Source organism: Rutilus rutilus (genome assembly GCF_951802725.1).
Source record: "Rutilus rutilus genome assembly, chromosome: 1".
Taxonomy (NCBI): Eukaryota; Metazoa; Chordata; class Actinopteri; order Cypriniformes; family Leuciscidae; genus Rutilus; species Rutilus rutilus.
The window spans coordinates 40441488-40503243 of record NC_140209.1 but is presented as its reverse complement, the minus strand read 5'-3'; the positions used below and the strand labels follow the sequence as shown (position 1 = coordinate 40503243).

The 61756-nt window shown below is 40.2% G+C and overlaps 1 protein-coding gene across 7 annotated transcripts; it reads right to left on the bottom strand.

Annotated features, from left to right (window-relative positions):
• Positions 1–3424: 3424 nt before the first annotated feature.
• On the bottom strand, positions 3425–52389 carry tnrc6c1 (trinucleotide repeat containing adaptor 6C1). 7 transcript variants are annotated; one of them, XM_084423248.1, is made up of 23 exons: positions 51742–52389; positions 43933–44035; positions 43383–43404; positions 22948–23265; positions 13303–15696; positions 12418–12603; positions 11946–12109; positions 11788–11865; positions 11515–11572; positions 11276–11424; positions 11032–11163; positions 10540–10683; positions 9447–9566; positions 9225–9308; positions 8838–9084; positions 8206–8370; positions 7919–8104; positions 7145–7294; positions 6743–6844; positions 6067–6282; positions 4965–5038; positions 4728–4867; positions 3425–4612 (listed from the first exon to the last, which is right to left on the bottom strand). In XM_084423248.1, exons 2-23 carry the CDS (start codon positions 43993–43995, stop codon positions 4237–4239), a joined length of 5568 nt encoding a protein of 1855 aa, XP_084279374.1. In that variant the 5' UTR covers positions 43996–44035; positions 51742–52389; the 3' UTR covers positions 3425–4236. The 7 variants fall into 7 exon arrangements, with proteins under 7 accessions (XP_084279374.1, XP_084279375.1, XP_084279376.1 ...); XM_084423249.1 differs by lacking the exon at positions 6743–6844; XM_084423250.1 differs by lacking the exon at positions 6743–6844 and having other exon boundaries at positions 4965–5035.
• Between the last annotated feature and the right edge of the window lie 9367 nt (positions 52390–61756).

The window sequence follows — 61756 nt, the reverse complement described above, 5'->3', positions numbered from 1 at the left end:
TTTTTTTGTATCTTTTTTTTTTTTAGTTTTTTTTTTTAGTTTTTCGTTCAGTTTGAACTGATGTTATCAAAAAGCTTGGAAGTGTATGAATGACAAAATTATTACAAAAAATTTCACATTACATTATTGGCGCTTCTTTTGATTCAAGTATTTGTGTTTTTGTCATTTGTATAATTTTGATATGTTTATGCCTTTATCATCTAGTTAAATTCATGGAGAGAAGGAAACAGGGGGTTACTCAGGCCTGAAAAAAAGTAAATGAAAAAAAATAAAAAATATATATATATATATAACCAGTTCTATACATACACAGGATTTCAGATGTACATGTATATCAACCAGCATGTGCATATTCTAGCCAAAGGATTTGATTTTCTTAGAGGTTATCTCCACCCAGGCCCTGCCCCTGTTATTTTGTACGATCGAAGCGGACTTCTTACCTACACAAAGTTGCATCTGAGCCATTCTCGTGGAGCTGGGGTACATTAGTCCTATAGATAAGACCCAGTATGCCCACTTTTTAGCTAGCTAGCTAGTCTGCCAGGCATTCCTCTGGATTTTAAGTTTTGGATGTTCTTTTTTTTTTTTTTTTTTTTTTTTTTCAATCTGTGGTCTCGAGTACAGCTTAGAGAAAGGCAGTTAAAAATATATATGTATATATATATATCTTCAAAAACAGGCAATAGTGATTGTTGCTAGTGTCACTCGAGTGTGAAGTAAAAAAAAAAAAAAAAGAAAAGAAAAAAAAAGAATTCTTCCAGAAAGGGATTTCCCCCTTTTAAGACTTGGTATCAACTGGCATGTGCCCCAGGCCTCCTGATACAATAGGTCCATGTGGACCTGGACCTGTTTAAAAAAAAATAGAAAATAATCTGTACCGTTCCCCTAGTATTGGGTCGGGACAGAGTATAATACCATCAATACAGCAAACCCCAGAGTCATCTGTCCACCACATCAGGGCGTCAAAGGCTTGCAGAGAGAAGCACTTCAGTCAAAGAGTGTACTACAGATTTAAAGTTTCCTTTTTCAACAATAACATTAATAATAATAATAATAATAATAATGAGACAAAAACCTTTTTTGGTTTAAAAAAAAGATGTACCCAAATGTGAACCATCTACAGTGCACCTAAACATTCTGGATTCCCTGTTTAATTCTCAGCAGTCCTCCCAGGCGTATATTCGACACCCGGGACAAGGTGCTACCCGTCTGTCTTGGTGCCAACCTGCATTCTACCTCTCCACCTCCATGTGCTCTTTACAAAACCAAACATCAAAACACATTTCAAGAAGTAACGAGTCCCACTCTGATAGATTCATGTCTAGGTTAAGTCTACGATCGAGAATAGGTACATTAGGATCTAAAAAACAAAGGGACTTCCTGCGAATCCTTCTCCGAGTCCATTCAGCATCTTTAAAGCCACATCGGATAATGCAAGAACGCACGACTACGCCCCCCTCGGAACGATAAAACAGTTAGGGGTTCTCTGAGGCTGCCCTGAGACTGCATGTACATAATGTAAGAGATCATTCAGAGAGTAAACAGTGAGGGCCTGGTCATTAGTTCAAATGAAGCGGGCCGGTTTCTTTCTTTAGGCTACACCGTAAGGAAGCTGCCTTCTCACAATGAACTGGTAAGCTGAAGAGTGGGCTTGGAGAGAACTACAGATTGAAGCTGAAGGCCGTGAACTGCACCTCTCGGCCGGTCTTTGCATAGAAGTGGAGAGCCGAGTCTCCGTTATCATTTGCTTTTATTACTGTGAGATGAGGCGACCAGGTAAAGTAGTGTACTCTGTCTGCCCTTTGTCGTAAGCACCAGTGTGTGGCCTGGCAGGGCTCTGATGCCGAAGCGGAGGAAAGTGCAGAGGAGAGGCAGAAGACAAACTGAGCACCATCAACCTACTCTTCGTTACGCCAACTACGCGCGCAACCGAAAACAATCCATATTCCGTATTTCAAAAGCCATGGCGACGTTAGCGGCCGCCGTTTACGCTGAGGTGTGCCTCTTAATCAGAGTGTTTTCTGCATATGCGCAGCAAGAGGGGCTGGTGAGAGCAGCTACCATAGAGACCACTGCATTGACACACACACACACACACACACACACACACACAGACCAAAAAACAAAAAAGCGCAAAATAACGATATAACATCAACAACAGCAATGACGATAACAACAGCAATGTTGACCAAAAAAAACAAAAAACAACACTGGCAATTCCAGAAGGGAAAAACCCAATTGATCATAAAAAGTACATGAAACGAACCTGTCCACTTCCAGCTAAAGTGATCTTTGCATGAGAGGGAGAAAGAGAGTCTATGAGAGTGAAGTTGAGACGAGGTCGAGTGCTGGCGCAGTAGTAGTACGTACTGATTGGCCAGGTCTGAAGGAGCCACTGCTCCGGCCCAGGCAGGTCTGTTCTGGCATCTGGTGCGCCGGCCTGGCACAGCGGGTCAAAAGTCAGAGCGTGGGCACCTGAGGCGCCACAGCAGATAGGCACTCAATGGCCACACTTATCATACAGGTAGGCAGGGCCACCAGGCCAGGGGGCCCCACAGAATCCATTAGAAACATTACAACACGTCTAGCATCTCCAGACAGAAAGGCTAATGATTTTGGAGTACTTTAACAGTGATATTTACTTTGATATATATCATCTGAAAAAAACACACACAAAAAAAAAAACACACGAGAACACTTCAGTCTTGTTGTGGTGTTTTTTCCCCTCATCAGACATCCCTTCGTTTTGCTACCATTTTCGAAATGTCTAAATTTCAAAGTCGAAAGGCTGTGGAAAGACGAAGACGAAGAAGAAATGAAACGGCAAAATCCGTTTAGAGTTCAAAAAGGAGCATGAAGTTCGGTAGATTGCTTTTTGTCAGTTTCACACGTACACGTGTAATTTGTTGGCATTAAAGTCGGAGCTTGACGCTCTTGCTAAGTGCTATGAAGAAACCACGCCGCCTTTGTTCCATACTTTTGTACCAAATACAACAACAACGAAAAAAAGAAAAAAAATGCACTTTGTCTACTGGGTTACAAGAAACACCTCTTATTTGGTTTGAAGCCCCTTTTGCCCCTGTAGTCACACTTGTCCTTGAGTGTGTAGAGGAAGTGCTAGTGAATGTTTCATCACCATGGGCTTACACACTGACAGAGTCCTCTTCTGTTCAGTCCCATGCTTGGTGGTGGAGCTGGAGACGAGTCTTTGATCCCTCCCGTCCCCAGATGAGCTCCGACCGTTTCGCCGGCCAAAAAGCACTGCGTAAAGGACGGAAGAGTCTGTGGCATATATTGCACGTCAGACGAACGACAATGAGGACTTGTGTTTTTCGAGAGACCGAGGTCATTTAGGAAAATTAAAGAAAAAAAAGAAAGTAGTCCATCTGAAAAAGTGTTTCCTGTACAGTTTTTTTTTTTTTTTGTGATAAGTGGTTAATATATTCCTCAGCTGTCCACATGTCCTCTCAGTTTAAGAATAAATGCCTCAAATGTGCAGAGGGGTCATATACATGTCCATCCTTTTGAGAGTAACGAGGACAGGATGGCAACCGAGGGAAATGAGGAGGACGAATGCGCGTATGCTGCGGCTGACATCCAACCCATGACAGTCCTGGCTCAGAAATGAGAAAATGTGCAATTCTCAAAATGTTTCTTCAGAGTACAAGTGGAGTGGGACTGATCAGCAGTTAAGGCTAAAGTTTAGTGCTGTTAATTAATCCGAACAATCCAAAAGGACAACTGAAAAAAAAAAAAGAGAAAAAAAAAGCCAGTCCAAAACACAGGGAGTTGGTTTGGAATGATGCATATTTCTTCGGGGAGAGGGCAATATGCTGTGATTGGGCTGACAGGATGTGCTCGAGCCAGAGGAATTTAAAACAAATGGCAGCTTGTCTCATCGGTTTGTAGTAAAATACACTTTCACACTGGTATCAGTTAATAGAGAAAAGTTTCTGTAAAGGTTCACTTCTCTTTTAGTCACGGTTCTTCGTAAGAAGTCTATAGAATACTGTAACCCAAGCCTAATGATCAAAATAACACAGATGAAAAGACGCAAAACCAAACAAAAAAAGTAGATGAAGAAGGTCAGCAGCCTCTATGCAAGTGTGGCCTCAGCCTCCTGTCTCTTGTTTTTTCACAGTTCCACTGACGCTGATTATCGCCAAATGATTTGCTTGGTTTTTGCTCTTGAAGTTTCATATTTCGCTGCGGTAGGGGGTCGAGCGCTTGGCGCTCTCACATGGACTCTCCGCTCAGCAGGTCTCCAGGAAGCAGCGTATTGATTGGGGTGGGGCTGCCGACCACTCGACCGTCCTCGCCGCTTGGCGGCCCCCACAGGCTGGAGTACTGCGGTACACCCCCCCACAGCAGCTCGTTGCTTGCCTTACCGCCGGACCCCGTCCCGCCTGCGCCTCCTCCCAGACTGCTGCTGTTCCAGTGGCCGATGGGGTGTGTGGCCGCCGTCCCTCCGCCTCCCAGCCGAGTTTGATTGGTGCCGGGGTTGGCCTGCCAGCTGGTGGTGTGCGTGAGGGACTGACCCTGTGCAAAGAAGCGGTTCACCTCCTCTTCTCCAGCAAACTCTGCCAGTATAGTGGTGTTTCCCAGAACACACCTGAAACGCAAGTATTTAGAGAAAGAGAACAGACGAATGTGATCATATAGTTGAGATTGATTCCTCAAAAAAAAAAAAGAGAGAGAAAAAAAAGAAAGGTGAAAGATTTATGTACATGTGTAGGGACTTCTGGGCTTTGGCAGCCTCCTCTTTAGAACTGTAGCGCACCACGGCATTGCCCTGCGTCAGGTTGAGATGGAATGTGATAAGCGGGCCGTGCTGCATGCACAGTGTCCGCAGTGTTGAACCATCAATCTAAATATCACATAACAGAAAGAGCAGATTTATAACACTGCAGACAATTCATAAAGAAATGATGAGTCAATGAACATAACAGTAGCCACAAGAATACCTGTGGTGTGAGGTTTCTCAAAACCAACCAGCTAGTGCTCCTGCTGGAGCTGTCCGTACTCCATGTGGTACCTACTAAGAGGGAAAGCAATACTTTAATGCCAAACAGTTAACAATAGTCCATTAATATAACCATTACAACATTAAAGTACCAAATTAAAGTTTGGGGCAAACAAGATTTAAAAAAAGAAAGAAAAAACAAATATATTTATTTAGCAAGGATGCATTAAATAGATGGAAAAGTGACAGTAAAGATTTATAATGTTACAAAATATTTCTTTCAAATGAATCCAGTTATTTTGAACATTCTATTCATTAAAGAATCCTGGAAAAAAGATATCACGGTTTCCACAAAAATAATATATAAAAGGTCACCTCTGTAAACATTTGCTTTTGTTAAATATAATAGACATATTATTTCTATTATATAGATTACCGTTGCCATTATCTAACGTACACTGATTTTTAATAACATTGTTAAATGTAATCCTTAGCAAATCTCAAAATTAATATACATTGTTAATGCAGTATATTAATGTAATGCCTTAATCCACTTGTAAAATTTAAACTGTTTTCATGGTTTTCATTTTATTTAGACACAATAGTATTGAGTTTATCATTGGCCATAACCTGAAAACAATTAACAGATTATCAGTATTGACCAAAACATTAATATCGGTTCATCCCTATGTCATGATGCACAACCCGTGGTCAACCCTTCACTTTCATTGTATGAAAGTCGACATCACATTTTCTACAGCAAAAACGTATTGTAAACAACTACTTCAGTTAAGTCAAGAAAGTGTGATCATGTGAATGTTGACTAACACACGACATATGCGAGACCACCAAAAAAAAAGAAAAAAAGTTTGCTCCGCCACAAGAGCCCGTGCTTGCAAACGCTCCAACCGTTCCAATCCTCACCTCTTTTAACCCCCAACGTTTTGACTAGCGTTCACACCCACATAAAACAGTCAACTGACAAAATTCAACTGCTGTTTCAATATGCCTACGCCTACGAATAGCTGTGCAAACACATATCCGCCTGGGATTAAACTGCACCTTTCACATACACAGAGATACAAACACACACACACACACACCTGAGGAGTAGGAGCCGCTCCAGCCAGCCACGAGTCCCAGGGTGTTTCCGCCCCACGTGGACGAGGACTTGGTGTTGGTCAGGCCCGGAGGTGGCCGTGTGGGAGCAGTTGTGTTCCGGGGTCCTTGTGGGACTTTCCAAAGCTCGTGAGAGAGAGAAGGCTGGGTGTGTGAGATGGGCCCTGGGGACCAAGTGGACTTCATGTCAGACAGCTTGCCTGTAGATCAGAGGTGTGAATGTGTGAAGAGGTCAGAAGAGAAAACAGAGAGTATGCTGACAGACATCTTATTTCCTGTTCCTAATTCTGTGCACTCCACACATACTGTGGTGAAATGTGTTCTCACAGCAGTCACAGTCAATGAGGCACCACCGCAAATAGGAAAGAGAGGGTCCAGGCCCATGTGTGACATCATAAGAGTAGATGCCTCACAAAAATCACAGACAGCAGGTGACCATGCTGCACAAAGGGACAGTGTGTGACTAACACCACTGAGGGGATGTACGGATGAACGTAGGCAGGACAGAGCTCTCTAAGGGGTCAAGGGCCACTCTTGAGTCGGATGCACTAGATATACAGGAATGCGGCCACTGTTTTGGGGCCCCATGCTAGGTTGAACGGTAAGAAAAGGCTGTGATGGGGAGGACTGAGGGCAGGAAGGGGATTCTGGGAGTTGTACCTGTGCTGTCTGCCTCGGGGGAGGACAGACTGAAAGAGCTAGTGACTGGCCAATCGCTGGAGGGAGGCAGAGCCTCACCCTGTGAAGAAGTTGGGGTGGAACCTACAATGTGTCCCGAACAAAGCAGGCAAGAATTCAAAGCGGAAATCAGAAAAATAATACAAGTGAAAAAAAAAACGAAAAAAAAAAAACCTTAGTGGTTGCTTTATGTGAAAAAACAACAACACAATCAATAACAAAACAATAGTGCAATACGCAATACCTTTTATTCAAAATATATATACGATTTTTACTAGAGATGGTAAGATAATGGGATTTGTTCAGGCTTTATGGCTCCAGTGTCATTTGAAAGTTCACTGAAAGATAATTTCTTTGAAGAGAAAAGGTGATTGGTCCTCTTACCTCCACTCCTGTCTCGCAGCAGGTAGCGGTTAACATCCTGAATGTTGGTGTTGATGGTGGGCCCACTGGGAACACTCCCTGGGGTCATATTGGGGTCAGTCTCAGGGTCAATATTCTGCAGTCCTTTCCAGGGCACTCCTGGACAAAACTCTGAGGGATTGCATACAAATCAGATCATGACAGATATGACACATTGTCTGATACATATAGTATTTGAACACACTTAAAAATGTGGGATTATCTTTGCATTATTATATATATATTTCTCATCAGCTGAATCATTTTTAGCTCATTTTTATCTTACAAACCCCTTACAGTTCCCTCACAAACCCCCAGGGTTTTGAAAACCCCAGTTTGGGAAACTCAGATTGAATCAATTGCATTTATTACAAGAAATATTGCACAAACACACAAAAACAAAGTAAGGTTTGTTAATCTTCAAATTATTAAATAATAGATGTATTGTTCAACAAAGTATTTCAATATTTTACGGTTGTCAAACGTTAGTGGATTATGTTAATGTGAAGACCTACACCTGTAGTTATTCTGCTGGACACCTAGGCAAAAGTCATTTGAAAGATGGCCAATTATTCATGCATTTAAATTTTTGCAGAGGCTACATGGTTTGGTATTTTTTAATCCAGTGTAATGACATTCAGTTATTTTAAGTGTAACCTAAATGTCCAAAAAGTATTCAAATATTTTTGAGTCCTTTCAGAGCTTTCATAATACTATAACTAGTCCAAAGAGATTTTAGAGATGCCAGTTAGTCACCTGGAGGCCAGTTGATATTGGTCCCGTTGGAGATCTTGTCATTGGTGTTCTTTCCCTGGCCCCAGCTATCATGAGGTGCCAGAGGGCTAGCAGGAGACTCAGAGCTGGGAATCAGATTGTAGGGACTGTAGGAGTCATCCAGCTGGGGCTTACTGGGGTGACCCAGACTGGGGCCTGCAGAGTGCCCTGTATAAAATAGGTGGTATGGAATATCATCAGTATCAGGCCTGAAATTAACCACTATGCCACATATTTACAATACTGATAACTGTAAAAGTGATGCGTACCGTGCTTGCTGTAGTTGGGCTCCATTGGAGAGGAGTTCCCAGATAGGTTCTCCATGGAGTTAGGGTGTGTCCACTGTGACAGGCGTGACTGAGGCTGAGGAGAGTCCTTAATGGACAGGCCACCCACCTCCATGCAGTTTACATTCATGTTGGGATTTAATCCAGCTACAGAGAAGCACATTTGCAAGGATCAGCGGGGGTGAATGTAAAGAGAAAATTTTGATGACCTTTCTAGTCATTTGTAACTGAATAGGAGTTTTTAAAAATCATTGTGATTTGGAGCTATTGGCCAATTAATCATTCAGGTCAATCATTGTGAACTGGTGTGACTGACTCATTGAAAAGAATGGATAATAAAAAAAGAAGATTTGCTCACAGGTTGAACATCAATATGGCTTGCAAACAAATTGATCCGTACCAAATAGCACTATCTAGCTAATGAACCATTTTAAAGCAGAGAAAAACTTGAAATATATATTCTCTACAGAAATTCCCATGACGTTTCCAAGACTTTAAAAATTCCATGGCAATTCTAGGTTTTCTAGGACTGTGCGAACCTTGTATACAAGAACATTTGGATCTTTACTTGTGTAACACAAAGAATACAACAGCAGACAGTGTTGGCAACTCACAAATAGGGTAGGGTGAGAAGGAATTTGGAGAAGACTGTGGCTCTTTGGTCTGAAGGTCGGAAACAGAGAGGCTGGAGACCTGGGGATGGGATGGAAATGTGTCCAGAGCTGATTTGCCTGCGCTGAGATGCAGGCCCGGGTGTGAGGGGGGCGGCTGCTGCTGCTGTTGTTTCATCAGCAGAGCCTGAGCCAGCTGCCGCTGGTGCTGCTGGATCTGTTGCTGCATGTTATTGATTGTACGTGCAACCTGCAAGAGGACATGCTTGTGAACACAGAGCAAGCTGAACTTTAAAGGCGGCTGAGATTTAAAATACAAACAAACTTATTTTTTGGGGTTTTCATTTTCAATGGTATCATGATGACACTAGTTGGAAGAGAACCGCTCACTTGCTGCTCTTGCTGTCGGATGGGGCCAGAAACACTGCGCTGTGCCTGCAACATCTGCTGCTGAATTTGTAAACGCTGGTACGCCTGCAAAATCATCGAGACAAATTTACATTGTGATGAGACATTAGGAGTGAAATTTAAGATTATATGCTGACAAATAAAAATACATTCTTTAAATTACAGATGAAAGTATCAACAAGATGTCAAAAAACTGGCACTTACCAGTTGCAGCTGATAAAGTTGGTTCAACAGGGTCATATGCTGAGGGTTTATTGGTGAGGTTAAAAGTGCAGGGTTGAGACCAATGTTTTTTGCTGCAAACTGTAAAAGCTGTGCTTGAACCTTTCAGTGAAAAGACAGTCAGAGTTCAGCATGATTTCATCACTCCTACACAATACTCAAGTGTTGTGTCACCAAATGAAGTCAGTGTCACAGTAAGGTGCTAAATAGGGGTGGGACAAAATATTGATAGGGCAATATATCGTTGTCCTTCTCCGCGCGATACGAGAATCAATACGCTGGCACCAAATATTGATATTTTAATATATATAAATAAATATATAAATAGATTTCCCTGCTCCCAGCGTCGCTACTTCATGGCTCTTCGAAGTGGCGCTCAACACATTAACATAAGTTAACTAGCCTAAGAAAAAGAGGTTTTTAACGGGATGGCGGACAGCAGTGTGAGTAAAATAATAGATGCAAATATGCACAGACATATATGTTGAGCGTGTGAACACAATGGCCAATCAGAGGTGTTTTAGAATCTGCTCAACAGCGCTCAAAATGCAAGGGGGAAATGCTAGTGTCAATGCTATGTAAAAAGTCGTTTCCTTTGACAACACTATTCCTTCCCAGGTTTACTTTAAGGAAGCTGGTCAACACTGAGATGTTCCCAGGTTTTATATAAAAGAAGTCAATTTTGAAATGTACCAGGTTTATATAAAACAAGTTGATGAGCAGTTAAATGTGTCAGTTTACACACAAAGAAAAGTTTAAGCTTTTAAAAAGTATAAGCATAAAATGTTTCATTTACTTAAAATGTTAAATTTAATTTACAGACTGAAAAACGTTTTGTGCTGTTTTCTAACAGTTTGGAAATCTGCACTTAATCTTTTCACAGGCATTTTGTTTTCATAATTAGACAGATATCGTGATGTATCATTATAGGATTGTCTAGGAATATACTGATTATCGCAGAATTGCTGTACCGTGATGATATCGGTATCGTGAGCCATGTATTGTGTATCGTATCGAGGTACCATGTGATTCCCACCCCTAGTGCGAAACCAATTGTGTCCATGTCTGTGCACACCTGAGGGCTGAGAAACTGAGGCACTTGAGCGCGAAGACTAGGCTGGGACGAGTTGAGAGGTGGCACTGACGGCTGGAGAGGAGGCTGCTGCTGCAGGGCCCGGGCTTGTGCTGCTCCGCTACTACCAAACACTCCACTCTGCATCTACACAAACGCACACAAAACTACTCATTCGGAATCTGACTTCATGAGGATATGCTCAAAGCGGTTATGCTGCTGGTTTAACGTGGGCAATATACCAATATCTACACAGAAATGTGGACGATGACTAATATAATGCTGAAAAACTGTGCCCCCCCAAAAATATCTGGGCACTTAAGCCACACTTATGAAATTAATATTTGTTTGTATGAATGTCACTGTATTATATAAAACTAATACAGACATAAAACATAAAAAAGACAGACTTTTAAAAAAGTTAAATAGATATACAAAAACAATAGATATGGTTTAATATCGAAGACAAATATACATAGATCCTCATAGACCCACCTGTCTGTTGTTCAAGTTTTGCATTGCAACTCCAAGGCTCTGGCCCGGGAGTGAAGCACTACCCAATGGGAGCTTCAGGCTCGGAGAAGGCATAAACGGTGAGGTTTGGGCATCATCTGCTAGCCCAGCATCCTAAGGAGGAAAGAACGAAAAAAACTAAAGTCAAACAATATCCACCACAACGTAAAGTCTTCTAGATGGAATAACCAGAATGTGCTGATTTTTAATTGTGAGAAGCACAAACCTTGTCCAAGAAGGGGGGGCGATCTGAAGAGGATTCTTTGGAGATGACTGAAGGCCTGCAGCCCATTGGTTTATTGACTAGGCCGTTGTTATAGTCAGAGATTGCCATCCCCCGTTTATCTAGTTCGGTCTTCTTCTCCAAAAGGGCGCCTACAACACAACTAATATTTAAATACAATATTCTAGCAAGGAAAAAATAAACTCTGAAGGAATTGAAGATTTTGCAGGTATAACACCTACTCATGGCCTGATCCAAGTTCATGTTGTTGCTCTTGAGGGCCTCTTCTGCAGGGTCTCTCTGCAAAGGCAAACACAAGCACAGTAAAAACCCATAAATTAACCATTTGCATTAATAAATATAAATTTTAAAAAGCCAATTGACATAGACATTTATGGCTATATGTAAGGGATAATGTACAACTAGCCAGTCAGTATCACAAAATAAACCCCAGGCACAACAGTCAAATATACAGAGGGATATTTGGGATATTTACAGAGCTAAGCAGCACTTACAGGGAAGCCCATGTCAGTCAGCTGCTTGATGAGACGATTCATTATCCAGGTATCATCCTGTTTGTTTGGGACTTTTCCCTTTAAACAAAAACAGAGATCAATGAGCTCAATCTGCAGAATGTAATATGACTAACACCTACATTAAACTACATTTTTACCTTTGGTAGACTCTTTTTGGGTGGGTTGCCCCAGGAGTTGCAGGAGGAGTTGCTCTCCTGAGATGCAGTGCTGTTCCACATGTCGCCGTCATCCTGCTCCCATTGCCCTGCAGACATGCCCATGTCCTCACCACCTCCCCAGCCATCTTGCATAGATTTGGGGGCTGGAGGATGAAAAAGATAGATTAATGGAAGTGTCCATAGTACAGATCAATATTTGCAAATGGTTATGTTTACAATTAAAAGAAACAAACTATTTTTTCCTTGCTGAAATAGCAAAATATGTACAATCCTGCAATGCATTATTTACAACAACAGGGGGCCCTGTTGTTGCACATTTCAAAGCTCTGATAACTAGCATCTGACCAACATCAATTTCCAACACTGTAAATTTGCAACTGGATAATTGCATGTGATTTTTTTGTAATATTTAATTATTATATTCAAATAACTGTAAATGAATAAAACGAACCAGGTTTGCAGGGGGCAGGTCCAGGGGGTCCGTTGCCTCGACCATAGACCTCAGGGCCATTATCACCCCAGCCACCTTGGGGTTTGCCCCATGCAGAAGTGCCATTGTCCACACTTACTGCAGGGGCGGCTGGCTCCCCCCATGAGGGCTCAGGCTTTGAATGGACATTTGTCATCTCACCCCATCCTGCAGAGAAATATTGCAAACTTCAGAACAAGTGCACCTTAAGTTAAGTTTTCACTGCATATTAAGTAATGTACTAAATGCTTTAAAGGTTGGCACCATGCAGTACATACAGTGGGGTCCAAAAGTTAGATATCTTCTACTTTGCATTTTCCCCCTCTACAAATTACATTGCCAGCATAACACATGGAATACGAAGTTGAATTAAAAAAGTTAACATGAATTTAAGAATTTTTTCATTTTAAAACATATATTGTAATTAAAGCTTTGCTTTATTTGAAAAAAAAAAGTAACTTGGTAAGCACCACTTTCTTAAAATGGAATAATAAGCTACAATATTAAATGTCTGTTCAGTTCTTGGCACATGGGAGAACTGAGGATGCCATATTAAATACAGCTTTGGCACAGGGAGTGTAAAGCTACAGACAAACAGCAGAGGGCGTCGGGTCTGTTCCAAGTATCCTGCTGAGGAATAGTGATACTCCCCACAGATGGCGACCCAACTCTAATTACACACTTCCTCCTGGCTCAAACACTATGTTGAACTTCACTCATAGATTGAATGTAAACACTATTCTGTTAGCATGAACTGTTACTCAGTTTGTTTCTTGATTTGTATGGCATTATAATCAAAAGTATAGTGATACATTTTAACTAATTAAAGGTCATTGACAATAAATGCCAAAGAGTCTTGTTTCTTACCTGGATTCATGTGGGTTGTTCTACTGTGAGGCGGTCCCGTTTGATGTGGGCCAGCATTATCAGGGGAAATGTTATTATTGTTTGAGTTTGGCCCTCCATGGCTGTGAGGCTGCATGGGAGGTTGGTTATGGTGGGGATGATGATGATGATGGTTGTTGGGTACATTGTTGGCATTGCCAGGTCCTGGTTTGCCTTGGATCCCAGGGTTATTCCTGTCCCATAAATTGACTGTCTTGTTGTAAGTGCTTGGGTCCCCCCAAGCTGAGGTACCGTCATCGATCTCCATCTTACGGCGGATGGAGGGTGGAGAGGGCTCTTCCCATCCAGTGGGGTCTCCAGTATGGTCAGGTTTAGAACCTCCACCATTTCCTCCACTCCATCCAGAGCCACTCTGCTTTACAGAGCTAGGACCTCCCCAAGAACCCATGCTTCCACTTCCACTGCCACTACTGCCATTGGTGCCCTCTTGAGGCTTGTTATTCCATCCTTGTGGTGGCACACTGGGGCGTTGTGCATCTCCCCAGTTTCCCCCTCCTCCCGGGGCAGGCTTTCCCCATCCCCTGGAGCTCTCGTTCCAGCTAGTACCCTCTCCCTCCCAGGTAGAGCTGGAGGGACCATTTTTCTTTCCATCTCCAGGTTCACCCCATTCTCCTCCAGACCCACTTTCTCCACCAGGTCCATTGCCCCATCCGTGAGATTGTTTGTGCCCCTCAGCCCAGCCCTGTGGTTTGGCTTTAGAGTGACTGTCTTCCCAGGTAGGAGATTTCTCCTCTGAACCCCAAGTCTGACCACTTTTTTGCAGGTTGCCACCTTGGCCTCCGGCTGGGGTACTGCTCCAACTTCCAGGACCACTGGAAGGTTTCTTGTTGCTGGTTGGATCAGCCCAACCAGAGCTAGCCTGGGGTGATGGCATGGCTGTGGCCCATCCAGGTGCAGCTCCAGTACTAGGACAGGGGCCCTCATTCTTGCCTCCAGAGTCAGGTCTGGATGTAGTGCCAGAGTTCGGGTTGGCACTGCCAGAAGTTGGTGTTGGTCCTACTTTGACTGCATTTGATGACGAGCACCAGGCTTCAGTTCCAATGTCATTCTTGCGGTTGGAGCGTGCAGCTTCTTCAATCTCCCAAGCTGTGTGCTGCCGCACTGGTGTTTGTCCCCAGCCTGTGTTGCACAGAACCCGAGGGTCCATATCCTGGGCTGGCAGAATAGGGGGAGCCTCATCTCTTGATGAGTGGTCCCTCATGCGAGGATGGCATTCCATGCTGTCACTGCTTCCCTCACTAGCTGTAGCATTGGCCCCACGGACCCAAGAATTGAGCTGCTGCTCTTGGGTGGGAGAGCATGAAGAATCCCATCCTTTGGCCTCACTGTTGGAATGCTTACCCCAGTCCCCAGTTGAGGCAGCTTGTCCCCAGCCAGAAGTGCCTGAGGCCCCTCCTTGTCCCCAGCTGCTCCCTGAGTCCCAACCAGAGTCTTTTGAGCCACCACCAGACTTGGCATCTCCATTACCCCAAACAAGTTCCTCGTCTCCATTGACTTGCGCGGCTCCTCCTGGAGTTTGAATAAATGAGCCCATGCCAGCAGGGCCAACGCCCCAGTTAGACAGGCTGTGGCCTGGGCTTCTGGGCTCCTGCTTAGTGTGATTTGGTCCATCAGTGTTAAGGTTCTGAGGTTCGGAGATGAAAGACACATTCGTGGATGGGGTGGAGTGTGGCTCTGAGGAGTCACTGGGCACAATGCTACCCCATGTGGTGCTGCCATTGCCATTGCCACCATTACCTGCAGAATTTCCATTGGCACCACCCATACTGCCACTGCTGCTAGAGCCCTGGCTGGGCAAAGTGCCCGGTGGGCTACAGAGATTAGGAGGAGGAGGGTTGCTTCCTCCTGAGCTGCCGCCACCCATGCCGGTCCCTTCATGTCCCAGAACTGGCCAGGCAGAGGGGTTGGCGTTGGGGTTTAAGTTCAAGTTAAAGTTGGAGGAGCCCCAACCCCTGGCTCCCACTGATGTGCTGGAGACTTCATTCTTCCCTTCTCCTCCACTGGCAGGAGAAGGGCCAGAGCCCCAGCCTCTGCTGGCCCCACCCTGACTAGAGAGCAGACCTCCTGAGTGGCTGGCATTGGCTTTGCTGGGGTGATTGGTGGAGAAATGGCCTTGCTGGCCAGCTCCTGTGGCCATGCTCATGCTGCTGATGTCACTGATACTTTCAGTGTCCAAGGGGCATCCTGCAGGTGCGTGGCTTTCTTTGCATGAAATGGAAGGCCACGCCTCCGTATCGCGCTCGTCAATAATCAGTGGATCCCAGCCGCTGCAGCTGTTGGTAGAGGCTGTAGTGGCACTGCGACTGAGGGATATATTCTCATACTGGGCTGCCAGGCCACTCTGTGGGGGCAGCTCTACAAAAAGAATTGGAGAGAAAGAAACAAACTATTAAGATACTGTGAATGTAATATATATATATATGAATTTAATTAATTCATGATATTATCACAACAAGGCATTATTTTCTTTATAGACGACATGTTATTACGAAATACATTATATGTATAAATGCAGTTATCAATACTGCATTAGATTATAATTAGATTTTGGAAAATATTTTTATTTTCAAAAATATAAAAACACTTTCTATACAAATACAAAGTTCTCAGATGATGCATTTTTTAATTTGCATTAAAAAAATAAAAACACTTCAAATCATTCATCTGCTTAGACTGATCAAAACATTTTTTTTTCTTGGATTCCTTTAAGACAAATTGGGTTTTACATCAGCACGGTAGCCATGGTCATAACCTATAAAAATGCACCTTCAAAAATGCAGGTTCACATGTATGTGCTAGCCTGGAGTCATTATTTTTCACTGCTGTCACCATAAAACCTTCTACCAACCACAACCATCTCCCTCTGCTGGACTGACAGGTTACAACCGCACTTTGGTTTCAAAGATGTTCATTCTAAATCTGATCTGACACATTGAGCTCAACATTGAAAGCAGTGCAAATGCACACATATGGATAATAGGATCCTGTTGTGTTCATTCGTTGGCAAATTCTGCCCAGCCTCCTGGCACTCACTCAACCCTGTTGTTGTTTTTGTGTGGCTTTGCATGCGCAGACAGCTCAGTCTGTGTCAGATCTGAGCAAAGCAGCAGCAGCGTTCGTGCACACAAAGCTTTGTGTCACCAATCACGCAAAAAAACCCTTTCAACTAAAGATAAAGAAGAGGGAGTGTATAAAAGAGAGGATAGTGCATTTCCAACACAAACGCTGTCCTTCTAAAGAGTCACTGCGTAGTAAAGGACGCCATTTTATCAAATCTGAACTGAAGCCAAAAAAGCTTAGAGCTGCCATCAACATCTTACAGTGTCTCGCCACAGAAAGTTTATCAGATGAGCTCAGCAAACCTCTGCCCTGCATTAATCTCTAACAAGCAATGCAATAGCTTTAAGGATTTGCGTTTTATTTGCAGTTATTTGAATGGTATGCTTCCAAATCAAACAGCAGCAGTACAGCAGCGAGCAGAGCAAAGCAAAGGAAATGCCTGTTATCAGCGCGTGGAGGATCGTACTATGAGGTTGGAGGGGGTGGGGTCGCAGAGAAGTGGAAAAGTACCTGAAGAGAGATGTCGCCCGACCATCCTGAGAGAAGCACTAGTCTGCGTGCAGAGCACTGGCCATCCCTGTTACAATATGTCTGCTGCTCGAGAGGCTTCTGAGGCTCATATTTGAAATGCTGCCAAGGAGCTGCAGCTCAGTACACGAGCGACCGCCCCGTTCGTCCCTCACAGCTTCGGCAGGATCCGATCTCTGTTCCCTCACCCGGGCTTTATTTATATCTACCTCTATTCCTGATTCGGAGAGGAGACTCTCTCGTGAGGGAGGGGAAAGGGGTTGCATGGGAGTTGAAGGTTAAAGCCAAAAGCATTCCGTTGTGCCATTAGGAGGGAGGAAAAACAAAACAAAAAAAAGAGAGATTCTTTTCTTGTGCACCCTTATCTTCTTTCATGCTTTCAAACTGTCACAAAACATTTAGCCGAGACCATTCAGACTGCAATTAGCACCGCTGCTCACAATAGAGCGAGCTGAATAGATGCACAAAAGCAAGCCAGCCTCAGAGCATAGGCTGCACTGCAAGGACTGCAAACACAGAAACACACACAGCTCCCTGTCATAATGGCTAATTTTTAGTATAGCCTTCTTGTAATATTAAAAGTACAGTGGGTGTGTGAAGTTGTAGCTCTGCATACTAGAGGTGCGGTCCTAAGTTTAGAGGAAAACAACACTTCAATGGCTGAATGGGAAACAGGATAAACACACCAAATGAGGCTCACATGTAGGCGGGCAGGTGGCCAAGGACTAAATGTCTGTGCAGAGTGTGCCCGCTCTTTAATGATGCAGAGGAGACAAAAAGACGACCGGAAAGCATGCATGCTGGGAGAAAAGAAGGGATGGCTCCAGTACAGGAGAGATAGAAACACAGAAAATGAGATGAACACTTACAAAAGCACACTAGCTCTTGGCATCAAGGAGGGCATTGTTTACAAATGATCCCAGCGCCTCCTATATACACAAAACACCAAAGTCCGAAGAGAACAGAGACTCGTATTATACTCCAACTCAGAGCCAGCTTTTTCTAGCCAAATATGCAATGATGTAATCAAAGCCTCATTATTGATTATTCCCTTTTCTGCAAATGACCCTTTTATGAAAATCCTCAAACAAGTAGATCTAAATGCTAGATTTTATTCAGGTTTTACTACCTAAATAGTTATTGGTTGGTTTTGTTTGTGTCTTTCTGTAGTAACTATTGCAGTAAGAGTGCCAGAGTACTATCCAGGCAGCACAATGCAGCCGAGGAAGGGGAAAGGAGTGAGTTTACCATCCTGTGGTGGAGACAAATTAGTCCAGTCAAACACTAGACAAACAGGAGCACACGTGCACACTTTCTCTAAATAGAGTTACCTACAAATTTCTTGCCAACATTTAGGAACACTTAAAACAAAGAGGATGCAATTTGTTACTATTAGAGGTCAACCATTGTTATTTTTACATTTTCTGAAAAATATACAATAAAAAAAGTCTAAACTTTGCCATTTCCTCAAATTAGAAGGAAGATTCCAGTGTATTAGCAATGTTAATCTTAAATTAAACTGAACACATCAGGAGTGTAAATGTGTAATTTACCTATTACTATATTTATACCATGCTTAAATGGCATCTTCGGTATAATTAAATGGTCTATATAAAAATGTTTTGTGTTTAAACCAGTGTTGTTTTAGTATTTTTTGCATTGTATTATGGTTTTCTAACTATTTTTGAGTTGGCTTTTATTTTTATACTTTTCTACAGTTTTCATTAAAATTTTAGTTTAACCTTTAGTAACTATGTTATGAGCTTGCCATTTTTTTTAAATATATTTCTAAATTATTTCAGTTTTAGTTAAGTATTAATACTTCAACTTCTTTCAGCAAGTTGCCAAGGCATCAATTCTAATTTGTTTCTTTTCCATTTTTTTTCCCATTTTTTTGTTTGTTAGTTTTTAGTTATAATAACTACATTGGTCCATTAAACGTTGCAACACATCTCGCTGGTTTTTCGGGGATAAATCTCAAGTCTCAGGACTTCTGCATTCGATTCCTTTCCACTGCAATCAATCTCACTGTTTTAACTAAAACAAATGTAACCAGTGTGAATGGAAGCATAAACTGTGTCATTTTTTGCCCTATGTTTGTATATGCATTCATGTACAAATCAATAGCAGTGATACTGTGGGGCGAAGAACAGGGGGCTTTTACTGATGTTGCCATTTGTCAGTTGTTGCAAAGATGCATAGTGGTAGAGAGGAGGGAGGGGCCAGTATGCATGAGGGTCTTATGCAACAACCATCCCTCTTGATCTACTATACCACAGTCCCGCTCATCCATGGCAGGATGTGACATCAGGAATAGGCTGAAACTAGGCGACCACTAGCATTGGGCAGCAGGGGGCGACTAGAACAGATGTTAGCAGAATAACACATTTACATTTTTACATTTACATTTATTCATTTAGCTGACGCTTTTATCCAAAGCGACTTACAATTGCTATATATGTCAGAGGTCGCACGCCTCTGGAGCAACTAGGGGTTAAGTGTCTTGCTCAGGGACACAATGGTGTCTCACAGTGGATTCGAACCCAGGTCTCTCACACCAAAGGCATGTGTCTTATCCATTGCGCCACCACCACCTGGCATGACAATAAGAACTCATCAAACTAATCAAGACCAGGCAATAAAATAGTACAGAGCAGCATACTGGTATAGATTGCTGACAAAGCACTCAATGCATGTGCATGTGTTCTCTGTAAACCAAAGAAACGGAAAGCTAGCTGTACTGGCTTGAAGCAACCTACTCTACCAGAATATTTTTTCAGCTCTTGATTACATTACTTTTGGGAGGAAGAGAGGCTTCACTCCATTTTACATGGGAAAGCTCTCTTTATCATTTCCTAAGCTGGGCCTTCTCAGCCCGGTCAATTTCACTTCCCGGTCTCAACAGTGTTGGCGTTGGTAGGATGCATGCAAGTTGTATGGGTGTGACAGGAAAAAAGAGAAAGAGAGAAAGTTTGTATGGCCGGGAGCAGAGCCAGCGCTCAGGTCTGTTTGGTGGTTGGGGGAAGAGAACACAGGACTCACTGAGGCAAACAGGCCCATAATGAGCTGATAATTCCTCTGCAACAGCAGGCCTGTAAGTTGTAATCCACTCCACAGAGCAGCCGGCCACACTGTGCAACATAAACCTCAAATCTACATTCAGAAACAAATGCACTAGGCCTTAAAGGTGAAGTGTGTAATTTATGTGCCTCTAACAACAACAACAAACCCTACTGGCTAAATAATGACTCAAGACCCTGGCATTCTGTTTTATTCAGTTGTGCTCTGACTAGCTGTTACCCATTCACACCATTACAAGCTGTACACCTAATCACACTATTACAGGCGTGATTGTGTATACACACAGACACATGAAAATGGGGCTTGAGGCCACACAAAAGTAAAAATGCATCGACTTCTACAATTTCTGAGGATAGAAGGCAAAGCGTTTCTGACCCTTGGGCTGTTTTACATTAGATATCCATGTGACGACTGTAGGAAAGCAAAAGAGACAAGCTAAATGAATACAGCCTCTGTGCTGCTGCTTCTGGCTTAAAGCAGAGCTGTGGGCCATTCGGCTGCATTCCAGTGGCTTCCTGTAAAAACACACACACAGAGAGAAAGCTGGGAGCTCTTATTACTTGCTAGGCTCCCAATGACCGTTAAGTAACATTCAGCGGAACCACAGCTCAGTGCACGTGTCGACTCAAAACATACCCAAAAGCAAACTCAACAAATAGAGACAGAAGCAAGCAGGAAAAGAAATGCAAGTGTAGGTAGGTTTTTAAAAACCATCACAATGCATTCTGGGGCTGCCATACAGGCAATGCACAGTCATGTTTGTTGATCTCTTGAACACAATGGCCAATCAGAGGTGTTTAATTTCATCAGACTCCACTCGCCGCTTAAAACGCCAGAGTTCTGCATGCTTACGAATCCTCTCATTAACAAAGACAAACAAAATAATAGATTAATTATGCAGTGTAGATATCTATAGATTTTAAATGGAACTTTGTAAGATCGCCAACAGAGATGAATGACAGCTTTTTAGTGGTTGTAAATGGAGCGGACTTTACGTGCTTTCGAGGATATATATAATTAATTGAATAAAAGTTTTGTTTTTCATGCTGCTAAGAGGAATGCTCTGCAAATCCATTAAAATAATTGACAATAATTGTGACCAAATAATTCATTGTTATTTTTTATCGCAACATGTATGGTTGTTATGATGCACAAAAAAAATTAAAAAGTAATATATAGAAAAATATGCATGTGCAACAATAACACGCACAGTTTTAATCTACTGTCTTAGCATAATATAACTTGTATATCATAATATGGTTGGTCTCTATTAATATTGAAGACTATATGCTTAATATGTAGCTCTGTTTGACATTTTGTATCAGGGTCCCTGCTCCATGTCTCTATCGCCAGAGGGGTCCTTCCTTGCCCTGAAAAGCGTTGAAAAACCCCTGCTTCAGACCAGAGCCAATCAATACTCTGGCATGGCACATATATGGGCCGGCACATGGACAGTTCTTCTCTCCTCCCAATCAAAGGAGACTCCTTTAAAATCACGCACATTTACTGTAAGCTGTGAATCACCCCTGCCCACAGAGCTGATCGTCTGCCATCTCTCCTTTCTCCTCTCAAACTCATTCTTTCACTCCGCCACATCAGTCGAGAAGCCACAGAAACAGCTGAAGACTGCCAAGTCCACGTACAAACTACAACACTCTTGGCACACCCACACGCCTCCAAACACAGGAAGTAGCAAAAAACAGCTCAGCATGACTGTTTCTCTCCACCTAACTTTCTTTGCCTGCAAAACAGAGACAGCGAAAAAAAACAGCATCCACTACTGCCTGCTGCACATGCACACATGAATGAGTTCAAACAACACTATATAACAAAAAGACCATGATTAAATGTCAACAGGAGATTTTAACAAGACCCTGACTGTGTGATGAATAAATTAGTCCATTTTACTGCCTATTGAACCACATCTTTTGTGCCTAATTAGGGGCTGCTCACACATAATGTACTTTTTCATTCCACTGCTATTTTTGCTATTTTCATTCCACTGTGCAACTTATACATTGTTTGTCTACGTAAACCTGCTAGACCATCATTTCTGACCGTCGTGCTCCGCGTCTCGCTTCTCTCTTCTTGCGGTGTCTCGCACAACACGGCATTGTAAAAATGTGGCACTCAAAAAAAGTTAAACTTAAAAACTTCTACTGGACGCATCTTGCATTCTTTAAATCAAAAACGTGTTATGTGAACGGCCCCTTAGATAAAAAAATAGCTTGACAACACGGTGGAATGGAAGAAGAGCCATTTTTTTAAGCCGTTAAAACTTACAAGTTGTATTTTTAATTAAAATCTAATATTATGCCTGAATATAGTTACATATTTACCGATTTGTTTCAGTTCCGATTCACAATTTCAATTAAATTCCAATTTGATTCTTGGGTATATTGTTGGGTACATTTAGAGTGCAATCAATCATTAAATCCTTTTTTACCCAGCCCTCTTCATTATACCATAAAATTCCCAAAAAATGATTCCATAAAAAATAAGAATGGTCAATTTTATTTTCTTGATGACTTTTCTTTTCAGCTTACAGCATGTAGTGCGAAACTTGGCAGCTGCCTCTCATCGTCTAGTTTTTCTTTTCTCTGCCTATTTGTAATTTGTTTTGTTGTTAAGTCTCCATTTATCACCTCGCTGGTAGATCGTTTATCAATTAAGAACACAGTTTTATATTATAGTTTTACACAATGTGCTGTCTGACCACCACAGCCTGGACAAACCAGCATCCAAACGACCTCCGCCACAACCAGCTCTTCCACTTTCCTCCAACATTTTATAAAACGACAACAAAAAACAACAACAAAAAAAGACCACATGGTCACCAACTTTGGTCGACACAAAGGCCGTGAGATTTTTTCTGGGCTGCACCCTGGTCCCTGACTCAGCATGCTGTCCCGTGTGCATCATGGAGGAGAGGCTGACCTGGGTGGGTCTGGCAGGAGAAGGGCTGAGGTGTAAGGCTGGCGGACACTGGCTGCGCAAGAGCCGTGCTCCCGGCGGGCAGAGGTTGGCCCCGCTTCAGTAGCTGCTTGTGTTCGTGTTGACGGAAACGTGGGGGCACCTCTCTGGGCGGGTAGCGAGGGGCTGCCGGCTGCTGCTGTTGTTGCTGTTGGTTGCTGGAGGGTGCGCGCTTGCCATTGCCACCAGTGCTGCTGCTGGCTGAGGGCACGGACGGGTTGATGGCGGTGCTGGGGTTGGTGGGGGGAGGAGGGGTGGGGCTGGGCTTGGCAGAGTCTGGCACTGTGGACACAGAGATGAAAGAGCGAGAGAAAGACAGACAGAGAGAGAAAAAGAGAGAGAGAGAGAGAGAGAAGGGGGAGAGGGAAGCATAAAGTTAATTTTAGCACATGCCGTAACGAAAGCAAACAGGAAGTGTCTTTAGAGGGATGACTATGAGAGGATTCGGGAGGGATGAGCGGGTGCGAGACCATTGAGGATGTCGGTTCGCCTGTCTCTACCAATCACAGACGCAGAAGGGCGCTTGGGGAGGGAGACGAAAAGAAACGAAAGTGCCGTTTATCTTAATACCTCAGTGTTGTGGAGGAGGTAGAAACAGTTACACAATTAGCCATCAGAGAGACTGATCCAGGCAGATCTCCGCCTGAGGCAGAGGCAAAGATGAAGCAGTGGGAGCACAAACATCTGTGTGAATGAGTGCCGGACTTACGTAACGCACTCCTATCTCACAGACGGGGGGAGATGTATATACTTGCTGGGGGATAAACCACTGTCTGGTGGAGGAGCAGAAGCTTGGAGGAGGAAAAACACCAAAAACTATTTGATAACTCTACTTCGTGGGTTTTTGGGCTTTTATTGATTTTAGGAGCTTCTGAATTTTGAGGCAGAGTGACAGAGGGGGAAATATCAAAATGCATTCAAAGATAGGCCTACACTGATGCATTGCAATTATTCACACAAAGACCTTGTCGAACAGACCACAAAACTTCAAAAAACAGCTCCGCAACCAAGTATTAAGTATGCATTTTAAAGTGTACGTATATAAATGTCAGGAAAAAGGCAAAGGTACAAGACTGCATACTTCATGAGGGAATTAGCTAGTCATCTGATAAACAAGCACTGCAAATTACATAGGCCTAACTGAATGTTAAATGACTACTGAAGCTGTTTGAGAGTGTAGGGAGAATTTTCGATGACATGCTTAACTAGTACAGTCTGTTCATTGCTCGATCAACAAATTGAAATAGACCAAAACAAAGGATTTTGCTGCTTGTTGAAAATCTTTTGATATGTTGTCATTTTAATTTAATCATGTTCAACCACAATCCATTAGAGTTGGGACTACATGAATGATTTTATTGTGTTGATGTAGCATTGCATAAACTGTTAACAAGATTTCCACAATCCATCATGCTTTGCATGGGACTGGATAGGGAGAGTAAATGTTTACAAAGTGTTATTTTATGCATTTTTAACCAAGCTGAGAAAAGGGGAGGCCTCATTCATGTTTAGTGTTCTGTTATGTTGAGGTTTTTGGGGTGTTACCATTGCGGTGATGTGTAGAACATGTGTTTGGGTTGAAGACCTGCTAACAATAATTCAAGGTGCTGAATAAAAAAGCAAATACTTGGACTACACTTGGGCATGCAATGGATGTAACCAGTTTCATATTTTTGCTGCCAACACCTAACATCAAATGTGTAAAGGTATATTTAGCTAATATGTGTAATTGTTAGCTAATGGTTTACTTCAAAATAACTTGATTCTTGATTTTAGCACATTTAAGTTTAGTTGGGTTTCAGTTTCTTTAAGAATTTGATAAGAGATCAAATAAAGAGTTATTAAACAATAAAAAAGAAGTATGCAATGAAGAGTGAAACTGGACTTGACATAAGAACTCATCTTTGTGTAAGTATAAATACAGCGTTTTCTGTCAGGTCTTTAAAGCACTCACTAAAGTCACTCATTAAAGAAGGTTTGTGGTAATCAGGCGAACTACATTCTCCAGCATCCATTGCTTCTTTCCAATAGGCTGGAAAGAGGCTCACAATCACATTCTATAGATTATGCACCGGAGAGGCCCATTGTGACACAGCCTGAATGCTACATGAAAACATGAATCCTGAGCTAGTGTGAACATGTCCTTTCAATTTCTCCCTTTCTCTCTCCCTCACATGCAAGTCCCTCCCCCAGTCGTGGCCCCTTGCTCTCTTTCATGGCATGTTTGCAGCACAGACGCTCTCCAGTGGCGCAGTCGCAGTGCTAAGCTGGAATCGGTGACGCCAATCCCTGATTAAGTCCAGCTCAGCCTGCCTGCCAAGAGCTGGCCGACCAATCGCTACAGATTCCTCCACTCCTCTCGCATACGTGTCTGAGTCAGCCCATTGTTACAGCCGATTATGAACGTGTTATGGGAAGCATACGGACCGCCAAACGCATGGCTAATTTCTCTTGATTATTCTGGGAGTACCTGCATATTCACACTTTGCAGCAAAGAAAAATTGCTGCAGTCAGGGCCCTTTGATGAAGGGTATTCTAGAAGCTTCTGTGGAAACTGTCAGCACTCGTCCAATCACAACGCAGCACCGGCGAGGGGTGGTTTGAGAGTGGAAGGGGGAGGGAGAGGCAGTGAGTCCTCGAATGGGAGATGAGGGGGGAAAAAAAGGAGTCTCTGTGTGTATGCATCTAAATCCAGCTCTCTGAACACTGGACACATGGCCACACAACACAAATCCTCAAACAATTACACCGTTGGGAGATTCATGTGAACTGAAATGCTTTAACTGCTAACCAGTTTACGGAGACTTATTTTAAAGCTTCGTCGCTCTGATGCACACTCTCACGTGTAAAAGCATGAAGGCAACTCGCAAGACCATTGACACAGAGACCTGGCAAGGATCTGTTTTATGTTATATTATGGGTTAATAATAACAATAACAACAATAATAATAATAATAATAATAATAATATACTAATAAAATAAATAACAACATAATAATGACAATAATCAAATAAAATGATAATATAATAATATAACATTTATATTGCAAAAAAAAATTATGAACTTTTTTTGTTGTTTTAAAGTAAACATGTACACAAACAAAAAACAACTCTCACATGATATGCCAGTGGATACAAGACAACATTTATATATGGATTACAGTGATGAATAACTAGTTCATCGGCCCTGAATAGTAGTCCCACTACAAGAATGACGATTTAGACAAATTTTAACTATATAAAAAAAATATTTGTATGATTGAATAATTCATGTAAGTGCTTTAACAAATATGAGCTTAACATTTCTGCTTTGAAACCCACGTTTTGCAAGTGCATGACCCTGTGTATATCCATTGTAAGTGCCATACTGTTACTTAAAAAAAGAAAGAAAAAGAAATGATTGTCTGAGGTAATGGACATTATGCCATCAATGCTGTCGATATACATTGACCTACTGATCCAAGAAAATTATTTTAATTACCATTGTTCTATGGAACAGAAACACTGAACAAACACTGCTTGTTATTTTTATCAAACAAACAAAAAACACAAAAGGCGCTCAGATAAAAAAAAAAAAAATTGCTCTAAAGAGAAAAGAAAAGACTGACACAGGAAAAAGCTTTTGGGGAGGCCCCTAAGATATTAAAGATGTCTGTTTGCAAAACAGCTCAGATGCACTCTGAATTCTCAGAGAATTAAGCAGCATTTCATTTCAAAGAGAAAAAAAAAAGCATAATATATTGGCCCGAGGGAGTATTTTCCATCTTACGGCGTGCTACAGATCTCTCTCTCTTTCACGTAGACAGCTTCATTTACTGTCTGAAGAGAAATTAAATCCTGCATTAAACGTTCAATTCTTCGACTGCACAGGACAGATGAAAGCACTAAAGGTACGAGAATGGTGTAACATGTCTTAGTAGGATGAAATTACAGGACCTGAGCCCAGTCTAAATACAGAGGAGACAACTTAAATGTAAATACAGCACACTGACTGCCCCTCCTACTACAGACACACACACTCCGCACATGCTGCTAACGCGTAATGACAGGCTTTCCAATATGAGCAGTGACTTCAAACGGAGGCCAAAAAGCGCTGAGTGGGTTTATTTTGATCAAAAGCGCTTTCCAGCACCGATTTCAGCCTGTAAGTGAGTTATGAGATGTGAATTAGACCTCACAGAGTGAACAGGTTTTTGAGGTCAATATAATTGAACGTCACTCTCTCTCAATGGCACGTTAGTGGCCGTCTGTGGAGGAGAGAACAGGCAGATATTGTGCTACCAAATCATTATCTGTCACTTTGACAGACTCTGTTGTAAATGCTCCATTTTAAACCGTCCCTGTTTTCCCAAACATTATATAGTTGTATAGAGTTTGTAAAACATAGGCTACAATAATAGTTAAGGAACTAAAATCATGTACAAATGACAAGAAAGTCTGGAGAAAACAAGAATTAAAAATTAAACATTTTAATTTCTGTGGTTAAAATCACAGAAGTTTCTGTGAAATTGTTTGAGAAAATGCTTGGTACTGTTAATGTGATATTAATATCACAAGCCAGTCATAGTTTCTGACCAGTGAATTTCCATGTTTTTTTCATGACTTTTGGTCAATTGTGAGCAGACAGGGTTTAAAAATAATATTTAAGAGAGATAGCACTTTACAAATGACATTTCTTCACAAACGTTTTGCCTCAAAGGACCCGCATTGCAATCAAGATTATTTCTACCTGATAAAATATTTTAGAGCTTAGCATAACTAGAAAAATGTATATTCATAAAATGTATTAAAAGATTTTATTAATTTACATCATTTTTTTCAGGTCTACTGTTAGGCTTCCTTGTACATACATCCTGTTCTTAAAAGAACAACAACAAAAAGAGAGAGAGAGAGAGAGAGAGAGAGAGAGAGAGAGAGAGAGAGAGAGAGAGAGAGAGAGAGAGAGAGAGAGAGAGAGAGAGAGAGAGAGAGAGAGAGAGAGAGAGAGAGAGAGAGAGAGAGAGAGAGAGAGAGAGAGATTCTCTCACCAAATTCTTACTCATCGCATCCTTTCATGTTAACTTTCATTAGAATTTTTTTTTTTTATATATAATTTCTAACCCCTATTTACATTCCTTACTGAGAGAATATTTCTGAAGCAGTGAAACATCTGATATCTTAGTGCAGAGGGTATCCTCTGTTTGTGCATGTCCTCAGGAGCCAGACACATGGAGTATTTCTCCTTAGGGTGGCACTTACACAGACACCTTGTGATGCCTTGTGCATCCCCGGGTCCCAGACTAAGCTTGTTGCTATGGAGATACACACCTTGCAGTTGTTTTTTTCTCTCTGCCTCTCCCAGATCACATCACAGCAGAGCATCTGTCACTTCCTCACAACACAAACAAACCTTACACAGGCTGCTACAGGATGCACAGAATGTAATAAACTGACAGGTCAAACTGAGTGAGCAGATGTTAACAGATAATATAGTTTTAAGCGAGGCATCTTCATGTACAGTTAACCAAGCAGCTGGCTCAGGAAATGATGGGTAGTACTTTTCATTATAACTGCTATGTAAGGAACCATGCAATTTGAATGGCTATGGGGAGGACACAACACTGCATTTTTGTGCTTTGTCAGCAAGAACAGATGCATTAACCAAAAGCATCCTTCACGTTTATATAGAGCAACAATAAAAAATAAAACATAAAAACTCGATTCAATAACTGTGAATTCAGTTTAAAAACTGGAAACAATAACTGTAAATTCAGTTTAATTTTTTTAATAATTCAGCCAATTAAATACTTACTCACCCAAAAGTATGGGGTCAGTATGACTTAAAAAAAGAAAAATTATACTATTATTATTTATTTTGAAGGCAAGGCAAGGCAAGTTTATTTATATAGCACATTTCATACACAATGGCAAATCAAAGTGCTTTACATAGAAGAAATTAAAATAATAAAAAGAAATAAGAATAATTAAAACAGTTTAGAAAAATAAAAAATAAAATACAGTACAGTACAAACAGTCGGATGAACAGTGGCACAGTCCTCATTCAGTAAATGCACAGCTAAACAGATGTGTTTTGAGTCTGGATTTGAAAGTGACTACAGTAGGAGCACGTCTGATCTCCTCTGGAAGCTGGTTCCAGCATAATATCTAAAAGCGGACTCGCCATGCTTAGAGTGAACCCTTAGTATTTCTAGCTGATATGATCCTAATGATCTGAGTGATCTGTTGGGTTTATATTCAGTGAGCATATCTGCAATGTATTGAGGTCCTAGGCCATTGAATGATTTATATACCAGTAATAATACTTTAAAATCAATCCTAAATTTAACTGGGAGCCAGTGTAAAGACCTGAGGACTGGTGTGATATGTTCATATTTTCTGGTTCTGCTCAGAATCCTGGCGGCAGCGTTCTGTATGAGCTGCAACTGTCTTATGGTCTTTTTGGGAAAGCCAGTGAGGAGTCCATTACAATAATCCACCCTGCTGGTGATGAAAGCATGCACAAGTTTCTCTAAGTCTTGTCTGGAAACAAAGCATCTAATTCTTGCAATATTTTTCAGATGATAGTATGCTGATTTAGTTATTGGTTTGACATGACTACTGAAACTAAGGTCTGACTCTAGTGTCACACCAAGATTCCTGACTTGATTTTTGGTTGTTTGACCCCTGGAGTGAAGGTATGTGTTCACCTTGAGAACTTCATCTTTGTTTCCAAACGCAATGACTTCAGTTTTGTCTTTAACTGAAGAAAGTTTTGACACATCCAACTGTTGACTTCATCAATGCATTGGCACAGGGAATCAATGGGGCTGTAGTCGTTAGGCGATAGGGCTAAGTAGAGCTGTGTGTCGTCTGCATAGCTGTGGTAAGCAATTTGGTTCTTTCTCATTATTTGGCTCATTGGGAGCATATACAGGTTGAACAGGAGTGGTGCAAGAATTGAGCCTTGAGGGACTCCGCATGTCATGGATGTCCACTCAGACTTATGGTCTCCTATGCTCACATAATAACCTCTCCCCTCTAAGTATGACCTGAACCATTTTAGGACTATCCCAGAAAGCCCCACCCAGTTTTCCAGCCTGTCAAGAAGTATGTTATGATCGACAGTGTCAAATGCAGCACTGAGGTCGAGTAGTACCAGCACTGATAATTTGCCTGAATCAGTATTTAAGCGAATATCGTTTATTATCTTTATGAGCGCTGTTTCAGTGCTGTGGTGCGGTCGGAAACCAGATTGAAAATTGTCAAAGTATCCATTCGAGCATAAGAATTTGTTCGAATTCAGGCGATGCTGGAGAGAGGGAAAAAGTGTCTGGTGAAAGGGGCTGTTTATGTAGTTGTTGAAGACATTTTTATGTCTAAAGACGTACTACGTCTTACATTTCTTAAGCATCAAATCATATTTGAATGATTTCTAAAGGATTATGTGATACAATTGCAGTACTGCATATCACAGGAATAAATACAATTTTACAATTTATTAACATCGTTATTTTTAAACTGCAATAATATTTTCTATGTCTTTTTGATCAAATAAATGCAGCATTGGTGAGTAGTATACTTTATATCTGTTGATTATTTTCCTTTTTTTTTTTAATGGAAATTGACTGACACAAATGAACAAAATGTTATTTATAACAAATTAAAGATAAGTGTACTATTAATGTGTGGCACGGTGGCTCAGTGGGTAGCACTGTCGCCTCACAGCAAGAAAGTTTGCATGTTCTCCCCCTGCCACAGTCCAAAGACATGCAGGTGTGTGTGTTTGTGTGTGTGTGTGTGTGTCCTCCCAAGCTATGTAATAGGGAGGGTTGGAGAAAGACCTGACAACCTACCCTGGAAAAAAACATTGTCATGAAAATTCATGGACGGTTTCTTGCCCATAGAATCACCAAGAGTCGGATACGACTGAAATGGTAATATAGATAGATAATATTAATGCAAATTCACATTATATTAAAATTAAAAAGACTCGAAACGATAAGAAACTAGAAGTATGACTAGCCATCGTAAAATAGCCTATAAGAGCAAACCGATTTTTCCTGTTTGGGTGTCAGATATACCACTATAAATGTAACAGAATCTCAGCATCAAGCATCATACAAAATGGCTTGAGATCTGTATGTGTGCTTTGCCAACGTTGACTAGCGCTGTATTAGCTCAAGCAAATAATCTTTTGTTTTTACAGTATCAAACTCTAGATGTCAAACAAAATAGCCAGCTCGTGGTCAGAGTTCAATACCCTGCAGCAATAAGATTAGCTCTAATACGATCTACACAACCGAGAGTGACGCATGACTTGACCCTGCCAATGGACACGTTTCAAAGGCTACAAACATAAGATCATTAATCAGTGGAAGACATTGCAGGGAAATAATCACAACGCTCGCCTATCATGCTAATCTCATCGCTTTCCATGTTTAACCTTGCACGAATGAGTCCGGAGATCTTAATTAGCAGCGTTTAAATATGTAGCTGTATTTAAGGCCTGCGGTTTCTCGCAGAGAGATGAAAAGACCCACACGAGGAGGAGACTGGGAGCTGCTCTACATGAAAACTGGAGTGACTGGGGACGTGTCTCATGGGACGAGCACAGAGCAGAGAGGAATCCTTCCCATATTCACCCTCAATTAACCGCACTTCAAATGAACACCCTCCCCTCCTCTCTGGCACATGCTTTTACTCTTTAACAAAGAGTAATAAAAAGATCGGATCGTCATAACACTGACACTGCATTAATATTGTCGGTTTAATTAATTGTACAATTAAACTATTCACTTCAAAAATGAGTTGTTTCAATAACAATAAGCTTCAATTCCTTATGTTATGCAACTTTGTTTTACTAGCGTGACAGCAGATCAGCTGATTTCAAAATGTTGTAGTTGTTCCAGTAAAAAGTAGCAGTATAACGTAACAATGTAAAATATCACTTTGTATTACACACCAGCAAACTGAATCAATACTCAAAGGGACTTTCCTACAGTTGCCTTCATCATCTCTCTAAAGAAATGTTGGGAAGTCCGAATCATTTTAGTGCAACGATTAATCCAGACGGCTTTTTTTAATTAACTGCTTCATAAAAAGATTGACTCATTTAAATCAGGAACTTCTGAAAGGAGAATATTAATATTTAGTTAAATACTGCTGTTTATCAATGTACACTACCGCTCAAAGTTTGGGAAATAAAATTTAAATTAACATTTATGACGTTACATACAATTTCTATTTCAAATAAATGCCATTCATTTAAAATTTCTATTCATCAAATCAGCATATTAGGATGATTTTTGAAGGATCATGTGACTGGAATAATGGCTGCTCAGTTTTGCATCACAGGAATTCATTAAATTTTTAATATTTATTAAAATAGAAAACATTAATTTCTTAATTTCTATAATTTTACTAGCTGTATTTAAAGGTGACATATTATGCCCCTTTTCACAAGAAATCTATGGTGTCCCCAGAATGTGTCTGTGAAATTTCAGCTCAAAATACCCCCCAGATCATTTATCACAGCTTGTCAAATTTGCCCTTTTTTGGGTGTTAACCAAAATGCGCCGTTTTTGTGTGTGTCCCTTTAAATATCCTTTACACGAGCTTCGGATACTCCGGCAATAACAAAATGCGATTTCTCACTCATCCAAAATCTCAGAAATAACCAGTAGCGGAGTGCAGCCTTATGGAGAGACTCAGGAAGAGGTTGCAACTTTTTAGATGCACCTCGTGACCTATTGACACAGTTCCCTGAAGTCTTTATAAGACAGCTGTGGCATTTTTGGGTCAAAATACCACAAGGATGTAGCCCGAGCGAGAGATTGCATGCTTTTCTCGAACTTTTGCCATTGCGTTAGAACTGGTTACACTGTTGTCGCTTGCGAAAACCAAATGGCGGCGCTGTCGTGGGTGGAAACGTGCAGATGAAGGGGCAGTAATATTATAATAAGTTCCCCTTCCTACATCAGGAGGGGAGCGAAATCTGCTCAGCTTATTTTTTGACATGCTTGCAGAGAAAGGCTTACCTAAACAAAGTTACTGGGTTTTTCACGTTTTCTGGGTTGGTAGATGCACCGGGGACCCGATTATAGCAGTTAAACACGGAAAAAAGTCAGATTTTCATGACATGTCCCCTAAGTTGCTCATTGCTTTCGTGCCAGATAAATTGATTGCTCTCTTAAATAGCTTAAATGTGGTTAGCAAAAAGCAGTTAGAAGATTGAAGTGTAGCTCGCTACTTCACAAAGTTTATTACTTCATAAACTATAGTTTAAATACTTAATTTAATAAATTATGATTGCTTAGCCTCAAAGTAACTTTCCCAACATTGTGTCATAACAATGAAGCCCCAAATTTCACTGGGGAATCTGCTATCTTTGAACTCAGGCCACTTCTTAAACCAAAGCAATTTGCACAAGCCTCTAATCTGGGATTGAGCACCGCTAACTGCTAAACACTGAGGAACCACACAGTACCTGCCGCGTCTGACACCCTCGGCTGGAATTAGTCCAGGCCGGGTCTTATGAGCGAGAGCTTTTTGATCAAAGGAACGTGCGTGAAGACGAGCAGATTCCAGAGCTTGGCTCACCTGACCTGTGCTACCGGTACATATCCGCCTACGTTCTTTCACTCCACATTCTACCAAATTGTTTGACATCCAGACAAAAATGGTATGAAGACCGACAGCTCTATTATAAGCCATTATGTGCGTCTCCCACCATCCCTTTATTCTACTATAACCACTATGGTGGGCCTTTTACGCAGAAAGTGATGTACCACAAATCAAAACACACACTCAAGCACAGCACTTTTATAAATCAGAGTCGTTTTTTTAAAGGGAGATGGAGCTAGTGTGAATACACATACACGGCTGGCAAAAAGACAAGATGGCGGTAGGCTGCACTGCCTAAGGGAGGCTATAAATACTGACCCAGTCAGAGAATGTTTCTGTCTCCCCACATACACGCACACCACCATCTTCAGCGGTTCAAACACACACTCGCTCTAAATCAGCAAAACCACCAGAGCCTTTTTCGACCATTCGAGAAATTCAACAGCAGCAGCATGTCTCACACAGTGTCCTCACCAGGCACAACACGATAAAACAACAGCAACATGTGATAAAATGTTCTTCTTCTGTGTTGACCGGTGTGCGACAAGCCACACAGCATTTTGTCGAACGCTTGCTTTCCATTTCTGTGTTGTTGCACTGCGCCTCACCCATAGTGAAATCTCATTGGTCCAAAATCCAGCTCTACACAGCTGTTTATTAAACAACAAACATTCAGTACTTTTTGCAGTGCTGGATTCATTTACTCATCAGCCAGGCATCCTGAAGAAATATTTGGAAAAAACACGTAAATTTGTCAGATTGGTTATTTGTTTAGTGGCTCTCTGGCAGTAAGTTTAAGTCACTTTTGTTACAAAAAAAAGCATCTTAAAAAAAAAGCCAGTAAATTGTTTCCATTCTCACACAACACATGTAACACTGAATACAAGAAAAAAAAAAAAGGAAAAAAAAAGAAAGCAGGCCAGCAACAGCATATCGACATGAATTTGCATCACCATTTGTGGGATGTTGTAAAAATAGTTACCCATGTAAAAGTGCAACAATTGAACCACAGTGTGTTCGGTTCTCAATGCAAATCAACAGGGCTTCTTTTGAGAGCCTGCTGCTCCTCAGAGAAATACCGACAGCTGACTAACATGCACGTGAATGTGGAGAGTTGGCAGAGTTTCTTTATGAAATTCAAACTGTGCCAGCCATTACAAAGAAGAGACTTTGACGGTGACAAAAGTTGGCACGGCACACATTTTACAGGACTTCAACATACTCAGCACATTTTTCATGATCTGAATGCGCAAGAAAGCACACATCTTCCCAATCTCACCATAGGAGTCAAAGCAACCCACAGAAAACGACATGTCATGAAGGTGAAGTTCAAATATACACTCAGATTTGACAGAATTTAAAGGAGAATAATAGATAATATTGTCATTTATATATACAGGGTTCCTACACACTTCAAAATTCCATACTTCCAGACTCAAGTTTGGTGTCTGTGTTACTGCCAAGAGACGTTTTAGTAACAACAAAAGTGAATTTCTAAAAAGCAAGTTCAGAGCTTAAAACAATGAAACATCCAAAAAAGCATGCTCCACTAAGCCATGAGTCATCCTTCTGCTCGCTGCCCTGCATGCTCACAGTGGGTAGCGGCTGCCCTCTCAGATAGGATGTCTGGGTAAGGACTCATGGAGAGGCAGCCTGTACTCTGTTCATACAGCGAATGCCAAGGTCTCAGGGGATCAAACTCCTTACGAACTGAGGAACTCAAGGACGAACAGCCAGACTGAGTCATTAGAAGTAATTAACGATGTCCTAACTCTGCAAATATGGCATAGGAAGGAGCTGTAATGAGCAGGTTCTTAAAGTGGAGCAGGTGTTAACCGACAAAACCTGCGTGAGCTATTCAGCCTGACATAGACCCCTCTACAACTGACCACCATATCAAACAGACTTAAGGATTTTGTTTACACCAAGAATGATAACAATAACAATAAATATCTTGGCATCCACACCAACAGACGATAACGTTCTGTTCATTATAAGTGTGTGCTGCGGTTACATCATCTGCCGCTTTAAATGCCCTCGCTCGTTTATCAGTGGATTCTGATTGACTGTTAATGTTTTTATCGTTCATAAGCTGAAAAATAAATAATTCTGAAAGTAATATTTTATCATTATCAATATTTCAAACTTTATAGTTACAGTAATCTTAACAGTCTTAACTTGGTACGAAAGGGCCAACAGTTTCAGATCAAGCTTTCCTGATGTTTAGAAACAAGACAATCTAAAATCACTACAATAAAATACAGCAGCAGTCTCAGTGAAATATTATAAAGAATATTTGACAAAATGACATTTATTTGGCAACTCTCAACTACAGGTTATATTTTATACCTATTTTAGACCCATGATCTATGCGTTTCTCTACAAGATGAGGTACAATTCGAAGAAAATATGGTTATAATGGTTCAACCAAAAATATATATTTTTTACAGATATTACTCCACAGAAAAAGTATAATATGCACTTGTGATTGAGAATATGTTGTTTAGTATATTTTCAGATTTGATGACCTGACCGTGCAAACCTTCGCAAAATACAGCATCTAGTTCTTAAAAATACTTGCTAACGCAAAACTTTATTTCCCAAATAACTGATAGAAACTCTTCGAAATTGAACAGGCTGCTGTCACTTTAGGACCAAACGCACGGATCCATTATACTGGTACACCCATCTGTTTACTTCTACTTGAGACATAACCGGCTGTGCTTACATAAATACTCCACTGTCTCCACACGATGAGCATTTTGACATAATTGTGCGTGTATTCGCCCATTCAAGTGTAATAAGATGTGAAAGAGAACAGAATTTGCGATCACATGCCGAGAGAAGCGGCTTTCTGTGCTCGCGCTTAGCTTGCGTGTCAGTCAGTTCGTGCACCACATTGAGTTCTTTTTCACTGCTTAACAGTTTTTAACACAGAGTACGTCCCAAAATCGCAAGTCTCCTTCTGAGAGAGGCAGCGTTCTGTGCACACACTTTGACAATGTGCCAGTCAGCAGGAGCACCGCACCGAGATCCTTTTCAGGATATATTGCATTTATAACTAGGGATGCACCGAAATATTGACCGAAAAATACGAGCCAAAAATATGCTGCTTTGCCCCTCAGTGTTCAATGACCAGGTTTCACTCTCACGCAGCATGTTTTGTAACTTTGCGCATGGCTCTGCTTCCGAAGATACACAACTTTAAAGCGACTGCTCAGTGTTCCACTCCGTGTGTGCGCTGCACAAGAGTGTAAAGCAAAGTCCACTCAAATAACATGCCGCCATGAAATTTCTCTGTAGTAGAGTTTCGTATTCGTATTATTAGTGTAAATATATATATATAGGCTTGGGAGGGTTACTTTAAAAATGTATTCCGTTACAGTTACATTAACCATTTTACCATTGTAATCCTGAAAGTATTCCCCCTTTTTTCAAAATGTAACAATAATCTGATTACAACGTTTTTTGACGTAACTGTAACAAATTACAGTTACTGGATTTTTGTATCCTGATTACATAACGCCGTTACATGTATTCCGTTACTCCCCAACCCTATACATATATATATATATATACAGTGAGGAAAAAAAGTATTTGAACACCCTGCTATTTTGCAAGTTCTCCCACTTAGAAATCATGGAGGGGTCTGAAATTGTCATCGTAGGTGCATGTCCACTGTGAGAGACATAATCTAAAAAAAATAATCCAGAAATCACAATGTATGATTTTTAAACTATTTATTTGTATGATACAGCTGCAAATAAGTATTTGAACACCTGAGAAAATCAATGTTAATATTTGGTACAGTAGCCTTTGTTTGCAATTACAGAGGTCAAACGTTTCCTGTAGTTTTTCACCAGGTTTGCACACACTGCAGGAGGGATTTTGGCCCACTCCTCCACACAGATCTTCTCTAGATCAGTCAGGTTTCTGGGCTGTCGCTGAGAAACATGGAGTTTGAGCTCCCTCCAAAGATTCTCTATTGGCTTTAGGTCTGGAGACTGGCTAGGCCACGCCAGAACCTTGATATGCTTCTTACAGAGCCACTCCTTGGTTATCCTGGCTGTGTGCTTCGGGTCATTGTCATGTTGGAAGACCCAGCCTCGACCCATCTTCAATGCTCTAACTGAGGGAAGGAGGTTGTTCCCCAAAATCTCGCAATACATGGCCCCTGTCATCTTCTCCTTAATACAGTGCAGTCGCCCTGTCCCATGTGCAGAAAAACACCCCCAAAGCATGATGCTACCACCCCCATGCTTCACAGTAGGGATGGTGTTCTTGGGATGGTACTCATCATTCTTCTTCCTCCAAACACGTTTAGTGGAATTATGACCAAAAAGTTCTATTTTGGTCTCATCTGAACACATGACTTTCTCCCATGACCCCTCTGGATCATCCAAATGGTCATTGGCAAACTTAAGACGGGCCTTGACATGTGCTGGTTTAAGCAGGGGAACCTTCCGTGCCATGCATGATTTCAAACCATGACGTCTTAGTGTATTACCAACAGTAACCTTGGAAACGGTGGTCCCAGCTCTTTTCAGGTCATTGACCAGCTCCTCCCGTGTAGTTCTGGGCTGATTTCTCACCTTTCTTAGGATCATTGAGACCCCACGAGGTGAGATCTTGCATGGAGCCCCAGTCCGAGGGAGATTGACAGTCATGTTTAGCTTCTTCCATTTTCTAATGATTGCTCCAACAGTGGACCTTTTTTCACCAAACTGCTTGGCAATTTCCCCGTAGCCCTTTCCAGCCTTGTGGAGGTGTACAATTTTGTCTCTAGTGTCTTTGGACAGCTCTTTGGTCTTGGCCATGTTAGTAGTTGGATTCTTACTGATTGTATGGGGTGGACAGGTGTCTTTATGCAGCTAACGACCTCAAACAGGTGCATCTAATTTAGGATAATAAATGGAGTGGAGGTGGACATTTTAAAGGCAGACTAACAGGTCTTTGAGGGTCAGAATTCTAGCTGATAGACAGGTGTTCAAATACTTATTTGCAGCTGTATCATACAAATAAATAGTTAAAAAATCATATATTGTGATTTCTGGATTTTTTTTTTTAGATTATGTCTCTCACAGTGGACATGCACCTACGATGACAATTTCAGACCCCTCCATGATTTCCAAGTGGGAGAACTTGCAAAATAGCAGGGTGTTCAAATACTTATTTTCCTCACTGTATATACATACATATATATACATACATACATATATATATAGTGTTAATATATTGATATTTAATATAGGCCTATTTTCTGTCAAAATTTTGTGTGTTACTTAAAAAAATTTATATATATTTGGTTATTTTATTGACTTGTACTTTTAAATTCAGATTCAGTAAAATGATTAAACTTCATTAAAAAGTCTAATAATAAACCAATGATACAAAAGAAATGAATAATTATATATATAATAGTTCTAACTAGAACCATTGATTGCAATCACTGGTAAAAAATTTTTTTTACATGCAATATACAATACAAAGTTAAATGGGTCACAGACGTCCTTTCTGGGATTGAAACTATCTTAAGGGAAACTGGACCAAGTGAGCAAAACAGAAAGTTTCTGTGGCTGAAGGGGCAGAAACAACAGAAATCTGGTTTAGCACATTAACAATCAGCAGCAAATCTGATTAGTCCTTGAGGTATGCGTCTATGTGTGCGCATATGCAAATTGAGTTTAAGAGAATGAGTTAGAAAGTGAAAGGAAAAAGAAAGAGATTTGGAGGGGGGAAAAGGGGGATGGTTGTTTTTTCAGTTGTCTAAAAATCTTCAGAGGCCTTTGAGCTTCTCTGCGGCCAAAACCAAAAGACTGACAGGAAACTTAAGCAGGCTCTCACACTTTCTTTCACACAGTTCCACTGCTCCCTTCCTCCATTGACACAGACACCTACAGCGTTTTCCAACTTTTTTTCTGTACTTCTTTTTCTCTCTCTCTTTCCTCATTCCACAAAAATACTCTGTCGGTTTGGCAAAAGCACTTCCCTGTGAATCTCTCCAGGTTGTGTGCATGTGTGTATAGGCCCCTCCTGGGCCTCTCTTGAAAAGAGAAAGTTGGTCTTGAAGTCATCACTGCTTTCTCCACGAGTCTCTTTAGAGATTCATGCCTCAGAGCTCACCCTCACCTTTCTCTAATGATACAAATGATCTTTAGGTGGCATCATGCTGAATTTAAAATGTCCTTTCAGAATTCACAGAACATATTGTCGGCATAGGAACATATTCAATATACTTGTTACTAAGGCAAGGCATGGCAAGCTCAAAATCATTTTAAGTGGATTTTTGTGGTCAGAGTGGTCAAATAGTAGGCGATAAGTGGGGTCAACTCTTTTTTTCTTTTTCTTTAGCTTTAATATTTATAGTGGCAGGGCTTTAAAGGGGACACAGAGAGCACTTCTCAGAGAGCGTTTTAGCATGCTGAAAGAATAACAGAAGTTGTGTCCAACCATCAAACTTCAGAACTCAAGACAATAATTGTCAGTCTTCAAATCGCTTGCTGTTATTCATGCGTAGGTCTCTGTTTTTATAATGACTGACAATTTTGTGCACTAAAGGTTGCATAATTTAGTCATTTTCTTGGATGAATACCTGTCAGTTACCACACTGAACAACTGCGATTAGCATCTAAACATCGCTTAAAAACACATTTTTGATGGCATTCACACTGGCATGCCCTAAACCACCCTAGTTATAAATAGCTTCCTTAAAGTGACAGTACACTCCCCAAAAAATAAAATCCAGTCATCATTCACTCACTCTCATGTTATTACAAACCTGTATGACTTTCTTTCTGAAACATAAGTGAAAAAATTGTGAAGAATGTTGGTAACCAAACAGTTTTGGTGACCATTGACGAAAAAACACAAAGACATTTGACAAATATTTTAAGTTCCACAGAAAAAAAGTTTTTCGAACAACATAAGTGACTAAATCATGACAGAATTTTAATTTTTGGGTGAAATATCCTTTTAAAGCCAACTAGTTTTTCAAACAACCCACTGAATTGTGCACATCCTTACCATACAACTTCATCAACAAAAGCCAAATTACAAGGAAAATATGTTGGGGTGGTTCAAACATCACTTTATCTACTTGTTTGTATCACATTTGTCAGACTATAAAAGACCAGTCACGAAGACAGTATCTTGGGGTAAAGCATTTAGAAGGCTTAGGCATAAAAAGGTCAACATCGATCCAGGAGGGTTATACTACACTATCACGTTCGACAAACGGTCCATCTTACTTTAGTTTACACAGAAGAAATCTAACACACACACATCGAGCCACCCAGAAACAGGTCAGCCAAATTCAAGAAGATCTAAGACAATTCAGACATATCCTTATCAGCTGCAGATAATGTGTGTCCTTAGGTACCATGGCGCAAGAGGGGATAAAGAAAGATGTGAAACAAAGCAAAATCAGATTAGATCTAATTAGCAAAGCTCCACGAATGCCCCTAGTGTACTCCGATTAAAGAAACAAGAGATTCTAAACACTGACTCACGCAGTGATACAGAAATTCGGGGGATGAAAGTGGAGAAGAAATAGCTTTGCGACTCAATTCTCCAGAATATTTTGCAACGTAAGTTTCCTGTGCGCACTAAACCAGCATTCCCTCCTGCGTTAAGTCTGATGTTTGAGAGTTCCAGCATTAGCAGATGCTCTAATGAGATTTATGACTGTCTATCCCTCACATGACATAAGCCCCTCTCCCATCTGCCCCATGACAACCCTGAAAAAGCCCTTTCTGCCGTCTAAAATTTACTGCCTCATACCTCACCCCTCTCAATGACGGCGGCGTGACCTGGCCGATGGGGTGAGGAGACCAGAACCAAACATGTCAGCACATAACCTCCTCTCCTCTCCTCTCAATCTAAGATCTGCTGCTTAACACGGAATTAACCAGGACCTACTAACAACCAGACTAACATAGAAAATATCCCTTTGAATGAATGGGTGTTTCTTCACCTACAAGCACTTTTTTTCAGCTTGCTTCTTTTTGTAAAATTGTTAGGCTTTTCTCCACATCTCCATTTATTTGGCTACTTTGCAAACATCATTTATGCACATATTCTATTGTTTTATACTGGTCCCAGACACAGATATAATCTAAAAAAATGAAAATTCATAATTTGATAATCTATGATACGCCACAAAAGGAGCAAAATAAACAGTACGATTTTAATACTTACTATGTGAAAACTATTTAAATCTTTACACAAACTACAACGGTCCTTCAGTTGTCATGTACATAAATACTAAAATGAATAATATAAAGTTAAAACATAAAACAGTATAAAAATAGAATTCAATTGTGTATTTAGAACTAATCTAATGTTAGCTATGAAATTAGTCCTAGCAAGATAAAGTCAGCCATTTTAAATTGTGATTTTCATTTAAAAAACTTTAAATGTCATTTCCATCACAGAATTCAATCAAACAGAATACATTATTTGAGGTATGATGGCAATAACAAAAATGACAAAAAATTATTCACTGTTGAACACTAAAAGTCCACAGGTACCCCTTTTCCACCAACAAGAACCGGGTGCTGGTTCAGAGCCAGAGCCAGAGCTGGTTCAGAGTTGGTTCGACTGACGAGCTTACTAAGAACCGGTTTGCCTTTCCACCGGCTAGAGAGCCACAACAGAGCCAGATCTTACGTCACTGTATACGTCTCATGTTGCCCAGCAACCGCTAGTGCGGTAGCGCCAAACACAAACACGCCAGGCTTGTTCGAGATGCATCGGCTTCTCGCAGATCGATCGCCGCATGACATCAAAGCACTGCGATAGCGATCTAAAAGCACAAGGAGTCGTATGCTCTCCAAACACTCCCGCAGCTCCGATCGGTCCTCGCCGCTCTGATGCATCTCAAACAAGCCATCAACAATAACGGACGTTGCAATACTATGGACGCTCATGGGTTTGCAAAAATACATCGGAATCCAACGCGTTCGTGCAGCTCGCCGTAACTTACATAGACGGATATTATAATCGAGCTGCTATTAGCTCGACTAGCTGCTATTTAAAAATGGCGGTCACAAGTTTCTATTCGTCTTGTTGGTCACGGTAACCCCGCCCCCAGCCCCTGACGCAAGCGGTTCTTTCTTGGCTCCGTTCTAGACCCTGCAATGATTTGGTGCTACTTAAGAACCAGTTTTACTGGTTCGGAGCTGGTGCTTTGGCGGTGGAAAAACAAAGAACCGATTTGAAACTAGGCTCTGGCTCCGAACCAGCACCAGCTCTGCCTTGGTGGAAAAGGGGTAAGGGTCAAAAGTGACCATAGTTGAAGAAACACTGATGCCGCCGGTTTACACGGATTTCCATGATAAATACAAAACTGTGAACAATGTATGTTAAATGTTTTATGCTTAGCACCTTGTTTGTGAATAATTCCTTAGATATTACATTAAGGAAAACAATCCTGATTTATTAACATTCAAATTTCAAATGTTTAAAGCGCAAACGTCTGAATACCTCAGCATTCACCAGTAGTGGTTGATTTGTCTCTACCAACTGTTGTGCCACTCACTCAATTCACCCACGTAAATAACTGCGCAGATTCTGATCAAATGTACTGCAGTCCCACAAGAAACAACCGTTATAGCGAATGGTATTACGTTTGTGTTAATTAATTCTGACAAAAGCATTTAAAAATGTCTGCAGCACATGCAACGTAGGTTTTGCCACTCTATCTGGTATGAACATATCTGAATGGAGAAGATCCTTGAAAAAGAAACACTTTTAACTTCATGCTTTAATGCAGCACTGCAAAGAGAATCATAACTGACCTTTGGTTTTCTGTTCAGCAGCCTGTAAAGAAAGAACAAAGGAAGACTGAGAGATGAACACTTTCACAGGTCTAGTGTACAAAAGCTTTATAACAAAAAAAATGTGTCGCTTCTGGAACAAAAATAAAAACAGTACAAATGACTAGTGGACCATAAATCTTGGAACATGTAAGATGGATTATAATGGATATCTGCTTCAGTATTATGCTAAATAGAGATCAAGCTGGATGTGCTAAATCAATCCAAAGAGCAGCAGGATGTGAATGATACATTAGTAAATGTACACACTTTGTAACTCCATGATGTCTAAGAAGTGAGACGCACAGCCTAATATCTATCCGTGTTTGAATAGAGTTTCACAAGCGGACATTAAACAGGTTGTTGTGAGCTCTAGGTCTTCAGTTTGGTACCTGTGCTTTACGCTGGTGTAAAGATGTCTCAGAAGCTTATGACAGACTCAGTAAGGTGTCCGCTAAGCAGCTTTCATAAGGAGGACGCAAGCAAAAGATTCTAGGTGAAAGCTTGTAGGTCATAGGAAAGAAGCCCTCACCTTTTTCTGAGCAGCTTCCTTCTTTTTCTTTTCCTCTTGCTTTTTCTTTTTCTTTTCTTCCATCAAATGGTTCTCCTTTTGTGTGACGTGTTTTGTCCCAAGGCTGTGAAAAAGATCAGTTGTGAGTTATTTTGGTCCTAATCTTTAAAAACACATAGAGACAATTAACTAAATAACTCCCAAACATATTATAAACAACATTTATATTTGTCGTATTTCTAATAGAACATTTTAAGATAAAATTTTTAGCAAATATGATATTTTCTAATTTATTTCATTTCTAATTTATTACTTTATTACTTTAATATTACTACCCACAGAACCAAGGGCAGTACTAATTGGAATATGATCTAAAACCTAAAAGAACCTAAGTATGCATTTTCTTTTTACGTTATACAGTAGCTGATTTAAAAAAAGAAAAAGAGAAGAAAGAACCAACAAAATATTCAGTGTCTGTTAATGAAGAAAGTGAACCCACAAATGTAATAAACTTAGTGTGGCTTAGCCTACATTTACAAAAATCTGGTTTACCACCAATAATAAGTCTGAGCCACCAAAGATAAAATACTTAAAAGACATGCTCTCCTCTAGTATTGAGAGAAACACCAAACCGTACATTCATTAGATAATACAGACCAACCTGCATGGAGACGAAAAGCAGAAATCACTGATTTAAACTAGATTTGCACAAATAAATGAAAGCAGCTGCATCAAGTAAAAAAATTCTAGTTAAATAAAAAAAATAAAAAATCCATCTGTGAACAAAGCTCAAAGGTATTAGAGCTGGTCTGACTGTTTGCGTTTAGGCTATGTTAACAATAGTCAGAAAAGAATGTTAACAAGAAATTCACAGGAAAAAGGATGTGCTTGGGATTTAGAGGAACATTTCTTTTAGGAATAAAAACATTGACTTTGAACTTTCTTCGTTGTATACCACCTGTTTTCAGTAAACTCTGCCTGAGTGGATGAATCAGAGATAAACAAATGTGACATGAACCAGATGCACCAAAAAAAAGATTGATGGAAGCCTATGAATGACTCTTCTTCTCTAATAATCACCAAATAAATATTTGAAACGAGAGATGCACGGTATAATCGGCACCATACAGGTGGTCATCACATATCAGCTGATACACTACTGTTCAAACGTCATTATCTTCTAAAATATTTTTGAAAGATGTCTCTTATGTTTGACTAGGCAGCATTTATTTGATCAAAATACAGTAAAAGAGTGACATATTACAATTTAATATAACAGACTTGTATTTGAATATATTTTAAAAATGTAATTTATTCCAGTGACGGCAGAGGTGAATTTACAGCATCATTACTCACATGATCAGAGTCATTTTGCTGTGGTAGTCAGCGTTAGCGGTGTTAAACCGTGTTCGGACGTACATCGATACCGTTTTGCTTTTTTTATAGAAATAAAAATCATTTAGATCAGTTGGACAATGGACACTACAATTATAACACTACAATTGGAGTCAGATTTCACTTGTGATGAGAGTAGGGAAAGATGACTGACAAGACAATTGCGGAGGATTCAAGTATTCGTTTTGTATAAATAAAGGGAAAGTTGTATTAAAGATCTAATGTTAAAGATCAAAATAAATGCAACAGATCCCGAGCGTCACTGACAAATATCTTATCTTGTCACCGTGCGAATTCAAATAACAAAAATGTATAAATAGATCATTTAATTGCTTTATAAAAAGACTGATCATTTAATACCACTTAAATCTAAAACACTAAATTTTTCATACTGCACATCTGTGTGATGCATAAATTCACTTGTAGTAGCATTTAAAAACATCAGTTTTAGAGATTTATTTTTAATTATATATTTAAATGTAATAGTATAGATTGTGATACCATCATTGGTTATCAGCCAAAACGTGAAAACAAATATCAGTCTAAATGTCTCAGTCCATAATGACCTTTGCTTTAGCTTTACCTGTTGTGTGAGATTATGGGCAGAATTAATGAGATAAATACACATCCCACAACATAACTGCCTACATTGTTGGTCTCTTGTGTATTTATGATACGGTCCAAGTCAAAGTCAGTATGAAGTACTGTAGGAAAAAGCGGTAGGTGGAGGAAGGAGGGGAAACGAGCGAGTTGAAGAGACGGTGGAGATGAGGTAGCTAGACGCTCTCTGGGCACAGAGCCAAAAAATGTCAGCGCTGCAAGACAAACAACAGAGCTGAGAGCCCTCGGGAACCTGCTGGCTAGCAACAGCAGCCTACAGAGGAAGAAATCTGCAGCCTCTCCATCAGACACAATCAGGCATTAGAAACCCATAACTTCCGAGCCATTTGAGAAGACCAGACCTGACATGCCAATAAACCCCTGGATAACACGAAAAACTCCTTTAGTCACCCAACCGCACTCAACAAATAACAGACAAAAGAAAAGACGGGTTGAAAGAACCTTCAGAGTCTGATTTTATTTCCACAGGCAACTATACAGTGGTGAAAGTGCGGCGTGAAATCCCGTTTTATGAATTCCAGACCATCTGTATGGCACCTTTTTAATTCAGCAGAAGAAAACTTCCAACCAGCCTGAATGCCAATAGAAAACAGCGAAAGGTGATTTTTCATACGTTCAGATCCTGGCGGGCAAACATAAAAATAGCTTTTTGGTGGATTGACTCGCAGTCATAGCAGTCCGATGACTTTCATCTTCCTCCAAAGTCACTAATGAAAGCACTTTCACAAGCTCTGCTGACAATTTATTGCCCTAATAGATCACACAAATGCCTTCCATAAAGACCCCTGTCATTATACTCAAATCACGTAGGTCTTTCGGCGACTGCACATTTGTCTCAATAAAATGCAAAACATCCAACAGTTCAGCACACTAATGGACTTAGCATAAGAGGAAACTCATGTAACGGGGGACTAAATTGAGAGTGATCAGTTCTGAGGTTATTAGTGATGCATCAAGGAAAGAAAAAAAAAAGTTGTCAAACGAATTTTAGTGAGATTAGTACAAATCCTGTACACAGCCATGGCTTTTCATTCTTCATTCTTTCGGTCTTACGGGAGCTACGTTTACATGACAACAATGTACTAAAAATAGAAACGTTTTTCCTTTCCGATTTTCGCATACAGCCGACACCATTGTCAAAACGATCCCCGTTCACACGGATCAGCGAAAACTATTAAAAACGCTGCATTCTGCTGCCAGGCCAGGAGTTGACGAGGTCTCTTTGTAAAGAAACACTACGCGCCTATCTGAACACGTAATACGTAGCACATGACGTCACCGTTTTCAAAAATGTGTGTTTTTGTAGTTTACACAGAGATAATTATGGTACTGTTTTCAAAAGGTTGTACTTTGAAACCCATTTTTAAAAGTTAGCGTTTTCAGTCCCCCAAAACGTGCTGTCGTGTAAATGAATGGCCAAAACGCATACAAAGTTTTCTGGTTTTACTTGAAAACGGTGACGTGTAAACAGCCTATTCCACTGCACCTATGAAACCTCTAAGGCAGGGTTTCTCAAACTTGGTCCTGGAGGGCCACTGTCCTGCACAGTTTAGCTCCAACCCTGATCAAACACACCTGAGCAAGCTAATCAATGTCTTCAGGATCACAGCTAGGTGTGTTTGATCAGGGTTGGAGCTAAACTGTGCAGGACAGTGGCCCTCCAGGACCAAGTTTGAGAAACCCTGCTCTAAGGTATAGTTCACCCAAAAATTTTAATTGGTCATTATTTACTCACCCTCATGTCTGTTTTTCTTTTTTTTGGTCTATTCAATGAAAGTCAATGGGGTCCAATGTTGTTTGAACTTCAAAATATCTCAAAGAGCGAACTATCCCTTTAAGGCTTAAAAGCCTCAACATACTCACGGCAAAATTCTTTTTCGTTCTTCGTTTTGAGGTAAAACGAAGTTCGAAATAAAAGCATTTGATATAGCAATGTAAACTTTACTGACTTTACTAGAGTGCTTTCAGATCAGATGCTTTTCTTACGCTTTTTTTTTTTTTTTTTTTACAAATGTTCCTGTTTTCTTAGTTTTGTTGTGTGTTTATTTTGTTACCGAGAGGAATGCGCGCAGCACATATTTACATATTCATTTAACCTTCGCTCTCAGCAGTGTGGTGTGGGTGGCATCAGATATTCGATAACAGTATATCTCTGGTCACGTATTTTTAACTTCGTTTTACCCCTAAACGAAGAACGAAAAAGAACTTCGCCATGAGTAGATTGGGGACCAGACGTGCCCACGAACTTCCCACAATACATTTACTGGCCATCTGTGGCATACTGCACACAAAACTAGTGAAACTCATAAGCTTTTTTTTAAAGAAATTAATATATATTCATCAAGAATGCATTATTATTGATCAAAGGTGACAGTAAAGACTGGTACATTATTACAAAAACAATTATATAATTTCAAATAAATGGTGTTATTTTGAGCTTTCATAGAACAAATCCTGAAAAAAATGTATCATGGTTTAAATACAAATATCAAGCAGTGTTTTCAACATTGATAATAATAAGAAAAATGTCTTGACCACCAAATCAGCATTTTGGAATAATTTCTGAATGATCATTGGACTGAAAACTGGAGTAATAATGCTGGAAATTCAGCTTTGACATCACTGGAATGAATTACATTTTTAAATATATTAACATATTACTTTTTGATCAAATAAATGCAGCCTTGGTGAGCATAAGATACTTGTTTAAAAAACAACAAAAAAACACAACCCAAAACTCTGTAGGGTTGTGTATGAAAGCACAAGATATTTAGAGTTTTGTTTAAGGCAAGCAAACTATATAGCTTTGTTTTCTGCCAGTGAAATAATCAATATTACTATTGGGGAAACAAACAACACTGACCGTAAAGTCAAAACACATTTCAACAGTTCAGGGAGACTGTCATCACGGCTTATTCTAGATCAAATTTATCTGTGCCAGTCTATTATTGTGGTATCTATCCATTTCAGATTTACTCACCCCTAAACACCACAAACTGTGGCTCGCTTTTCATGTCGGTCAGAGGGTCTCTTCCTGTCTAAGTGGCCAGAAAAAGCCACAAATATTCTGAATATCATGAAACATTCATTTCAGATAAACTATCAAATAACTGTTACTTTTTCAGCACCTCACAATTGGTCTAGAGCAGTGTACAGATTTATAGACCACATTTCTCAGCCCTGTGTGTTATTAAATGTATGATATTAAGACATCCTTATAGGCTAGATGAACAGGAAGTACTTAACACCTTTACTGTAACTGAAGGCTGCCATTTTGCAGTTGACCAAGCAGGTGAAATGTGGCATTCTAAAAATAAAAAAAGCTTTTCAAAAGGTTAATGAATTCAGATAACTGCTACAGTGGGTCTCAGAGTGGCAAACTTGCCCTTGAAAGACTCTGAGCTGCCCTTTGGCCTGCGGTTTTAAACCAATCAAAAAAGAATGTAAAAAAACTCAACCTCCTCACATCAGACCTGTGTGAATGGAGACAACAGCATAGGACAAAGCATGCAAAACACATTATGACAGCTATTCATAACATAGATAAAGTCTCAAGAAACTTAATCTCATTTCCAGACGTTAAGATATCAATTACATAATTAAGATATGAAAGAAATATCTCTACATCAATATCATCTATTATGATGAACAAGTCCTATGAGGGTCAGTGGGACACAGATCCGGTCACAATCTTCAGAGATCAGCATAAATCTAACTTTAGGAATGACAGCTGTTGGTTATCTGACCAAACAAATAAAATGATAACCCAGGTTGATTCAAGGCATTAATGTCAAAGTTTGACAAGAGACCAAGATCTATACTAAAAAAAAAAATGTTTCAAAGTGAAAGGACTGTGGGAAATAATGGGACATAATCACTTAGCTATAAAACCTTACCTAGCATAACTAGTCTGATACCAGTGACTGTGACGAGTTCAGATGGGAGCCTCTAGCCTATTTTAGATTAGAATACAGATGCTAAACTGATACATGTGCCAAATCACCAAGTGTAGAAAATAGCAACAGTTGCATGCAGTTGTAAAATGTGTATTCAAGAAAATAAAATGCACACACAAAACAGAAAATGACAGTTGTTCGCAGGATATAGGCAAAGAGATAAACACCTGCATGTAATCCAGCCAAGTTTTGTTGAATCAAACATTTTATTTTAATCATTTACAATTAGTATTAGTTATTTCATTCTTTTTTTCTTTTTTTTAACAAATAGTGATTTTAGTTTTTTTTTTTTTTTACAAAAACCAGTTAACCCTAACATTGACCTTAGAAATATCACGCAACCCATGGTTTTATCTGTGGTTACTATGGTCTTGCTCAAAATGCCACAGTAAAGGAACTAAGGTTCATAGGGGAATCATGCACCAGACTCAGCAACAATGATTCCACTTCAATAACCAACAGGGACAAATGACCAAACATGAAGCCACATGGTGCAAATCCCAAGCCACAGTAATGCTGGTAAGGCTTTATAAGAACAAGCTGAGAGGGGCAATGTGACCTAAGCTTTATGGTAATCTGAGCATTAAGTGGCCTCTTTTTGTCTGACCCTTCTTCACTCCTGGAAAACACACAGCCCTTTTCAAAGGTCTGGCTCTGACAGGGGGACCCTGACCCTGTGAGGGGAGCTGAAACTTCCCTGCCAAATTAGCAACTGCACCACCACAGGAACAGTCATGGGTATGTTTGGCATGAGTGCTGTCCTCAGTAGCGTTATCATGCACAGCCAAAAACAGTAATCAGTGTGCTTGCGAAATTTTACCATGGTAACCATAGTGTCAGTCTAAATCAGTAATCGCCACCAAAACAAAACGATGGTAATTTAGTAGTAATCTCGTTAAAAAGTCAAATAAATAGTGACAGGAAGATTCTGGCAGCTTACGATATTTCTTGTGAATTTACTTACTTCATAGTAGTAACAATAACCGACATTTTGACGGAAACTAACGTTAGCCTATCACCAATTTTTGTAAAAAATTTACTCTCAATTGGTAACTTAAACATGATTTCGAGAATAAAACCTCTCGAATTCTCCCCAGAAAAAAAAATAACACTTAGAAGCTTCAAGGAACTTGAGGAATCTGAATACGACCAGAAATAATAGTAGCTTCTTCGTGAGATATTTCTAATCCAAACCCCATGAAAATATAAACACCACAGCGGTTCTTTCTCTATCGTTCATCGTCCAGGGTTAACGTCATTGCAGAAAGACTGTAACATGATTCTCCATAACAATATAATGTAAAACAAACAAATACAAAACGTAATGAGTTGCCTTAGCTAACATTTTACCATCAAAACGACGTGACAGGACTCCCCGCAAATCCTGGACACATATTTACAAAACGCACCATTCGAGCGTCAAACTCTAGCGTTAACTAAACGCAACAACGGGCAAATCATAAAATAGATCACATTGCCAGACATTACGCGCGCGTATGTATCTTAAAATCAACTGGAATCCGATAAGAAATAAGGCTTATCTCGCCTCTGTTTAGAAAATGGGCAAATGTTGATGTTCGGGGAAGTAAACATTTGCATACGAAAGCTATTTCTAACCATCAAAACAGAAAAGACCGTGCATGGTGTTAAATACCCTCATCGGCGAGCGTTTGAACACAGTATGCCTGGTTTTAGTGATTTCACTAGGCTAATTCTTCGTCCCTCTCAATGTCACTGTCTGTCTGTCAGAAACAGCTCCAAATAAATTCCTAAAATGACGCAATATCACTGTATACCAAAAAATATCACACCCCGCCCACCTAAATATTATAACCGTTTTAAAAATATCTCGTCTTACCTTTTTTTTTTTTCTTTTTTTTTTTGCAGACGGAGCAACTGCGGTCTGCTGTTCAGATGTGATGCATTCAGATGTGATGCATGAGCTGCATGGTGTTGTCGATACCCGTACTGACACAGATCAGATATTATTCAGTCAGGACAGTCACAGGACACTCGCTCCTGCAGTGAGCTGCAATGGCGAGCCTGGCTTTCCAGTTGAGGAATTCACCTCTCAAAATGCAGGGGAATTTATCCAGATGCGAAAGAAAAAAAAATGTCAGCGCAAACAGTGAAAAAGACAATTTTGCACGTCAGCAAGACAGCTTAAGGTTGATCAGCTTTAACATTACGACGATTTTTAGGAGCAGCTACACACGCGCGCACCCACACAGTCGCGCGCACACTGGCAGTTTGAGCTTTTGTATTTTTTTTTGGGAGTATATAAAGTGCGTAAAGGGAAATATTTCAGCATGCCTTCAGTTCGCTAATGCGTATGTAAACGAGTCCACACGAGTAAATGTCCCGATGCTCAGAAGGTAGGGAAATTCCAATGCATCCATTTAAAATGATACTGCACTGACGTGAAGCGTTCACTGGATTTTCGTTTGTGGCGCTCCAGCAGCCATTTTGTTGAAACTGACAACAGCGGCTCAAGTCTCAGTAGAGTAAAGCAGGAAGTGCCCCCATTCCCCAGAGGCACGTCACGTGACTTCAACTAACAAACAATCCAACCCCTATGTTAAAATATCGCTCCACCTTTACTGTTGCTATGACAACGAGGGTCGAGGAACTACCTCGTCCCTCCCCCAACAACACAAACTCATGCAGGCTTATACCCAGAGCCATCCGATCCCTTGTGTTTCTCTAAATTGATTAATCATTAATCGGGCTTTCTCAGCAATACCTAAACATAGATAAAACCATAGTTGTTCTAGCATCCATTTTAGTTACAAGGTTTACGTACCACATTAAATATGTATTTTTTAGACATCGTTCCACCGGCAGGGGGCGCGATTTCAACAAACCACTAGACATCACTTGGCAATCATCTCTCAATAATGAGCTAACTTGTTAACTGAAACCTAAAAACAAATGAACATACAATCATTCAATGTATTATCCCTCACTGACAGAGAAGGTGGCTTTCAGACATTCCTGTTTTGGGGGGCTGCTAAAATACCCTCTTGACTGACACATCTTGACTGACTCACCAGCTGTTAAATGCACTTTTTTCTCTAACAAACATCAAAACCAAAACAATTACTGGTTTAAAATTAGGTGTGCTCCATAGTGATTTACAGCGTTTGATCGTTGTTACAAATAAAATATGGTATTGTGTGTATTGTAGGCCAATATGTAATTTTGTGTATGAGATTTTCTGTATTTATTTACACCACTTTATTCAAATAGAGAACATGGTCTGTTTTAACACATTTTGTCTGCAACAGTTGTTTTTACATCTTATTTGTCTTATTTATTTGTTATTTTAATCTTCTTGAGATGCATTAAAGAAAGTTTCCTCACAGAAGCTGTGATTCCACAATTTGGGACACATGCCTGGTGTTATCAAGCATGGCTTTCATAAGGCAACTACTCAGCTTATATTTCATACTGAAATATAGGCTTAAAAGTGTAGCATGTAAGTATATGGTCTCCATTTTCACACTGCAACACTGATCCGCCTCTGTCCCATTCCAGCTTACAGCTTTATCGCATAGACTGGGAAAGACAAATATGATCTGGCCAAACATTTCGCTGAGCAATGAGCCAAAACCCGATCTCACTAAGGACTCATCTTTCTCGCTCTCATTAGCATTCATCCACCCAATGACAGCCAGAGCACTTCTGTTGGCCAGATGAATCTGAGAGGATGGCTGGGTCGCTTTAGTTAAAAGACAAGGGCTCGCCGATAAAGACGTGCAGACAGACCTTCAAGGGGCCAATTAAATAACAATCCGCCCTAATGTCATCTGCATATGGATTACGGCTGAGATATGTAATGTGGTGGCAGAGGAGAAACGTGATTACCGAGTGTGTTTAATGATGAAGTACGTATAGAGGCATAAAAGATCAGCTTGGCAGGGAGGGCTAATCACAGCTTATGGCAATTAATCTCGCTTGTCGTGATAATTCAGATTCATTATTCACCGCGTCACCTCTTCAGCACAGGAGCAATATCTCAGAGTTGCAAAGGAGGCAACCCAGACTTCACCCAGGCACTGAAAAGTCATGTCTTGTGGGAGCAACTTAAGACAATAACATAATTACTTTTAGTGTGCACATGCATCGGGAATGTGTGTTGATTTACAGACCAATGTTCAGGTTGCCACAGTTATGGGCAGGGCATTTCTGAGTTTTATTAATTTCCCTTGAGATCATTTAATGGATAATGGCAGGAGATGGAGCAGGATCAGGCTTTGCATGCTGCATCACAAATTACAATGTCCGAGTGAAATGTTGAAATTACAGCATTCTAGCTGTCACATTCAAAGAAGAATATAGTTCAATTGTGTTAAAAGAAGCCAGATAAATTATACAAAACAGTGGTAACAAGCCATTTATTAATTTATTAACCATAATCAGGTCAATATGGAATAATAGCGTTAGTATTATTTATATTATAGTATTTATTCATATTTTGAATTAAAATTTTATTTTTAGCAATTTTGTTGTGCTTTTGTCATTTTATTATTTTATTTTATTTATTTGTATACATTTTTTAGTTTTTAGTCATTTTAGCACTTCATTCTAAAATGTTTAAATGTTGTCAACTAAATGAAATAAGTTTAAGTTTTCCATCTAACATTTAGCCTATATTTTATTTCAGCTTTGTTTGAGTTAACAATTTTTTTTAAGATTTCGTTTTATTTAAAAATAACAACACTAATTCAAAGTTCACATCTTTTGCACCTGTTTTTTCCTTCTTAATTTAAATATGTCCAATAAAAGTTCAGAATTTGCAGCTCTGTTTAGCATTTACCCTGTTCACATCTAATATGTATAATTACATAGATAAAATACATATTATTATACATAAAAGTTCTACAATTATAAAGTTATAAAATGATAATATAATTATAAATTATAATTATATTATTAAATATTTGAAAGATTGAAGTCCATTTAGGCCTGTCCATAACTGTCCAGCTACCAAAAAATCCATCTCAGTTCTTCAGCTCATATGCTGATGTTTATTTTAGATACATAAAATACATATTATTATACATAAAAGTTCTACAATTATAAAGTTATAAAATGATAATATAATTATAAATTATAATTATATTATTAAATATTTGAAAGATTGAAGTCCATTTAGGCCTGTCCATAACTGTCCAGCTACCAAAAAATCCATCTCAGTTCTTCAGCTCATATGCTGATGTTTATTTTAGATACATCAGCTTTACTTAGCTTGTTATAATCACGCACGCTTGTTGAACAAGCATTATACCTTTGTGGTCTCCATGGCATTAGGGCAGCAGCGTAGAAAGGTTAATCAGATTTACAACACACATAACCATAATTGGCTTCTTTTATAGATTCAAATGAGCAATTAACTACAAGCCGCCTGTGTTGCACTTTCATTGGAAACCTGAGAATGTGCTGCCATAATAGTTTTGTGAAGAAGCCCACAGAGGCAATCAGAGCTTCCTCTTAAGCCTGCAAAGACTTACCCATGGCTATTTGGAATACTTAATTCTGATTGGTCCATAGCATTTAGCATTTTCATATATGACAATGGTATCAGACAGGTCATTGTACACTTTCAAGTATAAAACCAACCACAATGTCATGCTCTGGAGCAGGGGCGTAGGAATGACTTTGACATTGGGGGGGACACTATGAATCAACGTCCATCCCACCACCATAATAGTAACATACAGTATGGTGACGTGGTACAACATGTATGGAATCACAAACAGCAAATAAATAATCAAAATCATCCAATCTGTTTATTATTAGACAAATATTTGAGTTGTGAAACATAAAAGTGTACAAGCCCCCCTGTAATGGCAGGCAGAAAGGAGAGTGGCACATTACAAGGCAAATATTTGATATGTACGAATATTTTGAACATTTTAAAGATAAATTCATTAATCTGGTGCATTTGGAGTCACCCGAATCTGCTGTTAAAAAAATAATAATCCACCCGCAAACCGCCCGAACCAATGATATTCTTTGATTTAGATATCTGCATCTGATCATCACAATTATTCAGATTCTCAGTGTTAAGCATGATAATATGGTAAAATATCACACTGAAGGCTGATTTAAAAATAACATTTATTTAAAATAAAAGTTCTTCTTTTGGCAAAATTACATTTCCTTAATAGCCTAAACTTCAAACTTAAATTGTCAATGTTTCATTAAATCACTGTTGGAAAACACTCTTATCGGAATATGTTTTTTACCTTTATAAAGGGCTCCATCTGTCATTTCAAATTCTTAAATTTGATCAATAGTCTACATTCAGTTAGAATAATAAGACACTAGGCTGTTACCAATCAAATTAAATAATTTACATTGAACAAATAAAACTGTAGCCTATTAAATGAGATTATTAATTGAAATATTTAAAATTCTCTTTCACTCAGTCCCTTCAAAAAAAACAAAAAAAAAAAGACTGGCGTTCCAGTCCAAAATTGTCATGCCCTTCACTCGTTAACTTCCCTCCAGAAGTTGCACGAGTGCCCACTACTGGCGGAAACTGCGGTGGGCTGAATTGGAATGTCCTAAGCCCTTGATCACTTGGAATCAGCTATGGAGTTTATTTATTATTTAAAAATTTTCCCTTTAAGAATTTGTTTAATGCAGCATCCAAATGTATATAGATATCCATAGAACCATAAATATCATGGGAAAAACGGCCGCCTCATAATTCTCTATGCAGGAAAAACCCTCTTTGTCGCGCTTTCAAAATAAAAGTTACAAATGTACAGTTTTTGTCCCTGCGGTATAGGCTAATTTTTGGGTGGGACACATGCAGCATTTTCCAATATTGGGGGGGACACATCCCCCCCGTCCCCCCCGGTTCCTACGCCAATGCTCCGCAGATCAATACATGTTCTAAAATTAAATCTAAGATGCATTAAGTTTCTCTAAAAGAAAAAATGCATCAGTATACTCAAAACAAATCTGTTCATCTTAACTTAAATGTGGTCCTAGACCATAAATGACAGAAACAAACCCTCTGGTCTCATTCTTTAATAAAACGATGAAGAGCTCTGGCCAATAGCACATGGTAGAGAAAAGACTTCAGCCGTGCACTGACATGAGCTGTAGAGACAGCTGTCATGCTTTGTTTATGATACATACATGAAAACTTCATTCAGATAGCCTACATGTAGCTCGATCGGATACTGTGTTTCCATGGGACTGGAGTCTGCCATAAGAGCATGTTGACTGAAATCAGCACAAGCTTTCAGGAAGGAAACAGTCTACAAAGAGAGCAAAGACTAACCACAATAGCTCTTCAAACATAAAATGAACCACAGTGAAAAGAAATCTTTGAATGCATTTTGTTGATGGAGCCTTTGCTCAGCAATGGGAACAATTGTAATTCCTCATCCTATCTTCACCATTATCTCTTATTCAGTTGTTTTTATGTACAACAGAGTAGGAGATCTTTGAGCTCAAAAGGCAGACAATAAACAGAGAAAGAGCATGACCTTAGCTCTTTCCTGATCTACTCTGTCTGATATAGTAAAAGGGGAGGGGGCATCCTCTTTGCCATTTCTTATTCATTACACTTTATTGATGGAGATAGATGGAGGGTAGTGTGTATATGTGTAATGTGATGCAGAGTGAGGTATGCATGCTGATGGGATAAACAGTGGGGTCCAAAAGAGTGCACTAGTTTTCTAAGTAAATGCAACATATCATTACAAATGATACAATATTGGAATTATACAATATTTAGCATAACAATGAGAGCGAAAAGTTTATTTGGTTTGTTCCTCTTTTGCTTGAATGATTTCAAGTTAAATTTCAAGTTAAAAATTTCAGAATTTCAAGTTAAAAGCTGATGATCATGTTCTCGATCAAGATTTGAAAATATTAAAAAGCATCTTGAGCTTCAATGGAAGCAAAAAACACGTGATCGTCTCTACAAAGAGTCACATAAACAAATGTCACAAATTTTGATTTGTGACCTAGTAATATTGGAGTAACTTAAAATAGTGAGGTGTGTCCAGCTGTATTCAATAACGACATTTCAGTTGAGTATATAATCAAGTAGTATACCGCGGCAGCCCTCGTGTGAAGCCCTCATCGTGTAAAGACCGAAGACTGTAAAGACCAGCGACTCTACCTGCGTGACTCCACCGAGCAAGGACACTGACAAGTTTCTGTTTGAGAGACCTCTCTTCACTATGTGCTCCCAAATCCCTACTGTTACCAACACACGTAAATCAAATGTCACACGCAGGAGGCAGTGCAATCCTAACAACCTGCGTATACTTTTCCTGTGTCTTCTAGTACATTACTCTCTTTTCTGTAACGACTGAGACAAATCAGACAGAATTATTTGTTATATTTAACAAATAATCTTTAAAACTCACTCTGGGATCTATGGTCCCATCCCCCCAACAAGGGCAAGAAGTAGGGCTGCCATCTTCAGAAAAGGAAAATAAGGGACAATCGTGATTCTTTATAAGGGACACTCAAAATATTTGTACTGTACCACACAGTGTATGTCATTTCAGTGTCTGCAGTTAAGTGTGTGTATAAAAGGTTCTCAGATATAAACACATTTGTTTTGCTTAACCTATCAATGCACAATTTATGCGCAAGAATGCATTAAATGTGTTAAAAGTGACAGTAAAGACATTTAAATGTTACAAAAGCTTTCTATTTCAGATTAATGCTGTTTTTTTTTCATCAAAGAATCCTGAAAAAAATTTACACAACTGTTTTCAACATGGATTTCCCATTACAGTATCACCGTGCAAATCTACAAATGCATACATATGTTCCTGCCGCATTTTACTCGCATACACTTAGTTTGCAGAACAAATTAAACCGACAAACTAAACGCTCTCGTGGTGTCTGCCATTGCTAAGCAATCATGAGCCGCGTTCTCCGTGATGATGAAGAAGTTTCAGCAAATGATAAATGTCTGATATAGCCCTTGCATTAGCTCTACTGCTAGATATATTGATGGAGATGAGCAAGCTATGATCAGCTGTTCGTCCATCTTGGCTGAGCTTTCAATGTTTTTACGGAAAGGCCAAATCTGATCGATTGGTTCGATGTCACATGACCTGCTTGCGGCATTCTGAAAAGTTTAGATTTTTTCATCTCGCTGCGGCATAGACGCGCCTGAAAAAAACGAGCGCTACAACGGCGTTACAACAGAGCGCAAAAGACGCAACATATGTGAAGCCCCTTAGTTAATGGTTAGATCAGCGCTGCAGTCAATAAACGGGACAACATTTAGGCCCAATATACGGGACGTCCCGGCTAATACAGGACAGTTGGCAACCCTAGCAAGAAGGGTCTTGGTTACCATGACTACGATCAGATAAGTTGGTTTTATTGCTGTTAAAAATGTGGTCACGTGGAAAAAAACATTCTGCTAATGGCAGAAGTCTCTAAACTCATCCTTTCCAATCCCCCTACTACATGTACATGTCCGCTTGATCCTATTCCCACTCATCTACTTCAAGCTATTTCTTCTTCGGTTGTACCCGCACTCACTCACATCATCAACACCTCTCTTCACCCTGGTACCTTTAAATCCAGCACATCTGGAAAGTTAAAGACCAGTATCCCTTCTTCCAGTCGTTGGAAAAATACTTGAACGAGTGGTTTTCAACCAGATCTCTGCCCTTCTTACACAGAAAAACCTCCTGGACAACAACCGGTCTGGTTTCAAAAGTGGACACTCAACTGAGACTGCCCTGCTCTCGGTTATTGAAGCTCTGAAACTGGCAAGAGCAGCTTCCAAATCCTCAGTTCTCATCATGTTGGATCTGTCTGCTGCGTTTGAGTTAATTACCAGATCCTCCGGTCAATCCTAAAAACGAAGGGCATCCCGGGAACCGCACTCTAATGGTTTAAGCCATACCTCTCAGGTAGGTCCTTTAGTGTGTGTCGTGCAGTGGTGAGGTGTCTACGTCGCAACACCTAGCTGCTGGGGAGCCTCAGGGCTCAGTGCTTGGACCACTTCTCTTCTCCATCTACATGACATCAGTAGGATCTGTCATTCAGAAACATGGTTTTTCATATCACTCACACAAATCCAACCAGAGGATCCGACGGTTGCTGCTCGCATCTCAGCCTGCCTGACTGACATTTCTGGCAGGATGAATAATCACCACCTTCGACGAAACCTTGCGAAGACAGAATTGCTTGTGGTCCCCGCCAACCCAACCCAACACCACACCACAACTTCTCCATTCAGCTATAGGTTCGTCAACCATATCTCCATCAATTAAGGTCAGCCAGGAACCTTGGAGTTGTGATTGATGATCAATTGAACTTCACAGACCACATTGCTAACTGCCCGGTCCTGCAGATTTGCCTTATACAACATCAGGAGGATCAGGCCCTTCCTATCAGAGCATGCTACACAACTTCTTGTCCAAACGCTTGTTCTATCCAGACTGGACTATTGTAATGCTCTCTTGGCAGGTCTTCCAGCTTGCACTGTCAAACCTCTGCAACTGATCCAGAATGCTGCAACTAGAGTGGTCTTTAATGAGCCGAAAAGAGCACACGTCACTCCTCTCCTCACAAAATTACACTGGTTGCCAGTTGCCACTCGCATCAAATTCAAGTCACTGATGCTTGCCAACAGAACTCCCTTTTACCTAAACTCATTACTCCAGACTTACGTGCCATCCAGAAACTTGCGTTCAGCAAATGAACGTTGTCTCATGGTGCCATCTCAAAGAGGCACAAAATCACTTTCACAGACTGGTATGTTCCATGCTGGTGGAATGATTTGCCTAACTTTTTTTTTAGCAATTTCTTTGCAAATGCATTTCTTTTTATTACAGTAGTATATTGCACTATACTACTGTAATAAAAAGAAATGCATCAAATTGCCTCACATACAGATAGAGTTTTCTGAATGCTTCCATTTTGTAAAAAGGATGTGTTACAGTTACAGTAATCAGTACTTCTATTTTTCCAGGACACAGAGACGATGAAATGGAAGAAGCCTGTCAAATATTTCAGTTGATGTGTGCCAGTGGGGAACAGGCATGCAAGAGGATTTTACCCCTGCTGCCTGGCTAGGGCCAATATATCCTGTGATATGGACGAGATTCTCTGGCCTGACCCAGACCAAAGACGGGATGCTGAGGCAGAATAATTTTTGGGTTTTTTCTTTGTGTGTGTTGTACTGTGTAGTACATGAATGAATACAAATGTGCCATTGTATCCACTGGTTGTGTCTTTTGTGTTCATCATGTGAAAAGGAACCACAAGCAACATAACTTACCAGTTTTGGATATGTTGTTTTGAATTTATTGCACCAGTGTGTAAGACTATGTTGTAGTGTATGTGTTTGTGAGGGCTTGTGTGTGATGTCTGAGGGCAAAGTTTGTTTTTTCAGCAAGAGTGAATGCTTTTGAGTGTAGCGCTTCATTTTGACCTGAAAATAGGATGTTTGGGGAATTGGGTGAGACGTTATGGATTTGTGTTCACTGTTTTGAGAATACGAGGCATACAGTAGTTTCAAGAAATGTGTTAAGCAATCGAGAAAAACTGTAATCAATAAAAACACTAAACCAGTAACAAAGGCTAATTTAAAACAACTTGCCGATATATAAACACACTTACATATATATTCACAGAGAGAATCTAGATGTAGGCTATGAGCATGCCAAAGTTGTAAGCAGCTCCCCTTTCCCCTTCCCCCATCCCACAGCATCACAGTGATGAATGCATCCCTCAGGTCAATGCCCCCCAAGGTCACAGGAACAGAGTAGTGGAGTAGAGCCTCTGCACTGTGCGACATGCTCCCAAGTCCCAACCCACTCAGGTAACAACAGCATAACTCACTCTTACAGACAAACATCAGGCTC

What these genes read in the sequence shown, in the direction of transcription:
- tnrc6c1 (XM_084423248.1), bottom strand. Translation starts at nt 43,995, where the DNA reads ATGGAAGAAAAGAAAAAGAAAAAGCAAGAGGAAAAGAAAAAGAAGGAA. An exon ending in TGCTGAACAGAAAACCAAAG is followed by an intron (nt 23,266 to 43,382) that starts GTCAGTTATGAT and finishes CTGTGTCCACAG; the next exon opens with TGCCAGACTCTGCCAAGCCC. An exon ending in GAGCGGCTCCTACTCCTCAG is followed by an intron (nt 5,039 to 6,066) that starts GTGTGTGTGTGT and finishes TTTCCCTCTTAG; the next exon opens with TAGGTACCACATGGAGTACG.